The sequence below is a fragment of the Typha latifolia genome, chromosome 10, assembly GCF_019914945.1.
Source record: "Typha latifolia isolate L0001 chromosome 10, TyphaL0001v2, whole genome shotgun sequence".
Taxonomy (NCBI): Eukaryota; Viridiplantae; Streptophyta; class Magnoliopsida; order Poales; family Typhaceae; genus Typha; species Typha latifolia.
Window position 1 is genome coordinate 8,656,410 of NC_133095.1, and position 72,089 is coordinate 8,728,498.

Sequence of the window (72,089 nt, forward strand, 5' to 3'; positions counted from 1 at the left end):
AAATGCATATATCCAGTACGATAATAAGTCAATGCATAACAGGAATTTAGGTGGAATAGGAATCAAGAGAAAATGATGCAATGTAGTCTCCAACTGTATCGTCAACACATGCATACTAATGCTAATCTATTACATGCATACTCATGCTATAGATCAACTCGGTAAACAATCATAATAGTAGAATCATCTCTAATCATCTCTATATATATCACCAATGTACTCATATCCCAAATCAGCATAATTGAATGCATGATAAAATATGCTCGACTGTAATCATCTCTAGATAAAATCATATAATAATATTGGAGGCCAAAACATGTGTGTACATAAGATATGATATATCCTAATTTGAGAAAGGCGTCTAGGAGATAAAACTACTCATCCCACTACAAATACCAAACCACCACTCGTTCACGCTGCTACGATAACGATCAAGCCTCGATAACTAGATCCACAGGGTCTTGAACAAGGGGGTCGGGATCTGAAATTATTCATAACAAATATGTCAGTTTTTCTATTAATTAAAATTAACCCGACAAAATGATAGTTTCTAGTTGTAATTATGTACTCTTCAATTCTATATTTGTTTTTTTATTTATTAATCATAATTATATTATTTAATAATGTATTTAAAATATATTTTATCTGTCTATTATTCTCTTTGATAATTAAGAAAATAAGAATTAAGTTACTGCAATTAATTACGTAAGAATATACGTACATAACCCTAATAATTTCTATTACCTACGTAGGATTAAAATAGTAATTTATATTGCAGGTATTTTGCTAAACAGATATAATTAGAACTATATACTAACTATGATATAATTATATTTAATTTGTATAACTTAAATACATTAAATTAACTAAGCTAAACTAATTGTGCATATATATATATATATATATATATATATAATTATATATAATTGTATATAGTGCTGGGCTCAACCCAGCACCATGCACAGCAAGGCGCTGGGCCGAGCCCAGCACCCCTTGCAGGGTGCAGCCAGGGAGAGAAGGGAAGAAGGACGAGGAGAGGAAGAAGAAAGAGAAGAAGAAGGAGAAGAAGAAGAAAGAAGAAAAAAAAGGTTGGGCCATGGGGGAGGGGTGCGGCCGTTGGTGGCCACTCAGCGGCCGGCCTCTCGCCGATGGCTCAATCCTCCGACAGTCCGAGAGAAAGCCGACAAAGAGAGAAAGAGAGATAGAGAGAGAGAGATAAAGAGAGAAAGAGAGAAAGAGAGAAAGAGAAGGAGGGAAGCTCACCGGCGTTAGTGGAGGTGGCAGCGGCAACGGGTAGAGAGAGAGAAGGGGTGTTTGAGAGAGAGAGAGAGAGAGAGAAAGAGAGGAAGATGAGAATGAATCTGAGAAAGAGAGAAAGAGAGGACGATGAGAATGAATCCGAGAGAGAGAGAAAGAGAGAGATAGAAAGAGAGAGAGAGAGAGAGAGAGAGAGAGAGAGAGAAGCAGTGGGGAGGGGGCTGCGGCGGTGGCGACAGGGGCCCACCGCGCCAGCTGGCTCGGCCAGGTTGGCCGGGTCGGCGCTTGGGGCGCGTGGCGCCCATCTCCGCTGCCACTGCATGGCACGAGCTGTCGTGCCATGCAGTGCAGAATTTTTTTTTTTATAAACTTGGGCTTGGGTTATTATAGAGATACCCTTAACGGTTGGCAGGGTATGTGATACAACTAAAGTTGGATCAAGTTGTATCGAAAGAAATAAATTTATTTTGGAAGAAAATAAAGCTTTTTATCTGGGGGCATTCGAATGCTAGAGATCGTGTTCGAACACACTATGCGAACGCCTACAAGCGTTCACAAATACAGAAAATGAGATTTATGCATTCGAACGGCCTTGAGCTCGTTCGAGTGCATCCGTTTGAACGCCTGCAGGCATTCACAAAGACAAAAAATGAGAAATTCACATTCGAACAGCCTCGGGTGTGTTTGAATGCACCGCAGCAAGAACACTTTGTTTTTAGAGTTTTATTTATGTTATTTGAGTCCAAAGGGTAGCCTCTAAGTATTGTGGAGTGCACCCTAGTTGGGTTATGTTATGAAATCTATCTTCTCTTATCTCTCTCTCTCTTTCTCTTCTTCTTCTCTTCTTGCCCTAACTTCTCATTGTCCCCTAACCTTTATTTATTAGATCCTTCTCCTTGTCTGTCGCGACCCTACTTCTTCTAGGAGTGACATCTTCCTTCCCCTCATCTTATCCCCTTCTCTAATCACAAATATCCTTATCCACATATCATTTTCTTCCACCCCTTCCAACACCATTAAGAATTCCCTTCAATCTAAATACCCAATCTATCCCTCATCAGTCCAGTTCATTACAGTGGTATCAGAGCCACTAATTCTCAAACTATGACTAACACAAGATCGATGGCAAAGCGTGGGATAATGGATGCCAACTTGGAACCAGACCCAAATGCTTCAGCCACCATAGGCAGCAATAGCGAAGCCAGCACCAGCGCCATGCCGAGTGCACCTCTTTCCACGCTGCTCGATCCTAATGTGGCAACGGACATTCAACGAATGATGGATCAACAACAAAGGATGATGGACCACCAACAACAAATGCAAGAATCCCTTATAAAGTCCCTACGCGAGGAGATTCATATGATATCACGTGGAGGGCTGACATTGGAAGAACCCGTCGTAACTACACTAGCGGCCAATCAAACTCCGTCGACGACGAGAGTTTTCCTAGGGCAAAAGGATGCATTACTGCCCAACCCTCCTAGACTAAGGATACCTTACTCGGCCCCACCAGGAGTGAACCATGGTGTAGATGGAGGAAGAAATGAACATCATCAGGGTAGGGGTGAACCGGGAGCAGCGTGGCCATATGATGATGAACATGTGATTGCTCGTGAGGAAGAGGAAAGGAGACGTCGTGGACTGGAGATTCACATCCTTCATCCGCCAACAATGAGGATGGATCCTCTAATGGACGATGGGCGCAATTATGGCCTCTACAAACGATCTGCTCGGTTGGAATTCCCAAAGTTTAATGGAGGTAACCCTATTGATTGGATTTTTCGTGCTGAACAGTACTTTTCATGTCATGGCATGCCTGAAGAAGCGAAGGTACCTATTGCGAGTTTTTATTTAGAAGATGCGACTTTTCATTGGTACCAATCAATGCATGCTCACCAACCGTTCGACAATTGGACGACATTTACCTTTGCATTAGCTCGACGGTTTGGAACTGTTGGATATGAAGATTATGATGCTACACTCTCTAAATTGACACAAAAGACTATTGTGGCAACATACCAAGAAGACTTTGAGCATCTTAGTAGCCGTTGTTTTTCAAAGTGGCCACAACAAGCATTGAAAAGCACATTTTTGGCGGGGGCGAGGAGATAAAAGCCGACGCTTATTTAATGCAACCACAAACTTTGATGGAAGCTTTTGAAATTGCCACAAGGATGGAACATAAGTATACTGTTTTGAAAGGAGTTATGAGGATGAATTGGACGTCGAAGGACAGCTGATATATGCCACGGATGGCGTCCATAATCGGTAGTTCCAGTTTCTTGACGAAACCACCGGCGCCATCTTTTGGACAGCACGGTACCCCGAGACCGAAAACCGAATTCAGAGGAGGAGGCATGAAACCCAAGGGCCGGTCCTTGTCCCAAGCGTAGGTGGATGAAAAATGAGCCAAGGGCTTGTGGTTTTGGTGTGACGAGCGCTACACTTTAGGACATCGATGCACCAAGGCTATGGGCAGTGTCATGTTGATCGATGGCTATGACAAAGAGGTTGAGGGAGACATCACGAAGAGATAGTCCAGAGAGGAGCTTGAGGAGATAGTGGAGGAGGATATGCTAGCCAAGATCTCGATGCATACATACTTCGGTACTAGCGCCCCAAAGACCCTACGGATGGATGAGCTTGTCCGAAAGCAATGTGTACACATTCTCATTGACATGAGGAGTACACATAACTTTTTGGACGAGAGATTGGTACAGAGTATAGGACTTGAGGCCGAGCCTACTATCAGATTTGATGTAACTATTAGTGATGGTACCCGCCTTAGAGCCGACAGTGTTTGTTGAGTAGTGGTACAAGTGCAAGGACATAGCTTCACCTTGGACTTGTACCCACTAGCACTTCGAGGAGCTGACATTATGCTAAGTACCCAGTGGCTATAGAGTCTCGGTCTTATCATATTTGATTTTTCACAGATGAGGCTCACATTTAGGAGATATGGATGGGTGATACGACTAGAGGGAGTTCACATGCAAACGAGCCCCTCTTTGTGGCTATTGGTTGGCGCTCCGCGGATAGGCGAGGTTACCTACTTCTTGCAGTTGGCGCCCATAGAATTTGGAGTCGTTTCTGACTTAGGTACTCGTCATGATTTGGATCGCTTATTAGCTGATTTTTCTGGACTCTTTGAGGTTCCACGAGGGCTACCACCTACTTTCTTGTGTTTTTAGTATGTTACAAATTGGGCAGTATATTAGCGAGGGGTATTAGATTAACCATTAGGATATATGAGAATATCCCATCCACTTTAGGTTATTATTTTTTTAGGAAAGTTTGTATATAACACCCTATTTTTAACGAAATTATGGTTTACACTTTACATTTTTACTATTTGCAAATCAAATTCTATAATTTAGTAAATATATGTAAAAAATACCATGCTATTTGATCTGTTGGTTAAACTTAACTAAACCTCTAGGTTAAGTTAACTATATTAAAAAAATTATAAAAATACCCTCAACTAAGTCATACTAAGGGTGTTTTAATTATTTTAAAAATAAAATATCTCTATTTAACAAAATATTCTTACAGTATTAGTTTAAATCTAACATAGTTACACATATTTGTTAAATCATAAAGTTCAATTTATAAATAGTAAAATTATACAGTATAAAGTGTAATTTCGTTAAAACTGCTATATACAAATTTTTCTTTTTTTTTAATTTTTTTTATATATTCCTCTTTCTTCTTTATTTTAGACCATTTTCTTTTTTCATTTCTCCTCCAACCTCAAAAGGGAGCAACTTTGATGAAGGCAAAAATGATGCAAATGCAAATTTCCCTAAAAAAATGCGCCCTTTCCACCTATAAAATTTTACACAAATGCACTTGCCGTAGAACGACTATTTATTCGGACTGAAAATTAGCAAGGGCGATACCCCCTGATGTATTTGTAGCATAACATTACTGAAATCTGCATTTATTTCATAAGTGAGCAATTTGAGCAGTTATACATTCAGCTCTTTGCGACCAAAGCAGGATGCCACCTTTTTTACATAGATTACACACAAAAGCAGGCAATATTACACAACTACATAAGCATGGCAGATGACAGACTAATACTTCTTACAGCATATATATATATATCGTAAATTTTCCCAACATCTGATACAATTGCCTACGGTACATTGCGTGGAATGTTAACCCACTGTAGTTGGAGTTCCACTTCACCACTCTCAGTATTCCGCAGCCTGAGAATGACATCTTGAACAAGCTTGCCATCTTTCAAAATTATGTGGCTGTCACTGGCTATGCAGTTTTGCCTGGAGGCATTAACAGTCTTGATCACGGCAGTGCTTGGGAGACCTTCCAGGTTCATCTTCGCAGCCTCCACGAGGGGATGTATGCTAAACTCCGCATCACCCATGCTATCATCTTTAGTGAATGTATCCTTGTCGAAAACTTCCTGACAATAGATCGATCTAATGAGCTATTTCAAATCATGCTTGGTACAGTTGTAGCTATTATATCATACTGTGAAATCTCAATTAATTTGGTAACTGACTAGATATGAAACAAAGTTCACCTGGTAAGAGACAGAAGAATTAAAATACATTTAACAGATAGAAAGGAAGTATCAACTCAACAAAGTTTAACTTCAACAATTTTACGGAGAGATGGAACAAACCATGCTAAATATCATCCAGTGGAAACTATCTTTAAAAATGACTCGTTGAGCAGAAAAACATTTTCTAACTATGTTAGCCTCTTGGGTCATGCACAATATTGTGCTTATTCTCAAGATAAAGACCTTTTATGATGCATCCATTCCAATCAATGATGAATAGTATATAAGCTAAGAAATATAGAAATACTGAAAAACACAGATTAGAAGAAAACTGCATAAGCATTTTATTGGAGAATTGGGGATTCCATATGATTTTTATTGAAATAACTACATAACATATAAAGTTTATTATAATAGGTCATATCTATAGACAACATGATACAGAAGAATAAAAAAAGTTGACTAAACTCTGGCCCAAAAGAATCAATAAGAGCTGGATCTTCTGTGGACTAGTTTGAGCATATCATGAAGGTTTTGGATAGTGGTGAACAACAAAATTTCTCATATCCAGGTAGGATTTGTACAACTAAACCTCCTAAGGCAATAAGTTTCTCATATGGTGCTTGTCCACCACCTAATACATGAAAATGAGTAGATCCACAAGATATATGATGTGGTTACTAAGGGCAGTCATAAAACAATACTAATAGAGCCAATTGAACGTCATTTAGTATTTAAAAATAACCATCAAATACAATTTGACTATTTCCTGAGTCTTAAGCACAATATAACTTTGAATTAATAAAGAAATTATTAAGCGCATGCCAAAGAAGAAAGAGGAAGATATAAATTTAAAAAAAAACTGATTTTGATGTTGCACAGTGCAGATGCTTTCAAATATATTAGAGTTATTAGATATATATATTATTCATTTATCTTATTTTATCATGACCTTGTATAAATAGGGCTTTGCTCTCTCTTTCATGATATGCAAATACAAAACATTTTTATCCCAAACTCTTCTCTTCTCCTTCTCTCTTCTCCCTCAACCCAATCTAGGGTCAAGCCTAATAATGTTACATCGTATCAGAGCAATCTCCCTCTTCGATTGTGTCTTCTTCTTCTTCTTTTTTCTTTCACCATTTTCGATCTCGAGAGCTGCCCCCCTCACTCCTCGAGCTCGTCTGCTGCTGCAGTAGCCACTGCCGCAGCCTCCACCACAGCTGTAGATGCAGCAGCAGTAATTAGCCACAGCAGCTGCAGCTGCCATTGTTTTCAGCAGCAGCACAGCGTGTTTTTTGTTTCACCATCTTCTTTGTTCAGCAGCAGCAGCAGTGCTGTGTTCAGCAGCAGTAGCAACAGCACGGCCACATATTTCTTCAATCTAGAAGCAGCAGCAGCAAATTTTTTTTCTCTTCGGCTAGTGCCCACCAAGTGTTCGACAAAAGTCCTTTTGTCTCCACAGACCTCTTCTTTTGCAGTTTTTCGATTCTGCGACAGCAGCATTTCTTTTTAACTAGTACCCACCACGTGAAGGTTTATTGTATCCACAGCTCCCCTTCCTTTTTTTTTCTGCTGCACTATTCAAAAGTCCTGCTCACCAAATGTTCGACAAAAGGCTTGAGTGGGGTCAAGTTGGAAATCTTGAATCACTTTCAAGGTGTTTGATAGATTGCCATCCCTTTCAATGGCATCTTATGTCCCGGTCGGTCGTGAGAGTGTATCATTAGTCGGTTTTCTACTTGTCACTCAGCGGGATTGGACCACATGGGCCTCTTCCATTGAGACGGTCCTTCGCAATCGACGTCTTCTCGGGCACATCGATGGCATCTCTGCGGGGTGTGCTCCCCCTCGCACTATCATCCAGGCCACCATTGTGGCTTCTACTGAGTCTAATACACCCAAGGCTATTCAGTCAGAGGTTCCATTTCCGGAGTATGATGAGTGGGCCCTGCGTGACATGGAGGTTTGCACTTACCTCAACTTGCAGGTTGATTGATCGTTTCGGCCTCAGCTTCGACCTTGTCTTCTTGCTCAAGCCATATGGGCCCATCTTAGTCGTCGATTCGTTCAGTTGAGTCTGATGCGTCGCTTTCAGCTCCGTCGTGAGGCTCAGGAGGTCAGACAGGGTCAGCTCTCTATTCAGGACTTTTACGCCCGCATGACTGACATATGGCGTGAGCTTACCTCGACGGAGCCTACTTTCTATCCCTCTGACTCGATGTCTGCTCGGCGCCACCGTGACGAGGATCATCTGATGGATTTCCTAAATGCCTTTCGTCTGAAATTTGGAGATTTGACTCGGCATCTATTGCATCGCTCCACTCTTTCGAGCTTGGGCAGTGTCATAGCTGAGCTACAGGCTGAGGAGCTTAGGCAGCGTCTCTTACCCTCTCAGTAGGTCACCTCTATACCGTCGCCTGTTGTCATAGAGAGTGTGCTTGGTGCTGCTCCTGCTCCTATATCAGTCACGCTTGATATTTCCACTGCTGGTTGCGTCTCTCATGTGCCTGGATGAGATCATCACTCATCGCGTCCCATGTATACTTATTGCGGTCGTCCTGATCATCTTGCCGCTCGTTGTTATCGACTTCATCCTAAGCTTGTTCCCTGTTCTGGCAAAGGGGGGTCAAGCAAGGACAAAAGTCGTCACTTGGCTTCCTCGATCGCTGCACCAAGCATCGGTTCATTTGATCACTCCAGCAATCCCACCTTTAGCAGTGCGCAACTTCAGCAGAATCAGCAACTCATTCATGGAGCTTTTAGCTTCACTGGTGCCTCTACTTCTGCCTCTGCTGTTTCTGGTATAACCAAACCCTGAATTTTTTATTATGGCGCCTCACATCATATGACTGGTGACTCTTCTATCTTTACTAGCCTCACCCCGGCCCCTATGACCCTTCCTCATGTTCACATAGTTGATGGGATCCATTATCTCATCTCTCACATTGGCTACATTACCCCTATCAAGGACCCGTCTACAGACCAGAGGATTGGGATTGATAGTCGGATCCACGGGCTATACTACCTAGATCAGCTTCATTTTCCATCACCTCGCCTTAGTGCTTGTCCAGTCACTCCTCTCCCTCCTTCAGACCTGTGGCATTGGCGTCTAGGTCATTTATCGAGTCAGCGTCTCAAGATCTTGTCCCGACCTGGATGATTAGACAGTAGTCATTTTTCTTGTTTGTCCCCTTGTACTGGCTGCAGGTTGGCAAAACATCGGGCCCTTCCCTTCTCTCTTAGTGCAAATATCTCTGATTCCCCTTTTCACATTGTGCACTCGATATTTAGGGCCCCGCTTTTGCTGTCTTCGGGTCTTGATTTCCTCTACTATATGTATTTCATTGATGATTTCTCTCGTTTCACTTAGGTTTACCTCATGCGTCAGTGCTCTGAGGTGTGTCAGATCTATTGTGATTTCTCTTCCATGGTTCGTACTCAGTTCGGTCAATCCATTAAAATCTTTCGATTTGACAGTGCTCGGGAGTACCTTTCCTCTGAATTTCGTTATATTCATACTTCTGCCGGCACCCTACCTCAGCAGTCGTATCCCTATACCCCTGCTCAGAATAGTGTTACCGAACGAAAGCATCGTCATTTTCTTGAGACCACTCGTGCTCTTCTCTTTGAGGCTTCTGTTCCTCATTCTTATTGGGTTAAGGCTCTTCTTACTGCTCTCTATCTAATCAATCGAACTCCATCTTCAGTCTTTGATGGTGTAACCCCGTACGAGCATCTCTATAGTACTTCACCATCTTATGGTCATCTTCGTATCTTTAGGTGTACCTGCTTTGTTCTTCTTCCTCCTGGTGAAAGCAACAAGTTATCCCCTCGAGCAGCTAAATGCATTTTTCTAGGATATAGTCCTGAGCATAAAGGTTATCGTTGTTTTAACACTTATGCTCGTCGTCTTAAGATATCACGCCATGTCACTTTTCTGGAAGAGATATCCTTCTTCACCTCCGACACTTTGGCTCCTTTGAACTTATCATTTCTGGATCTCTCTACACCTATCCTATCCTATCCTCCGTCCCCTCGGATATCCCTACCTCAGCCCCACCATCTCCCCCCACTTGTCTTGATACTCTACCTATCGACACCCCTTTACTATCACTTCCATCTGCTTCTCCAGATAGCTCTCTCACTGAGGTTCCACCTCTTCTAGAGGAGTACCCCCCTCCCATGACGACCTTCCCATACTTCTACATTCGCAGGTTGTGTCCCCCTCTTACAGCTGAGCCTTCCTCTACTGGTTGTATCCCTCCGATCGTCCCATCGTCTACTATGACGGCTCCTGCACCCGCTCATCGCTATCCAGAGTGTGAGCATCGCCCTCCTGACTGGTATGGATTTATGATGTCTTCCGCTATATACTCCCTCTAGTTTCACACTTTTCTTGCAGCCATCCACTCCACCCCTCAGCCTAGGTCCTATCGTGAGGCCATCCAGGTTCCAGAGTGGTAGCAGGCCATGACAGATGAGCTTCAAGCCCTTCAGCAGATGCATACTTGGGATGTTGTCCCTCGCCCACCAGACATTATGCTTGTCAGCTATAAATGGATCTTCAAGGTCAAATATCGACCTGATGGATCCATAGCTAGGTACAAAGCTCGTCTCGTTGCTCGAGGCTTTACTCAAGAGTACGGGATAGACTATGAGGAGACCTTTGCTCCAGTTGCCCGGATGACTTCTGTCCGCACTCTTCTTGCTGTTGCTTCTAGTTGTCAATGGCCTTTACATCAGATGGACGTGAAGAATGCGTTTCTTTATGGTCTTCTTGACGAGGAGGTATATATTGATCCTCCACCTGATTTCCCTCTTCCTCTAGGTCACATCTGTCAACTGCGCCGAGCTATCTATGGGCTCAAGCAGGCCCCTTGTGCCTGGTTTGATCGATTTCGCAGTGTTCTCACAGCCTACGAATTTCAGGAGAGCCTATCTGAGCCATCTTTGTTTTTGCGCTCTTCTACTTAGAGTCGGGTCATCCTTCTTTTGTATGTCAATGATATGATTATCACTGGAGATGACTCGGCCGGTATTCGCTCTCTCCAACAGCATCTTCAGCATCAGTTTGAGATGAAGAATCTCGGTTCTCTTCGATACTTTTTGGGTATCGAAATTGCTCAGTCATCCCTTAGCCTTTTGCTGTCCCAGCAAAAGTATATTACAAAATTCTTTGTCGTGCCACCATCATTGATACTCGTCCTACTGCTACCCCAGTTGAGCTTCACGTGAAGCTTCAGCACGATGATGGTCAGCTGGTAGGGGCACTCGTCTACCTGACCATTACCCGGCCTGATATCTCTTATGCAGTTGGTCTTGTTACTCAGTTCATGCAAGCTCCTCAATCTACCCACTATGCCGCTCTTATACGTATTCTTCAATACCTTCGTGGCACCATCACTCGCTCTTTTCATGCCATCGACTTCCATTTTGGCTCTGCGAGCTTATTCCGATGCAGATTATGCTGGTGATAGGTCTGATCAAATGTCTACTACTGGTTTTTACATTTTTCTAGGGGATTCCTTGATTTCTTGGCGTAGCAAGAAGAATAATATAGTGTCTTTCTCCAGTACTGAGTCAGAGTATCGTGCTATGTGTGCGGCAACGAAGGAGATTGTTTGGCTTCGTCGTCTCCTTAGTAATATGGGTGTTCCTTTACCCCTCCCAACTTCTCTTTATGTCGACAATGATAGTGCTAAAAAACTTACTGAAAATTCTGTTTTTCATGAGAGGACAAAGCACATTAAAGTTGATATGCACTACACTCATCAGGAGTACCAAGCTGGCATTATTTCACTCCATCGCCTCAGCACTGAGGAGCAGATTGCCGACTTCTTCACAAAGTCTCTTCCCCTTCTACGTTTTGAGTATTTAGTCAGCAAACTCTCGGTTTATGATCCACCTTGAGTTTGAGAGGGGGGGGTATTAAAGTTATTAGATATATATATTATTCATTTATCTTATTTTATCATGACCTTGTATAAATAAGGCTTTGCTCTCTCTTTCATGATATGCAAATATAAAACATTTTTCTCCCAAACTCTTCTCTTCTCCTTCTCTCTTCTCCCTCAACCCAATCTAGGGTCAAGGCCTAATAACGTTACAAAATAGATGAAACCAAATGGTCCTCGGGGCTTCCACAAAGAAAATTGATTAATTCAAGATTCTACATCAACATTAAAATACTAACGCCTAATAGGATGTCAGATCTATAGTATACAACCCAAATACAGTGGTTACTAGTCAGACAACAGAAAAGAATACTAATGCAATGAACTCATTTAAATTCCTTTAAAACATAAAGGATCAATTGAAAGAAAATTTTTTTTTCTCTTGATTAGACTTTCTGAAGTAACTCTTGTCCCATTATTTTATTTATTTTAGTGGGTACAAAGTAGTGGTTTGCTAGTAAGGATGAGGGTGACAACAGTACAAGCAACAATCATTTAGTTCTTTTTAGTTCTTATGAAATGTCCAAAATAATGATATCTCTACATACTTGATCTTATATTATCACCCGAATTCCTGATTCAACTTGTAATGTAGTTTGAATTGTCTAACATATATTCTCTGGTTTCCAATTATGATTGCACTACACCATCCTGATCCGACATGTTGCTAATATTGACTTTATATTCTACTTCAACTTCAAAGTTTAGACCATATTAATACACTTAAAAAGAGATGAACATTAAACCTGGTGATTACAATAGTTCCAGGTAAACAAAGACTAAATTTATTTATGTGGCCAGATTTACCAACCAAATATCATTCAGGGATATTACTGATGTGAGCGTGTGCTCCTTAAACAAATAGTTTCCAAAGCAACATTTGAGGAATTCAAAATAAGAAGAGCCTACTTTAAAACTTTGAAATGCAGATTGAAAGCATGGACCCAACTTGAGGGTTACATAGTTTACTATATGGGAACAGGAAGCAGTTTACTATTTGTTTGATTTATTGGAAATATTATAACCTCTACCCACTAAATACCTACTAAATCATGCCTTTTCATTTTCATTTAAACAAATATAATTACATGTTTTCATTATATTTTCTTGTCCACTACAGAAAGAATAATTTACATTCAGTATAATGTAAATATCAATATGAATAATAAAACTCGTCTGAAAACCAATGTGCTGCTATGGTGATTATTTAGAAGAACTGTATCTCATAGAAGCTGCACACTTACAATCTTAATTGGCATGAAAGGATCATCAATAGAAAGCGTTAGATCTTCATTCCATACTGGGTTGACATTCTTCTTTTTCACACCAGTCTTCAATCTCTGTACCATGGAAAATCATAAGGTGTTAAAATAATCTAAACAAAAAAAGTGCAGTATACATATGTTATTAGTTTGAGCATTCAAAAGAATTTCAAATTAATAAATAAAGGAATTTATATTGTAACCATTATAGAATTTTAATAGCTTAGTGAAAAGTTCACATAATGACTATATTTTAAATGCTACATGCTGAATTAATATGGAAATTACAAGAATTTAGAGCAAGATTGCTAGAATTGGCAATCCTGATCCCACCTTGATCCCAGCCCAACGGCTCATTTCCGGATTGACTGGTATTGGGAGAGTTCCGGCAGTTTCAATCAGAAATGAGCATTAAATAAGCTGGGTCAGTGAGTAGCTTCTTTTTAGGTTTCATATGTATTTAATTAGTATTTCTTATTTCTATGTCCAATATTTTTAGAATTTTCTGCATTTTCTTAAAAATTTTTAGAAGTTTATGTAATTCCAATATAATCTAATATTGTATCAGCCAACACTACCGACACGTATCGTTTTTTTTGAGTGGCCAATCTTGATCTTAATACTCGAAACCTTGGTCTAGAGAATTTTAAGATCCTCTAAACACCTAGAGGGCATTACTTTTATTTATGGTAGCTACGTTTGGGCATGCCTCAAAGATCAAAATCCTAACTGCTTATTTTATTTACTAATGTTATATAATATTAATGTTTTGTTTTCTATAACACAAAAAACTATATTTACTTTAGATAAATAACTAGTTTTGTTACTGATTTGGTTTCCCAAGGCAGAGAAAGTTTTTTATGGACTTGGATGGATTATTTCAGTTGTAACTTGGCAAACAGAAATGGCATATTATATGTGAATTTAGTTGTTGTAACTTGGAAAATATGATTACCTTACTAATAAGAATGATGCTGACATAATGAAATGTAATTTGTGGGATGGTCAGGAAAGAAAGATTTAGTAAATTGTGTTAAAGGTGATATTGTACCTCATCCAAAAGCTAGTGATAAGGAAACAAAATTATCAAAGAATATCAAGAAGGGGATCAAAAGAAAAAATAAGAGAAATCAAGAGAAGCAGCAAAATTAAGCCCAGAAGTAAACATATTTAGAGAGAAGAAAGATTTAGAAATTTCAGATGTTAGAAATAAAAGAGCAAAGACTAGAGATCTTATGGCTAAATTCACCTTTATTCATCCAAAAGTTGTAATTAGAGAGCAAGAAAAGATGGTACAGACAAACATAAATGGTACTTTTGCAAAAGAAAAATCATTTTATGTGTGATGGAAGTATTTGATCAGTATGGCTCGAAATATAAACCATCATCTATATATGAGTTATGTGAGCCACTTTTGAAGAAATTGCTAAATAAAATGATGATTTAGAGAATCATAGGATTGTATGGAAACAAAACATGCTGCTCAATTTTATTGAACACTTAGACAGATAAAAAAGAAATAAGTATTATGAATTTATGTATCAATTGTGAGTTAAAAGTCAGTTTTCTACATTCTGTTGATTGCTTTAAAGATGCACATACAAGTGAATGCATCTATGAAATTGTTGTTGATAGTATCAAAAAAGTGGGAGAGGATAATGTTCTCTATGTTGTGACTGATAACATTGGCTACTAATTTAGTAGTTGTATGATAGCTAAAAGAAAAATATCTCCGCCGCATATACGGGATATTTTGTGCTGCCCACTGTATAAATTTAATGTTAGAGAAAATATCCAAAGAAGAAAAAACTAAAGGTTCAATCAAATGTGGAAGGAAAGTTACGTCCTTTATTAATAGATACCACAAAACATTAAGTATGATGCATTAGTTCACATAAAAAAGAGAGATCATGAGACTCAAGATGACAAGATTTATCACTACTTTCTTATGCAGTCTTTTAGAAATGAAAGGAATTAAGACTTATGTTTACTTCTGATAAATATGCATATTACTTAAACCTATACTAATTTTGTAGAAACTATTATGAAATTTATATTAATTTAAAGATAATAGATGGCATTCTTTGTGTTGAGAACTTTTACCAACATCAATTCATTCAAGTCTATGGTAGAAATGTGGAGGTAAAAACATATAAAAATGCCACTGAAAATTTTGGGAGACCACTAGCAAAATGAGCAAGAGAAGTTAATAATAATGAATTCAACCTAGGTAATAATTAACATGTGTAGTAGTAAAGCATGTTTTTAACTCTTATGCATGTTACTACATTACTTTCAAATTTTTATGGTTATTAGCTCATTGGTACTAGTATATGGAGTTGATGGCCACCCAATTGTAAAATATGGAGATTAAGATTCTTAGTTTGATATGTAGCTCATCAGGATGTGAAAGAAAGTAGAGCTATTTGAATAGACAATGTATTATTGTATTGATTAAATTGTCAATTCTAATTGATAAATTTTATTGTCATATAAAGTTTCTCTTTGATTTCAAATTTATTTAAAGAAGAGAAATAGATTGGAAGTGAAGAGATTGGATAATTTAGTTTATGTATAATTTATAGCAACAATGAATGATCAAAAGATAGTGAAAGAGAAAGATCTTATTGCTTCAAAAGAAAGATAATGCAAGGTATTATAGGATAATGATTCTCTACAGCAATAGGTCTTCCTAGATGAAGGATTAACTTGAGAGATGGTGACAAAAGCATCAAGAGCCCAAAAATATTTACCATCAAAGAGGAGCACTAAAGCTGCCCAAGCTACTATTAGTAGCACTCCTACTTCTCTAGATAAATAACTAAGCCAGTAGGATGAGAAAATAGAGGACGAGGATGATGTTGACCTAGAGCTTGATAATAATTTAGATGATAATTTATTGACAAAATGAAGCTCCTCCCCAAGATTGTAAGAAGACTAGAAGAGAGCTCCTTTTGTTGTCGATTTGATAATTTTGATCATGTTATTTAATTTGGTTCTAAACTTACTGTGAATTTGATAATTTTGATAATGTTATTTGTTATTTTGTTGTGAACTTGATCTAAATAATCACATTTAACTGCTATAGCATTTCAAGAATTTCATTTATTAACTCAAGAAGAAAATATGTCACATACTATAATGTGTGGTTCAAACTTTCATATATCATACTCTTTCATGTACATGAGTCTCTTCTCATATTTTCATATATATTGAAGCATATAATTATCATTAATAATGACAAAGTGGATAACATACACTATTTTGATAAACATACTTAATATTCTACAATCATATAGTAAAGCAACAATATATAAAGCACCTCTGTATTCCAATCAATATGCGAGAATAACATTGAGATTTATTCAAAAATAAGGCTCATGCCTAACATGTTATCTTAATTCCCATAATTAATAATTAACATATTGAATATTCTTAAATATATTCATATCGTGAAAATTAAATTATTGCTAAAATTTAATATTAATGGGACTAGAATGTAGTATGTTATACATATTGGGATTTTTCTGTAAAGACAGTATGGCTAATTTAATGACTGCCACAAAAAATAAGTTTTAATTTCTGATCTTAAAATCTTTTTATGTATCTCATTCAAAATTCTCTTTGTTATGTTTCCAACAACATAGAGTCATTTCTGCAAAGTGCAGTATTAACTTGTTGTGCCCATAGATAGACATAATAATATCACCATTTTCCAAGTGGTGATGTCAAGATCAAAATTATGACAGTACATTGCATACATATACTACAAGAAAATTTCATATTTGATGGTCCAACAATTATAGCAAGTAAATCATAAATAACAAAAAATTCATTGTTTAAATTGTAAAGCTAGTCAACAGTTTATATATCAGGGATTTATTTGTAATACAATCCAAATGCAGAGTTAAAACTGCAAATATACGTCTGAGTATGCACTATTTCTGTATAAGAAATGGCTTAAAAAGTATTTCCATAAATTCAAGTTTTTTCTGTTAAAAAACCAGTTGTTTCTCTATCTAACAAAAGACTTAAAAGTAATTTTCATAATAGTAAGGTCTGAAATGAAAACTAAGCCTAAAAAATAAGTGCACTGTAAATTTAGTAACTGAATAGGGGTAGAGTCCTTTTATTAGAACAAATTCAGAAATATCTCATCTTATTGGGTTGTTGGTCTAAAATATGTTGAACGCAATTTGTCATAATCCGACGGACCAAGACATGAAATATAAAAAAGTTTCTAACAGATTAGAAGTATTAAAAAAAACCCCTCACAGAGCCCTATTGCCATAGAACTCCGACGATCCAATCAAAACAGAATATAGAAGAAAAGAGGAAAACTGAGATAGAGGAATAGCAACTGCTATGTGTTTTGACTTGATGTTGTTGTCTTTTTCCATATGCTACTGGGGGTGGGTATTTGTAGGTGCTTAGAGGCCTTTAAAATCGTCTAAACACTTGAAACCTCTATATTAGTGCAAAGGAAAACACTCTGATAACTGACAACACTTACAGCTTATCAATTTGAGGCCAGAAATCCCATGAAGAAGATGTGCCAGTACTTCATATAGAGAAATGATTGTTATGTCAAGATGCTCTAAAAGAAAGTGATGACAGGACTAGTTCAGTGGTTATTAATCAGAAAGTTTTCTGCATGAAAAGTCAATAAGAAAAAAAAAAAACCTTTACTCTAGTTTTCTTTCATATTTGCATCCAAGGTAAAATTGTAAAAAGGAACATCCTCATACAAGCAGAGTACCATTTCATGCACTATGATAAAACTAGCCAAAAAGTGCGCATCACCAAAATAATTAAAACCCCAAAATAAACAAACTTAGGATGAACAACTTTGGAAGAACCAAACAATGGCAACTTTATTCCTTCATAAGCTAACACTTGGCCTCGCCTTCTAGACTCGAGATAATCTAATAAACCCAAGAAGTGAAGTTAAAATTTATATGACAAATATGCCAAGCCTAATTTAAACACTCCCTTACATGACTAATACTAGTTCTGATTTCCTAATGGATACCAAAAAAGAAAAATTCCTTACCTATTTATACAAACTACCATTCCATGACCAAGAAAAGAATCACCAAAGGGTAAGCAGAAAAACCCAAGTTTAACCCAAATCATATCTCCAATCTCCAACTCATAGAAGTCCAAAAAGAAACAACCTAAAAAGAGGCATAAGGAGAAAAGAGAGATACCTGGGCTCCCAACCGTACGACCACGTAAGGGTCGCTCCCCCTGGAGTCGCGGTAGGCGAGATTCACACCTCGCACCACCTTAATCTTCAGGAGACCGGCAAAGTGGTCCATTTCTTTCCTTGCAACTCCGGCAGAGGCAAGAAGGAATTTGGCTCCTTATTTTATGGAAATACTTTCCTGCTTTCTTCGTCGGTTCCTTTTTCTCTTCCATCTTATTTTATTAGTTTAATTACATTTAACACCCATTAAATTATAAGCTAATCTAGAGTGAACCTTGCCATTTAAAACTCTACAATCAGACTCCCAAAACTATCAGAGGGTATAATGGAGAGGACGATATTAAGGAAAAAATAGTAAATTATTCTTTTCTTCCTTTCACGTGGCATTATTCTGTACTCCTATTGATTGTTAACAGAGAGAATACAAATACTCATTTTACCTTCAAATTATAGCACCCCCTAAAGTTGTCATATAAAACATTTAGTAATCATTGTTTGAAACGTATCAAAATACCTTTGTTGAACAGTTATAATACCACTTGATATAGGGATAACTTAAAATTCAAAATATAAAAATGAGTAAACAGTATTGAAACAAAAATTGTATAACTAATTTTTCTTTTTAATGTCACTTTGAATTAGATTAAATATTTCTTTCAAAATTCTTATTTTAATATAAGGTGAGTGAAAATTGCTCTTGGTGTTAAATAAGTACCTTTTAAAAATATAGGGTTTCAATTTCCCCCTAATCCGACTCTGCCTAGAACGAATTTGGGTGATGGCTATGCTCTCGCTAGTTCTAGACTTAGAAACCGGCTTAAGTGGTGAAGGGGAATAGTCCAACCAACATCAAGCATAAGTTGGCTTCGAGAAGGCCTAGAACAATCTCTTAGCATATCATGGACAGGATTGTGGTTGAAGATGGAGATCGTGTTGAGGTCAAGCCTGATGTATTATTGCAAAGTAGCTAAGAGGAATGGAAGTTTGGCCTCTAAGACAAGTTCTTAGGGTGATCAATTCCTATAAAGGTGATGTGGGGTATTCTTGCCAAAATATGGCCGGTATTAGGTTCGATATGCATGTGGGTTTTATTTATTCCAACTAGCCTTAGAGAACAGCATGGCTAGTGCCCTAGTCAAGGAGGGCACGGACCAAAAGTGTGCAGTTCTATATCTCATACTTTGAAAGCTACATTTTAAGCCTCGAAGGAGATCAATATCCTTGTTTGGGTTGAGAATCATTGACTTGCCACTGGAATGTTTGAAATTAGATATACTAGCAGAGATAGGAGCTAGATTGGCTAAGTCTATGAGGTTGATGATACTACAATCTCAAGAGCAAAGAGCAACTGTGCTAGAATTTGTGTGGATCTTGATTTGTCTAAACTATTGAAGCAAGTCATTTTGATGGGAATGAGTGATAAACAAAACAAGTTCAAGCGAAGGGGAACTATTGTATGGCCCTTGGTTGCAGGTGGTTGATAGGGGCCTACGGAATGATTCTTTCAAGATCTGAATTTATTATAGGAAGAAAGTCACGCAACCAAGGAAGAATATTCACCAAATATTATCTCGTATTCAGAAAATTACAAAACTAAGTGGGATCGATCCGTAAACTCCCTGATCTATGTTTTTTATATTTATGCCCTTCATAGATTCGAACTAAAACTAGAACAAAAACACGATAGAGTGGGGATGAAGTGGTGGCGATGGGTGGAGTGGATGTTAGGGTTATGGAAGATAATGGAGATAAGGGTGGATGGTTAATGTAGTTTAAGAGATAAAGACGATGGGGAAGAAGTGGTCGAGATTCCAAGGAAGAGAGAGGACTCGACAAACGAGGGAGATTAGAAGTTAGGAGAGACCTTGCCAACAGTAGAAGTGGCTGGTTGGTGAAGAGGGAGGAGGGAGATTAGGGTAAGAGACTAGAGAGATGATAGAAGAGGAAAGAAACCAATATTTATTAAGCTTTATGATTTTGGTTGCCATCCACACCTTTATAGAGGCTAGCCAATAAGCCAAAATAACAATTATTAACCCTAATTCTAATAGAATCTCACCGATCACGTTCAAACACATAAAATATGTTCTCTGTTGATGCGAACATGATGCAGATGTTTGAATGCGGTGTTCGAATGCGACCGACCGCATTCGAATGCGACGTTCAAACGTGGCGTTTCAATGTGACCGACCGTGTTTGAACGCACATTTCTCATTCTCTATTTTTGTGAACTGATGCCAGGCATTCGCAAAGGCATTCGAACGCACCCCATTTTGTGTTCAAACGTGACTTACAAAAAATTTATTTTAATAAAAATAAATAAGTAATACAATAAGAAAAGACTCTAACAAGGTGTATCAGCCCACCACGCTTCCCCCACCTTATCCTCAAGGTATAAAGTTAGGAAAATGCTCCAAGATATCTGTCTCCAACTCGCATGTCGCCTTATCGGATGGCTTGCCAAGCCACTCAACTAGAACCTCCATCTCTAATCCGGTACCATAACATCGTCGGCGCCTAGCAAGTACATGAACTGGCTCTATGATCTCTGTCTCCTCTAATGACTCTGATAGAACTAATCCAACGACCTCATGATCTCCAATCCGCTCCCTCAGTAATGAAACATGGAAGACATGATGTACTTTTAACCCCTCCGGTAGCTCCAAATGATACGCAATTGGACTGATATGCTCTAACACCTAAAACGGACCAAAGTAGCAATGTGCTAACTTTTGGTTTTATATCCGATGCAAGGTCACCTTTCGATATGGTTGCACCCTCACAAACACCCAACTGTCGATGTCGAACTCCTACTCCCGATAGCTGCGATCATAAACTTTTTTTATGCGATTTTGAGTAAGTTTAAGATGGGCACGCAATCTCCTCAATGTAGTGTCTCTATCCATCAAAGCTATGTCCACCTCCGTCTGATCTGCGACGCCCACTAGGTCATAGGCGCGTAATATCGGGGCTGTGCACCCATACACCATCTCAAATAGAGTCATGCCACTCCGTCCATGGTAAGAACTCCAACCATCGTCTCGGCATCTCTCCAATAAAGTACCGTAAGTATTGCTAAATGCCTCGATTGACCACCTCGGTTTGGCCGTTCGTCTATGGATAGTAGGTCAAACTAAAATTCAATCGAGTTCCCTATAATATAAAAAAACTCCCTCCAAAATTCGCTCATAAATACATGATCACAATCTGAGACAATCATGCGTGGCATGTCATGCAACCGAGCAACATCTCATACAAAACTTTCAGTCACTAACTTGACTGAAAATGAATGTGACAATGTAGAAAAGTGTGCATACTTGCTCAACTAGTCAACCACCACAAAAATAACAAAATAACCACGTACCAATGGAAGACCTTCTATAAAATCCATAGAAATATCTTCTCAAACACGGTCTGGTATTAGTAGAGGCTGAAGTAATCCGGTCAATTTCAATATGGTTGCCTTAGCCCTTTGACAGACTTCGCAAGTATGGTCATAACTCCTCACATCTCGCCTCAGTCCTGGCCACGTGCAACTCTGTGGTATCCTCCTATAAGTCCTCAAGACACCTTTATGACCAGCCTCTAGAGTTTAGTGGAAGTGGTCCAATAATTTCTTCCCCCATCCATCATTTGTGAGCACCCGAATGCACCCACAGTCCAACAGCAAACCGCCTCGATTCTCCAACTCTAGATGGTGCTCAGGATCATCCAACACCTCCTATAACAATCTGAAAACATCTGGGTCAGATGTACATGCATACCTCAGCTCGTCAAGAAAAGGAAAATAGGAGAAGAATAGGCCGCAAGCTCAACGGTATCGGGTTGGCGCGATAGTGCATCCGTCGCTCTATTTTCAGTTCCTTTCTTATATTGAACTTCATAATCATACTCCAGTAATTTTGTGACTCATCTCTACTATGCTGGAGTGTGAATACGCTGTCCCATAAAGTATGAAAGGCTCTTTTGATCGGTTCGAATAATGAATTGCCTACTGATCAAATAAGTCCTCCACTTTGTCACCGCATGCAGAATTGCCAACATCTCTCTCTCGTAGGTCAATAATTGCTAAGATTTTTGTGATATATCCTTACTAAGAAAGGCTATGGGATGTCCTCCTTGTATTAGTACAGCTCCTATGCCAACTCCCGACGCATCACATTCCACAACGAGCGTCGTTGTCATTGCTATTTTTAGTTTTCCAAAGACTGTAGTGGCTTTATTTGTCCATCTAAAAGAGTCCTTAGCAAAAAAGTTAGAGGAGTAGTGATCTTGCCATACCTAGCAATAAAACAGCGATAATATCTGGTCAACCCTAAGAATCCTCACAATCCTGTGGTGGAAGTAGGGATCAGCCAAGCGATCATGCACGCCACCTTTTGAGGATCCGCCGCCGCTCCTTCCGCTATAATGATTTGGCCTAAATACTCCACTTGTGGTACTCCCCATAGGCACTTGGACGTCTTAATCATTCATGAGGCCTTGAAAAGTAGTTGGAGCATTGGTGAGACCAAAGGGCATCACATAAAACTCGTAGTGCCCGTTTGGAGTCTGAAATGCACTTTTGTGCACATTCGCCGGGTGAACTCTAATTTGATGATACTCGGCCCTTAAGTCAAGCTTGTTGAATATGGTCACCTTTGTAAGCTTGTCCAGCAGCTCCTCTGTGACCAGAATGGGATACTAGTCCTTAACGGTGATAGCGTTTAGTGCTCGGTAGTCGACACAAAAACGTCATGTCCCATCCTTCTTTCGCATCAATAGCATGGGCGATGCATAAGAGCTATGACTTGGTTGGATGAGGCCTTAATCCAATATCTTGGCTACCATCTTGGAGATAACTTTCTTTTGCACATGTGGATACTGATACGGCCTCATGTTCGCCGGTGCAGCCCCGGACACAATCTCCATGCGAAGGTCTGCCATTCTCCTTGGTGGTAACTTCTTTGGTTCCTCAAATAGTCCAGCAAATTTATCTAATAAATTAGACAAATCAATTGTGATACTTGGACTCATTAGAGGCCTATCTCCTACTGGTCCTAATTGAAGAAGATAGGCCAAATCACTGGCACAAGGCAGCCCCACCATCAACTGCATCGCTAGAATCGGCGGAGACTGAATGTCATTAAGCCACACATCTTTGTTTCCTTGCTTAAATTTTATCCATATGCTCCGAAAATCAAAAGTGACTGTTCCCAGGCTCTACAACCACTGAGTGCTAAGGATAATGTTCACTCCTCGCAGTGCCAACAAATATAAGTCCACAATGATGTTGTGTCCTTACACTCGTATACTAAGCCGGTGACACAAGCTCTCTGCCCGAAGCTTCGTGCCATCTCCTATAGCAACGTTAAACCCCGTGATCGGTTCAGCATCCAACCCCAACTTCCTTACTAACCTCTCGTTCAGAAAGTTATGTGTACTCCCGGAATCATGAGGATGTGCACACAATGCTTTCTAACAAGTCCGTTCACCCATAATGTCATCCGCATGGAAGTACCCGAATATGCATGCATCAATATTTTAACTTGGATATTTTCCTCTACGCCCTCCTCTACGGCCTCCTCATGAACCTCCTCTAAACACTCTCTATCACCAACAATCTTATCGTCCTCCTCAAGACCGTGGATGAGCATCACACTCCCGATCAATTTGGAACACCGATGATCGGGCTGAAACGTTCATCGCATCGAAAACAAAGGCCCTTCGCTCTTCACTTCTCCACCTAGGCAAGTTTGAGAGTTCGAACGGGGGTCTTGTGCCTTCTCTAATATCGGAAGAGGGTCTCAAAGGTGGTCGTGCTCTAGTATTAGCAGCCACTATCTTTGAACCCATAGAATTTCCAACCGGTGTTCTAGGCGCAAACCGCCCATCTTTGTTGGCCCAACTTGCTTTCATTGCCATCTTGATAGGCTTGTGCTTTTGCTCCATTCTCACAGCCTTCTCAAAGGCCTCCTCAAGAGTGGTAGGACAAAGAGTACGAACATCCACCTGTATCTCCTTCCATAGCCTTGAAATGAATGTGCTCATCAATGTTGGTTCGGGCCAAAGTGGCTTACAACGACTATTAACTCTTTCAAATTCAGCTTGGTGCTTCAATACAGTCGTCCTCTGAACCATCTTGCTTAATGTGGTAGCAAAATCTTTATATGCTGTTGTCCCAAATCTACATGTAATCCTCCTACAAAAATCAGCCCATTCGGTAAATCTACCACCATGAATAAACGATCTATACCAATGCAATGCCATTCCTTGGAGGTGAAAGCTTGCCATCTAGACCTTTGCATTCTCCGCTGTGCCTTGACAATCAAAATATTGTTCAACTTGAAACACCCAATCCATTAGATCACCGCCTTGAAATTTTAGAAAGTCCAAGCATGCGGTTCTCCCCAAATAACATTGTTGGGTTCGCGAAAGATTCTTGGTTCAGGTCTAAACCTTTGTGCATGTTGATTACCTTCTCTAAATCCTCGAGCACGTCCATCACCATCTCCAAAGGGATCAACCTCATCCTCAAAGTGCCAATCCTCCTCATCGATTAAGCGTACCGGTGCCGCACGCCTCTCGGGTTCCATCACCGCCGGTGTTGAGTTTTGTATCGAAGGTGGGGGATGATGTGTAGGTATGGGTAAGAGGGGATCATTGATATTCACATGTTGCACCTGAACCTATGGGGGTATCAGATCGATGAGGTTCCACCGCTGGTCCTTCTTGAGGCACCAGTCGTCGTTGAGGAGATGCTGAAGCCGATCGGTTCATGACATATTCATTTAAATCATTGTGATCCTTTTGAATTATTTCAACTCTATAAAGCAATTTTTGAAACATGCCCCTAAGTTCATCCGTCAAGCTCATATTCACACGCATGAACGTTGGTTGACTCGGTCCTGCCATGGTTGCTCCAAAGGAATCGACCTCACGGTTTAGGTTATCGTGGGTTGAGTCCTCCCTTGTCGGTGTGCTCTCCATAGGTCTCCTTGTTGATGTCATCTTCCTTGTTTCAACCATTAATGGAGGTTTGAAGTTTGCCTGGCTCTAATACCAGATTGATGAGTTACGGTACCAAAAGATCGGTTATGGAACGATTTCTTTAAGATCTAGATTTATTACAGAAATCAGTCCACACAATCGTAAGAAAATATTTGTTAAATATTCTAAGATAGTTAGAAAATTATGAAACTAATTGGGTTAGATCCATTACTTCCTGATCTACAATTTTTGTATTTACGCCCTTCACAGATTCGAACTACAATTAGGACAAAAACATGAAAGAACGTGGGTGATGGTGGTGGTGACTGGTGGAGTGGATATTAGGGTTATGGATGGGTATGGAGGTGAAGGTGGATGGTGGATGTAATTAAGGGATGTAGATGAAGGGAACGAAGTGGTTGAGGTCCCAAAGAAGAGGGGTGACACGACAAACGAGGGAGATTAAAAGTTAGGAGAAACCTTGCCAACAGTAGAGGTGGAAGGTTGGTGAAGAGGGAGGAGGGAGAGAGTCTAGAGAGAAGATAGGAGGCAAGAAATCAATAATCCAATTCTATAATGAATTTGGCTGCTATCCACATACTTATAGATACTAACCAACAAGTCCTAATAACAATAAGTAATACTAATTCTAGAGGATTCCCGTCGATCCTGTTCGAACGCGCACGATTGCATTCGAACGCACAAAAAACGTTCTCTATATGTGTGAACACGATGCAGGCGTTCGAATACGACGTTTGAACTCGCCCGATCGCGTTCAATGCACATTATGCATTCTCTGTTACTTGCGAACTGATGCAGGCGCTCGCAAGGGTGTTCGAATGCGACCCCACCTGCTTTCGAATGCGACCAATATGAATTTTATTTTAATAAAAATAAACAACTAATAAGAAAAAAAATCCTAACTAAGTGTATCATCCTCACCCCGTAGCACATGCCGCCTCGTGCTTGACAAGGATGAGTTGGCCCAACCATCTCAGCCCTACATCCTGGGTCAGCTGTTATCTGAACCACCGAGGCCTCTTGAGTCGAGGGCCACTATCCCCAACCCAGGCCTCTGTGGCCACCTTTGGAAGAATTGTGCATTTTGCTCCAACCACTTGATCGTTCAACCCGAAGCCAAGGACCAAATTGGAGATCATATCTGCCTTCTTTTGTAGTGTGACACCCAAACTCTAAACATGTGCATGGCACGAGCCCACACGGCACGTGCATAACACCTGACCATTCGGTTAGATACTGACAATCAAATAAACCTGTAGTAACATCATGATTTTATCCACAACATTTAAACTAAGAATAACTCAAGTCTAACTGTCAACAGCATACAAGTAACCCTACATGGGCCTCACACAGGCCACAACACATCATCAAGAGCTTTTCACAACTACATATACACAACGGTGGTATATACATAATCATACAAATACAATGTCACCTGCTAAAATATAAGACAATGATACAGATACACTTTGGAGGATGTCAACTATTACATCAAATAAGATAACTCATCTGGCTTATAACACTAACCACACTCTACTCCTCACTCACCGGCAAGACCTCTAAGGGAGTATCCTGCTCCTCTCGTTCACATAGGTTTTTGAAAAAGAGAAAACAAGAGAGTCATGAGCTAAAGGCTCAGTGAATAGGCCTTACCCCGAATTAGTGATGCCAAATAGAGAGTAAATCAAGTACTGGATAATATGAATTAGAAAGAGTATCATGTCATGAATGAGTAAATGAATGTGTCCTCAATAATACATAAATGAAATATAGATAACATGTCATAGCTGATAAGAATACATAATCCTCAACAATGAATAAACAGGTCACCATGTCATATGATCATCATAACTCTCTCTCAAATATTACACATGATGCATGCTGACCATGACAATGCTATGATATCAAATGCGATCATATATGATGTATATTGACCACTCAATAATCATGTATGTAAGATAATAATGAAATCATATGCATTTCTCAACATTACAATCATCACCAACATCTCAATATAATATCATCATACTAGACCACTATACACAGTCAATACCTGATACCTGGTCTCAACATCATGCCTGAAGGCTTAGAGCATACTCTGCCATCCGTAAGGAGTATCTCAAATATAATCATACCCTGCCATCCGCTAAGGGTATCAATATCCATCCAGACCGAGCACCCACATAGTTGATAGAAACCTCGTGAGGATAACTCGCCACATATGCCTTAGCGAACGGCATGTGTCTGAATGTCTGCTACGTACATAGACTAACGACCTCAGACATAAGGCCAATAGGATCGCGACTATGTCGAGCGATCAATCATCCACCAAGCGCGTCCTAACCCTCGCGCCCACTCGGGTATCCTCACGCTTTCTATCAACTATCCTATCAATCACATTTCATGCTTTCCTTCTAAATGACAGATCATATGTATATCTATCAAGTACGATAGCAAGTCAATGCATAACAGAAATTTAGGTGGAATAGGAATCAAGAAAAAATGATGCAATATAGTCTCTGACTGTATCGTCAACACATGCATACTCATACTAATATATTACATGCATACTCATGCTACAGATCAACTCGGTATATAATTATAACAGTAGAATCATCTCTAATCATCTCTATATATATCACTAATGTACTCATATCACAGATCAGCATAATCAAATGCATGATAAAATATGCTCGATTGTAATCATCTCTAAATAAAATCATATAATCATATTGGAGGCTAAGACATGCATATACATCATATATACTATAACCTAATTTGAGAAAGGTGTCTAGGGGATAAGACTACTCACACAACTGCAAATACCAAACCACCACTCGTTCACACTACTACGATAATGATCACGCCTCGATAGCTAAGTCCACGAGATCTTGAATAGGGGGGCTCGGGATCTGAAATTATTTATAACAAATATGTCAGTCTTTCTATTAATTAAAATTAACCCGACAAAAGCATAGTTTCTTGTTGTAATTATATACTCTTCATTTCTATATTTGTTTTTGTTATTTATTAATCATAATTCTATTATTTAATAGTGTATTTAAAATATATTTTATCTGTCAATTATTCTCTTTGATAATTAAGAAAATAAGAATTAAGTTACTGCAATTAATTACGTAAGAATATACGTACATAACCCTAATAATTACTATTACCTACTTAGGATTAAAATAGTAATTTATATTGCAGGTATTTTGCTAAACATGATATAATTAGAACTATATACTAACTATGATATAATTATATTGAATTTGTATAACCTAAATACATTAAATTAACTAAGCTAAACTAATTGTGCATATATATATATATATATATATATATATATATATAATTATATATAATTATATATAGTGCTGGGCTCAGCCCAGCACCATGCACAGCAAGGCATTGGGCTAAGCCCAGCACCCCTTGCAGGGTGCAGCCAGAGGAGAGAAGGGAAGAAGGAGGAGGAGGAGAGGAAGAAGAAAGAGAAGAAGAAGAAGAAGAAGAAGAAGAAGAAAGAAGAAGAAAGAAGAAGAAGGTTGGGCCATAGGGGAGGGGTGCGACCGCTGGTGGCCACTCAGCGGCCGGCCTCTCGCCGACGGCTCAATCCTCCGGCGGTCCGAGAGAAAGCCGACAAAGAGAGAGAGAGAGATAGAGTGGTAGAAAGAGAGAGAGAGAGATAAAGAGAGAAAGAGAGAAAGAGAAGGAGGGAAGCTCATCGGTGCTAGTGGAGGTGGCGGCGGCAGCGAGTAGAGAGAGAGAAGGGGTGTTTGAGAGAGAGAGAGAGAAAGAGAGGAAGATGAGAATGAATCCGAGAGAGAGAGAAAGAGAGAGAGAGAGAGAGAGAGAGAGAGAGAGAGAGAGAGAGAGAGAGAAGCGGTGGGGAGAAGGGGCTGCGGCGGCGGCGGCAGGGGCCCACCACGCCAGCTGGCTCGGCCAGGTTGGCCGGGCCGGTGCTTGGGGCGCGTGGCGCCCATCTCCGCTGCCACTGCATGGCACGAGCTGTCGTGCCATGTAGTGCAGAATTTTTTTTTTACCTTGAGTTATTACATGTAGCCTCGCTTTCCACCTGCACACTAGAATCCACCATGTTAGTAGAACCCATCGAGGCAAGGGAAACCTCCCCTTGCCCTAGCATTCTAGCACTAGGCACTTTCCTCTAATCTGGACAATTCGAGACTCTATGTCCAATCTGGCCACAAGCAAAATAAAATTTTGATAAGTTATACAAGTCACTAAGGCAAGTTTAATTAAGTCACGTAAGCCACTAAGATAAGTTCGATTAAGTCAAGTAAGCTACTAAAAGAAGTTTAATTAAGTCATGTAAGCCTCTAAGACAAATTCTAGTTCAAGTTATATAAGTTTTTAGGGCTAAGTCTAAGTATGACTCATTATACGCAACATTTATATATAGTTCTTTGTTTATTCATCCAACCATTTAATAAAGAATTAAGAATTGTGATTTAGCCTTAGACTATCTTAGGAGTAAGAGTAAGATAATCTAAAAGCATAAGTAAATTAATCATAGTCGTTTATTTTCTTAGGAGTATATCTAAGTTAGAAATCATAATTCTACCTCTAACCTATAGCCACTATTACCTCAACGAGCCACCCTACCTTACGGTCGTCCACCATCACTCTTAGCCGTCTGCCACCCTTCAATGAATGCCATAATGTGGATACCGTTCTATCCTATTCTAACCTTACTTCACTCTTTTATTTATATCTTTTCATCTCGACCTTTGATTTAGGTAAAACATTACTCACAAAGCTACCACCATCTATATTTTTATAATTTCTTATGTCTGAATCGGTTCAGATCTAATTCGTAACATTGGTACCAAAGCCAACATACTCGGACGATGTGAATACGTGATCCAAAGCTAATCCGAGGGAGCAATAATGGAGGATAGAGAATTTATCTCCATACCAGCAACCACCGATGAGGAATCACCCACATGGGCGAAGGCATTAGTAGACATCGAAGGAGAGCTCTGCGAGGATCAAAAAAGCTCTCCAAATCTTGATGGTAGCTATCTTAGTTTGACACCACTCCCTTATATTGCTAGCGCCATCGACTATAGTGGAACCAACCACCCTGCAACATGAAAGTCCAAACTATGAGGGAGGCGAAGTGCTGGCCCAAATCGCAACCAAAGCACAAACTATGAGGGATCCTGCCATCTCTACAAACCATTTCCACCACTAACACAATGCTAAAGCAGCCCCTAGCGATGACCCCATCGTCATCTTCCCTAGCCGTAGTGGAAAATAAAGGTCGAAACCCTAGTTTTTCACCGATGATGATCGAGACACTTTTGGTCCAAGCCACAACTACCGACACCTTTTTTGAACCACTTGCACCCGAGTCGGGCCTAAACCGCATGCACTAAGAACCTAGCTCAATCCACTAGTGGTTAGGATTTGGCCCAAGCCACCTACAATTAGGGTAGACTATGGCTCAAACAAGTGGCCCTAGAGCATAACCCACCGTGGAGCCTTTCTCCATGTGACAAATAAGACCCACATGGAGATCAAGGATATGTAGTTCGAGAATAATGGAAGATATGGAAACCATCATGGACACATTGAGAACAAAGTGGTTAGAATCGTAGTGTATTGATGCGAACCGGATCAAACTGGATCGCATCATGAGCACATTGGGCTCGATGAATCGAGTCTATTTATCTTTTAATTGATTTATGTTTATCTCTTATGTAAGCCCTTAATGCAAGTCTAGCTTAGTCATATAAGCCGCTAAGGCAAGTTCAATTAAGTCACGTAAGCCACTAAGGTAAATTCAATTAAGTCATGGGCAAATTCTAGCTCGAGTCGTATAAGTGTTTAGAGCTAAGTCCGAGTAGGACTCATTGTATCCGACCTCTATATATAGAAGAGCTGGGCTTCTTTATTTATTCATCCAAGCATCCAATAAAGAATTAAGAATTATATTTTAGCCTATACTATCTTAAGAGTAAGAATAAGATAATCTAAGAGTAGAAGTAAATTAATGATAATCATTTATTTTTCTAGGAGTAGATTTAAGTTAGAAACCCTAATTCTATCTCCAACTCATAGCCACTATCACCTCCACGAGCCACCCTATATTACGACTGTCCACTACCACCTTTGGTTATCCGCCACCCTCCAACGACCACCACAACGTCAGATATCGTTTTATCCTATTCTAACCTTGCTCCATTATTTTATTTATATCTTTTTATTACAACCTCTAATTTAAGTAAAACTAGAGCCATTAAAACCATAACTCATGAAGCGACCAACACCTAAATTTTCATAATTTTCTTACGTCTGAATTGATCCAGAATTGGTTCGTAATAGGGTTTAAAATTGATTACTACCTTATAATAAACTAGTCCTCGTTTGGTTCCTACATAAGGGTTTTTAAGGATAGCTTTGTACGCAACTTTTAAATGTAAATTAGATACATATATAATTTTATTCATATTTTGTTATTTGGTTATAAAATATAATAATTATATTGAATAAGTTTATGTAAGAATTTATATTTGGTTACTATATAAACTAAGTATATTAACTATAATGAAAATCTTGCTTAGAGGATGTTCATCATTTTATTACATTTTGCGACCTGTGATAAGATTTTGTGCATAACTTTAGTTTAGCTTATACAAGGTTTGACTAAAATGTTTATAAGTGAATGTTTAGTTGCAAAATATATATACAAGGTGCATAACTTTGTGATAAACATTTGTGCATAACTTTGGTTTAGCTTATACAAGGTTTGATTAAAATATACATAAGTGAATATTTGGTTGCAAAATATATTAAGAAAAAAAACCTAATTTATGAATAAGTAACCCTTCTGTACTTCTGTACAAACCAAACGCCACCATAATGTGTAAGCAAAACGCTGATAACCACATTTATGGCGGAGATATCAAATTAAAAGTGAGCGGAAAATCTTCGAGGATTCAATCTGATTGCCATACACTTGTTGCTATATAGAGCATCTCCTATCCTTTCAGTTCAAAAACTTCACTACAAACATCGAAAACCAAGTCGAAACTGTTGGCCCCTTTTTCGCAACGAACATGACAAAAAAAATTAATTATTCGCATAAGAACAAAATTTAATTAGTAAATATATGCTAACAAACTTCTATCTCTCTCTCTCTATATATATATGGCAGGAAATGCAGGAGTGTAGTAACTCAAGTTAACCTGTCTCTCTTTCTCCTTCTCTCTCCTCTCCCTCTATATCATCTCTCTTCTTTGTTGCAAGGAATAGAGCAAGAAGCAGATCTTCTCATACTCGAATTGTTAGAGTGTTAGAGGTTCTTTAATTAGTACTTTCTAGCAAACAAGGTAATAGTATCTAGTAGATAGATTCTATTTCCCAGTATGGAATTTTGTACTGCCTTTGAAAACTTGAAATTAACTAGTTCTATGTCTCTTTCTTTGTTTTTCTTTTTTTTTTTTCGTTTTTTTCTCCTCACACCAGAATGGGCTCAGAAGGAAATGAAATGGTAACACAAGTACAAAACAAGCAAGAGAGACAAGTTAAGAGTGAAACAAAGGAGCAGCCTAATGAGGTCCATAAGGTTTCACTCAATGATATTGCCTTTGAATCCTCTACGAAGGAAGAGCTCCCCATGAACCTATGGGCATTAGAAGAGGCCCAGTTTGTTGCTGATCCGCCCCAACACAATAATCTCCAAGGCAACCTTCTCTTGCCGCCGTTTTTAAACCAAGAGGAGGGAAATCCCGAGACGACGCTGGAGGATTTCCTTGTAAACGCAGGGGTATTTTGCATTAATCCATCCATTACACCTTGCATCCAACCATCACAAGTTAGTGGTGCTCAAGAATTAGAATTGGGCCATGAGGTGGAAGAGGAGAGGATTATAGGAAGGAGAAGCATTACTGGGAAAAGAGAAGCTAACGAAGCAGCTGACGTGGCAGCCGAGCGACGACAAATAAGAAAGCTCAAGAATAGAGAGTCGGCAGCTAGGTCTCGGGCTAGGAAACAGGTACGAGTCTCGCACCTCTAGCTCGTTGTTCGCAAACAACTCGTGTTCCTTTGCTTGAAATAAAAAAAAATTATGACAATTTTTGAGTTATATTTTTGCTAATCTTTTAGTACTTGAACTTTTAATTTGCACCTTGGGATTGTGAAACATAAATCTCATATTATGCATTCAAGTTGTAGGAACTATTCTACTTCAATGAGTTCCATTAAATAAGAATAGGATGCAGGAAATTGATCCAGCTTCGTATGCATATCTTGTAGTGGTTAAATGTAGTTAAATGCAGTGGTAATTAAATGTAATGGTCATTAAATGTTGAGGAAATTAAATGTAGTGGTCATTAAATATATTGGTCATTAATCTTTGTTTGATTTCTCACCTATAAATTTCTCATACTTTTCACCTTTTGCTTCACTCAAGTGAAGCCTCTATTGTTCAATTTATTTACTTTTGTTACTTTCAAGTATCGCCTACTAAAACAATTAGAGAGTTTTAAAGAAAATGCAAAGGGATCGACGAGAAGCTCCTCTTAGTTTTTTTTTCTCTCACAATGGTAGGCTTTCTAAATTTCATATATTCAGGCATACATATTAGACCTGGAGGGCGAACGAGACCGTCTCAAAGAAGAAAATGCTTGTCTTCGACGGAGTGAGGTAAGAAGAAAAAATAAGAAAATTCGAAAGATTACTTTCATAATTAAATCATTCTGAGCATATCCTTGTTATTATGTATCTATCAATCACTGTGCTTTTATCCTATTGATATAACTCAACTAAGAATAAGTCTAAAGCGAGCAAAACACCATTCTATTTACTATTCTCCAGTGCTATTAAGTTCTGAACTTGTCTTCTTCTAAATGTGCAGCGAAGATTTCTGAAGATGTTCAGAGAAAATGTATGCGTACATATATTTGCATTGTAATTTATGTTCACTAAAAGTCATTTTCCTCTATATATTTTCCCTAATATTTATTTTTTGTATTAATTATTCGGGTGTGCAGCTCCATGAGGAAACGGACGAGGAGGCGACGCAGAACAACATTCAAAGATTTAACCAAATTCTCAGACGTTGTAGAAGCTGTGCATGGTGATGTGCCATGCAAACGGGTACTAATTCGACCATGACTCCCAGTCTACACCAAGTAACTCATCTATATGAGTGTAAAGCTTTTGTTCAAATCTGAGAGAGAAGAGAATAGATCAATGGATTGCAAGTTAATCAATGAAACTGGGTTACAGCGTTTTTGTCAAGAGAAAACATTTTCTTTCTTTTCTCTAGATCTTTAGTTGGAGGTTAGATTATCACCATTGTAAATATAGTGCAGTTATTAATGTCAAATATATTGCAACATTATATATGTTCCTATGTGGAAATTTGTTCAAGTTGGAAATCTTATTCACAAAGTATATTCAAGAGATATCTATATTCCAAAATGAGAGAAATTGGAGTTTGAATAGGAAAGCAAAAATTGGACAAACATATATAGAATTGAACAAGGTTTAGTATTCTAAGGAAAGATTTAATTCTAATCAAAACTCATCACGAGTAAGGTAAAATTAATTTGTGAGGAGACAAAATGGTTAATTCAGCCAAATTACATCATTTAGGCTTCTAAATGAATGATTTAGAACAGTAGTATTTCTTATATATTTCAATGAACTCGAAATTCTATTTCATTTATGTCAATCCTGATCCCAAAATTACCTTTAAAATATCACTATACAATATAAATCTTTCTTTCTCTAGAGAAATAATATTGAAAAGTACCAAAAGATATGTAATTGAAAAGCATGGTCAATATACAAAAATATTAATTTACCATTTTATTATAAATAAATGACTAAGCAAGGCACTGATCAGCACATTTACAGCATAGATATCGAATTAAAATTGCGCAAAAAAAAATCTTTGAGGATTCAATCAGATTATCATACACCTGTTGCTTGCTACTTAGTAAATCCTCTCTATTTTCAGTACAGAAACTTCATTGGAATATCAAAACCAAGGTTAAAACTGCTACCTTTCTTTCACAACGAGAACGACAAAAGAATAATTATTCAGGTAAGAACACATTTAATTCATAAACATATGCTAAACTTGTATATATATGGCTGGAGAAGTAATTAAAAGTATAGGAATACAAGTGAGCCAGTCTCTCTATCTCGTATATATATTCTGTATTATTCTTCATTTCCCATTTCAATATGTAGCCAATTCCTTTTGCTAACTATTGGTTGCACTTGTACTACTTTTTTCAAGCATGTAGGAAATTTTGGTTGAGTTTTTTCTACTCCTATTTGCTCTGTAATTTACTGTCTGTTGTGTAAAGTCTACTGCAAGTCTATAGTGGAAAGATTGGGAGCTTCGTAAAGTACAAGAAACTACACATGGAGAGGCAAGATTGACGGTTGCACAAAAGGTTGATCACAAGAAAAATTATGAGAAAGATGCAAAAGCAGTTGTAGCTCTACGAAAAAGCAGCCAACGAGATCATCTTCCCATGAATTGCTGCAGCAACAATAGCAAAAGAATCTTGGGACAATCTTAGGAAGGAGTACTATAGATCTAATAAGGTAATTTCTATGGAACTTCAAACACTTTGTCGTGATTTTGAGAATCTTAGTATGAATGATTCAAAATCCATATAAGAAATTCTATCTAGAGCTATAAGTATTGTGAATCAAATTAGATCATTTTGAGAAAGTTTATTAGATCAAAAAGTTGTTGGAAAGTTTTGCAATGTGGCTTTCCAAATTTGTCCATGTAGTGGTAGCTATAAAGATTTATCCTCATATTCTGTAAATGAACTAATGAGATCTTTGCAAGCAAATGAATGGCGACTGAATAAGCCATCTGAAAAAGGCATTGAGCAAGCATTTGTTTTGAATGTAAATGTATGAAATGACAAAGCTAAGGAATCTACAAATAAGTCAGATTCAAGTTGTGTAGGAAGAGGCCGTGAAAAAGGCACTTGTCATAGAAGAGATGAAACTAGAGGAAGGGAAAGAGGTGGAGGAAGATCATCCTCAATTGATAACAGAGGCAATAGCCAAGATAATCACTATGCTAATATCCAATGTCATTTTTGCAAGAAGTACCGTCACATTGAACAAAATTTTTGGAAGAAAGCTGAAGAAGCTAATATGATACATTTAGTTAGTATCTTTATTTATTGTATTAGTTATTTATTTTTATTAAAATAAAATTTATGTAGGTCGCGTTCGAATGCAGGAAGGGTCGCGTTCGAATGCCCTTGCGAACGCTTGCATCAAGTTCGCAAATATAGAGAACGCGTAATGCGCGTTCGAACGCGGTCGGGCACGTTCGAACGCTGCATCACGTTCGCACATATAGAGAACACCTTTTGTGCGTTCGAACACGATCGGCCGGAATCCTCTAGAATTAGGGTTACTTATTGTTATTAGGACTTGTTGGCTAGCATCTATAAATATGTGGATGGCAACCAAATTCAGAATTCTATTGGAATATTGATTTCTTGCCTATCTATCATCTATCTACCCTAATCTCCCTCCTCCCTCTTCACCATCCTTCCACCTCTACTGTTGGCAAGGTTTCTTCTAACTTTTAATCTCCCTCGACTGTCGATTCCCCCATCTTCTTTGGGATCTCAACCACTCCTTCCCCTTTTTCTATATCCCTTAACCACATCCACCCTCCACCTTTATCTCCGTAATCCTCCATAACCCTAACATCCACTCCACTCGTCACCACCACCATCATCCGCGTATTTCATATTTTTGTCCTTGCTGCAGTTTGAATCAGCTAAGGGCGTAAATACAAAAATTGTAGATTAGGGAGTTATGGATCTAATCCAGTGGTTTCGTAATTTTCTAACTATAAAAAAAATATTTGATAAATATTTTCCCATGGTTGCACGGATTGATTCCTATAATAAATTCAGATCTTAAAGGAATCATTCCGTAGCCTATCTTTTGGTATAATAACCCATCAATTTGGTATCAGAGCGTATCTTTTGGTACCGTAGATCCTATCATTTGGTATTAGAGCCAGGTTAACCTTAGACCTCTATTAATGGTTGAAATAAGGAAGATGACATCAACAAGAAGATCAATGTAGAGCACACTGACAAGGGAAGACTCAATTCACGATAACCCTAACCATGAGGTTGATTCCTTTGGAGCGACCACGGTAGGACCGAGTCAACCAACGTCCATGGGTGTGAACATGGGCTTGGCGGATGAACTTAGGGGCATATTCCAAACATTGCTGCATAGAGTTGATGCAATACAAAAGGATCACGATGATCTAAAAGAATATGTCATGAACCAATCGACTTTGTCATCTTCTCGTCGAAGATTGGTACCTCAAGAAGGGCCAGCGGTGAAACCATATCGATCTGATACCCCACAGGTCCATGTGCGATATGTTAGTATCAATGATCCCCTCTTACCTATGCCTGCACATCATCCCCCACCTCCGATACAAAATCCAAGACCGGTGGTGGTGGAACTCGAGAGGCGTGCGACACCGATGCACTTCGTCGATGAGGAGGATTGACACTTTGAGGATGAGGTTGATCCCTTCAGAGATGGTGATGGACGTGTTAGAGGATATAGAGAAGGTGATCAACATGCACAAAGGTTTAGACCTGAACCAAGGATCTTTTGCAAACCTGACAATGCGATTCGGAGTAGAACCGCATGCTTGGACTTTCCAAAATTCTAAGGCGATGATCCAACGGATTGGGTATTTCAAGTTGAACAATATTTTAATTGTCAAGGTACAACGGATGATGCAAAGGTCCAGATGGCAAGTTTTCACCTTTAAGGAACGACATTACATTGGTATAGATCGGTTATTCGTGGTGGAGGATTTACCGGTTGGGTTGACTTTTGTAGGAGGATTACACGCAGATTTGGGACAGCGGCATATGAAGATTTTGCTGCCACATTAAGCAAGATGGTTCAGAGGACAACCACATTAGAGTACCAAGCTGAGTTTGAAAGACTTAGCATCTTTGATCGTATAAACCACATAGCAAATCCACCCATAATATAATAGAAAGGGGGTAAACATCACCGATAAAGGGTACACGATCAAAGTAGCTACAAAACAAGGACATAAATCCTTGAATATAAGTTTAGAATAAAACACGAAATTAAAAGGCCTATTGTTTTACTAGCTAGCTGCTGTCAAGCCTCCCACTAGGGTGTAAGTCAATCTGCATCCAATGTTAACACGAAATGAGCCTAATGCTCAACAAGTGGTACTATCCCTAATTATTTATCAGCAATAATATCACACCCGACTCAAAACAAAATACATGAAAGTGCACTATATAAGGCAATATGCATCATAACATGGAGTATACATGTCAATAACTAGCAAGCATAGTCCAACAGGATTACAATTAATTATCCATTCTTTTTGCAAGGTACTCTTCCTAACATAGGCCCTCAAGAGAGGGTAGACCCTAGCGGTAAAAATTGTCTACCCATAATGATAGGCTATGGAACGATCTGGATTGATTGTAGGAAGCAGTCCACGCAACCGAGGGAAAATATTCACCAAATATTCTCCCGTAGTCAGAAAATTATGAAACCAAGTTGGCTCAATCTGTAACTTCCTAATCTACATTTTTCATGTTTATTCCCTTCGCAGATTCGAAATACAACTAGGACAAAAACATGATAGAGTATGGATGAAGGAGGCAAGAAATTAATATTCATTTAGCATAATGATTTTTGTCTACCATCACACCTTTATAGAGGCTAGTAACAAACCAAAATAATAATTATTAACCCTAATTCTAGTGAACTCCCGCCGATCGCGTTTGAACGCGCCCGACCGCGTTCGAACGCATAAAAGGCGTTCTCTGTCGATGCGAACCTGATGCAGACGTTCGAATGCGGCATTCAAATGCCCCCGACCGTGTTCGAACACGCATTTTGCGTTCTCTATTTTTACGAACCTGATGCAGGCATTCGCAAAGGCGTTCGAGCACGCCCCTTTCCGCATTCGAATGCGACGGGTGGAGTGGATGTTAGGGTTATGGATGATAATGAAGATGAGGGTTGGTGAGTGATGTCATTTAAGGGATAAAGACGAAGGGAAAGAAGGAGTGGTCGAGATCCCAAAGAAGGGGGAGGACTCGATAGACGAGGGAGATTAGAAGTTAAGAGAGACCTTGCCAATGGTAGTGATAGTAGGTTGCTGAAGAGGGAGGAGGGAGATTAGGGTAGAGGGAAGATAGAGAGGCAAGAAACTAATATTCCAATAGCATAATAATTTTGGCTGCCATCCACGCCTTTATAGAGGCTAGGTAACAAGCCAAAATAATAATTATTAACCATAATTCTAGTGGACTCCCGCTGATTGCGTTCGAATACGCTGGATCGCGTTCGAACGCACAAAAGACGTTCATTGTCGATGTGAACCTGATGCAGATGTTTGAACGCACATTTTGTGTTCTCTATTTTTGCAAACCTGATGCAGGCATTTGCAAAGGCGTTCGAACATGACCCCTTCCACGTGCGAACGCGACCTATAGGAAATTTATTTTAATGAAGACAAATAACTAACGCAATAAGAAAAGACTCTAACTAATGCAATAACTTCTGCTCCCTATGGCTTCGATTATAAACTTGCTTAATACGGTTTTGAGCAAGTTTAAGATGGACACGCTACCTCCTCAATGTGGCGTCTCTATCCATCAAAGCTAAGTTCACCTCCGTCCGATCTACAGATGCCACTGGTCATAAGCGCGTAATATTGGAGTCGTGCGCCCATACACAACCTCAAATGGAGTCATGCCAATATTGCTATAGTGGGCAGTGTTGTAAGACCACTCCGCCCATAGTAAGATCTCCAACCATCATCTCAGCATCTCTCCAACAAAGCACCGCATGTACTCCTCAATGCCTCGATTGACTACCTCGGTTTGGCCGTCCGTCTGTGGATGGTAAGTCGAGTCACCTATAATCTAAAAAACTCCATCCAAAAGTTGCTCATAAATACATGATCACGATCGAAGACAATCGTGCGTGGCATCCCATGCAACCGAGCAACATCTCTAACAAAAATTTCAGCCACTAACTTGGCTGAAAATGGATGTGACAATGCAGAAAAGTGCGCATACTTGCTCAATTTGTCAACCATCGTAAAAATAACGGAATAGCCATGTACCTCTTATAACAATAATGGAATAACCACCATAAAAATAATGGAATAGCGTAAGACCTTCTATGAAATCATTAGAAATGTCTTCCCAAATACGGTCCGGTATCGGTAGAGGCTGAAGTAATCCGGTTGGTTTCAGCGTGGTTGCCTTAGCCTTTTGATAGACTTTGCAGGTAAGGACAAAACTCCTCACATCTCGCCTCAATCTTGGCCATGTGCAGCTTTATGATATCCTCCTATAAGTCCTCAAGACACCCTCATATAAGTCCTCAAGACACCTTCATGACTAGCCTCTGGAGTTTGGTGGAAGTGCTCCAACAATTTCTGTCGCAATCCATCATTTGCGGGAACCCAAATGCACCCGCGGTCCAGCACCAAATCGCCTTGATTCTCCAACTCTGTATGGCGCTCTGGATCATCCAATACCTCCTATAACAATCTCAAAACATCTTGGTCAGATTTACATGCATACCTCAGCTCGTCAAGAAAAGGAAAAGTAGGAGAAGAAAAGGCTGCGAGCTCGGCGGTATCGGGTTGGCGTGATAGTGCATCCGTTGCTATATTTTTTGTTCCTTTCTTGTATTAAATTTTATAATCATACCCCAGCAATTTTATGACCCATCTCTACTGTGCCAGAGTGTGAATACGCTGTCCCATAAAATATGGAAGGCTCCTTTGATCTGTTCGGATAATGAATCATCTACCGATCAAATAAGGCCTCCACTTTGTCACCGCATGCAGAATTGACAATGTCTCACTCTCGTAGGTCAACAATTGCTGGAATTTTTATGATAATGCCTTGCTAAGAAAGGTTATGGGATGTCCTCCTTGTATTAGTACAGCTCCTAGGCCAACTCCCGACGCATTACATTCCATGACGAACTCTTTGGTGAAGTCCGGTAGAGCTAAAACTGGCGCCATTGTCATTGCTGTTTTTAGTTTTTCAAAGGCTATAGTGGTTTCATCCGTCCATCTAAAACATTCCTTCTTCAACAAAGAAGTGAGAGGAGCAACAATCTTGCCATAATCGGCAATGAAGCGACGATAATACCCGGTGATGAAGCGACGATAATACTCGGTCAGCCCTAAGAATCCTCGCAATCTTATGGTGGAAGTAGGGATTGGCCAAGCAGTCATGCACGCCACCTTTTGAGGATCCACCACCACTCCTTCGGCTGTGATGATGTGGCCTAAATACTCCACTTGTGGTACTCCCCATTGGCACTTGGACTTCTTAATCTTTAGCTAGTTTTGCTTCAACAAATTCAGCACATCCTCTAAATGCCGCCAATGCTCCATTTTAGTCCTACTGCACACTAAATTGTCGTCAAAGAATACCAAGACATACCTTCATAGTAGAGGCCAAAAAATATCATTCATGAGGACTTGAAAAGTAGCTAAAGCATTGGTAAGACCAAAGGGCATCACCCGGAATTGTAGTGCCTGTCCGGAGTTCGAAATATAGTTTTGTGTACATCCATCAGGTGAACTCTAATTTGATGATACATGGCCCTCAAGTCAAGCTTACTGAATATAGTCGACCCTGCAAGCTCGTCCAACAGCTCCATTATGAGAAAAATGGGATACCGGTCTTTGACAGTGATAGTGTTTAGTGCCCGGTAGTGAACACAAAAATGTCATGTCCCGTCTTTCTTTCTCACCAATAGCACGAGCGATGAGTAAGAGCTATGACTTAGTTGTATGAGGCTTTGCCCCAACCTCTTGGCTACCATCTTGGAGATAACTTCCTTTTGCACATGTGGATACCGATATGGTCTCACGTTCGCCGGTGCAGCCCTAGGCACGATCTCTAAGCGATGGTCCGTCGTTCGCCTTGGTGGCAACTCCTTTGGCTCCTCAAACAGTCCAGCAAATTTATCTAATGAATTAGACAACTCAATGGCAGTACATGGATTCATTTGGGACTCATCTCCCACGGGTCCTATCTGAAGAAGATAGGCCTAATCACTCACACAAGGCAGCCCCACCATCAGCTGCATAGCTAGAATCGGTGGAGACCGAACGCCATCAAGCCGCACATATTTGTTTCCTTGCTTAAATTTCATCCACATGCTCTGGAAATCAAAAGTGACGGGTCCCAAGCTCTGCAACCATTGAGTGCCCAGCACAATGTCCGCTCCTCGTAGCGCCAACAGATACAAGTCCACAATGATGCCATGGCCTTGAACCCATATACTATCCCGACGACACAAGCTCTCCGCCCGAAGCTTCGTGCCGTCTCCAATAGCAACATCAAACCTCACGGTCGGTTCAGCATCCAAGCCCAACTTCCTCACTAACCTTTTATCTAGAAAGTTGTGCGTACTCTCAGAATTAATGAGGATATGCACACAATGCTTTCTAACGAGTTTGTCCACCCGCAATGCCCTCGGCGCAGAAGTACTCGAATATACATGCATCGATATTTCAGCTTGGATATCTTCCTCCGGGCCCTCCTCCACGGCCTCCTCTTAACACTCTCCATCACCAATAACCTCATCGTACCCCTCGAGACCGTCGATGAGCATCACACTCCTGATCGGTTTGGAACACCAATGACCGAGGGTGAAATGTTCATCGCATCGAAAGCAAAGGCCCTTCTCTCTTCGCTCCTCCACCTGGGCAAGTGTGAGAGTTTGAATGAGGGGTCTTATGCCTCCTCTAACATCAGAAAAGGGTCTCAAGGGTGGTCGTGCTCTAGTACTTGCAGCCACTGTGATTGAATCCACAGAATTTTTAGCCAGCGTTCTAGGCACAAATCGCCCATCTCATTTGCCCCAACTTGCTTTCGCTGCCATCTTGAGAGCCTTGTGCTTTTGCTCCATCCTAATGGCCTTCTCAAAGGCCCCCTCAAGAGTGGTAGGACATAGAGCACGAACATCCGCCTGGATCTCCTCCCGCAGCCCTGAATGAATGTGCTCATCAATGTTGATTTGGGCCAAAGGGACTCGCAATGATTACTAACTCTTTCAAATTCTGCTTGGTACTCCAATACGGTTGTCCTCTGAACCATCTTGCTTAATATGGCAGCAAAATCTTCATATAAAAGTTAGCACAATCGGTGAATCGTCCACCATGAATAGCCGATTGATACTAATGCAATGCTGTTCCTTGGAGGTGAAAGTTTGCCATCTGGACCTTTGCATTTTCTGCTGCCCCTTGACAATCAAAGTATTGCTCTACTTGAAACACCCAATCCGTCGGATCACAGCCTTGGAATTTTGGAAAGTCTAAGCATGCAGTTCTCCCCCGAATAGCATTGTCGGGTTCATGAAAGATCGTTGGTTCAGGTCTGAACTTTTATGCTTGTTGATCTCCTTCTTTGAATCCTCGAGCACATCCATCACCATCTCCGAAGGGATCAACTTCATCCTCATAGTGCCAATCCTCTTCATCGACGAAGCGCACCGGTGCTGCACGCCTCTCGGATTTCACCACCGGTCTTGAGTTTTGTATCGGAGGTTGGGGATGATGTAGGCATAGGTAAAAGAGGATCATTGAGAATAACATATCGTACCTGGACCTGTGGGGTATCGATTCGGTGTGGTCCCACTATTGGTCTTTCTTGAGGCATCGATCTTCGTCGAAGAGATGACGAAGTCGATCGGTTCATGACATATTCCTTTAAAACATTATGATCATTCTATATTGCGTCAACCCTACGCAGCAATGTTTGGAACATTCCCCTAAGTTCATCTACCAAGTGCAATTTTTGGAACATGCCCCTAAATTTATCCGTCAAGCCCATATTCACACCCATGGACGTTGGTTGACTCGGTCCTGCCATGGTCGCTCCAAAGGAATCGGCCTCACTATTAGGGTTATCATGGATTGAGTCTTCCCTTGTCGGTGTGTTCTCCATTGATCTCCTTGTTGATGCCATCTTCCTTATTTCCACCATTAATGGAGGTCTGAAGTTTGCTTGGCTCTAATACCAATGATAGTCTACAGAACGATCCCTTCAAGATCTGGATTGATTGTAGGAAGTAGTCCGCACAATTAAGGGAAAAATATTTACCAAATATTCTCTCGTAGTCAGAAAATTACGAAACTAAGTTGAATCGATCCATAACTTCTTGATCTACATCATCTTTCATCTTTATCCCTCAAACAACATCACCTATCTACCCTTATTTCCATTATCATCCATAATCCTAACATCCGCTCCACTCGTCACAACCACCAACATCCGCACTCTATCGTGTTTTTGTCCCAATTGCAGTTTGAATCTGCAAAGGGCACAAATACGAAAAATGTAGAGCATGAAGCTACGAATTGATCTACTCATCACCCATGCTATTGGTGAGAAAGAAGGACGGGAAATGACCTTTTTGTGTTGACTACCAGGCACTAAATGCTATCACCGTCAATGATTGGTATCCCATTCCGGTCATAGAGAAGCTGCTGGACGAGCTTGTAGGGGTGACCATATTCAGCAAGCTTGATTTGAGGGCCGGGTATCATCAAATTAGAGTTCACCTAGCGGATGTACACAAAACTGCATTTCGGACACTGAACGGGCACTACGAGTTCCGGGTGATGCCCTTTGGTCTCACCAATGCTCCAGCTAGTTTTAAGTACTCATGAATGATATTTTTCGACCTCTACTGTGAAAGTATGTCTTGGTATTCTTTGATGATATTTTAGTGTACAGTAGGACTAAAATGGAGCATTGGCAGCATTTGGAAGATGTGCTAAATTTGTTGAAGCAAAACTAGCTGAAGATTAAAAGGTTCAAGTGCATATGAGGAGTACCACAAGAAGAGTATTTAAGCCACACCATTACAACAGAAGGAGTGGCGGCGGATCCTCAAAAGGTGTCGTGCATGACTGCTTGGCCGATCCCTACTTCCACCATAAGATTGCAAGGATTCTTGGGGCTGACCGGGTATTATCGCCCTACAAGAGAGAGATGTTCGCAATTCTGCATGCAGTGACAAAGTGGAGGCCTTATTTGATCGATAGACGATTTATTATCCGAACTGATCAAAGAAGCCATCCATACTTTATGGGACAGCATATTCATACTCCGGCATGACAGAGATGGGTAATAAAATTACTGGGGTATGATTTTGAAATTCAATACAAGAAAAAAATAGAAAATAGAGCGGCAGATGCACTATCGCGCCAACCCGATACCGCCGAGCTCGCAGCCTATTCTTATCCCACTTTTTCTTTTCTTGATCAGCTGAGGTATGCATGTGCATCTGACCCAGATGTTATGAGATAGTTATATGAGGTATTGGATGATCCGATGCGCCATCCAGAGTTGGAAAACCGAGGCAGTTTGTTGCTAGACCACAGGTGCATTTGGGTGCCCGCAAATAATGGATTGCGGTAAAAATTGTTAGAGCACTTCCACCAAACTCTAGAGGCTGGTCATGATAGTGTCTTGAGGACTTATAAGAGGATATCACAGAGCTGCACCTGCCCAGGACTGAGGCAGGATGTGAGGAGTTTTGTCCGTGCTTGCGAAGTATGTCAAAGGTCTAAGGCAACTACATTGAAACCGGCTAGGTTACTACAACCTCTACTAATACCATACCATATTTGGAAAGACATTTCTATGGATTAGAGGGTCTTCCACTGGTACGTGGTTATTTTGTTATTTTTGTGGTGGTTGACAGATTGAGCAAGTATGTGCACTTTTCCGCATTGCCACATCCAATTTTTGCTAAGTCAATGGCTGGAATTTTTGTTAGAAATGTTACTCGGTTGAATGACATGCCACACACGATTGTCTCGGATCGTGATCGCGTATTTATGAGCGACTTTTGAATGGAGTTTTTCAGATCATAGGGGACTCGATTGAACTTCAGTTCAGCCTACCATCCACAAACAGATGGCCAAACCGAGGTGGTTAATCGAGGCATTGAGTAGTACTTGCGGTGCTTTGTTGGAGGGATGCCGAGACGATGGTTGGAGTTCTTACTTTGGGCGGAGTGGTCTTAGAACACCGCCTACCACAACAGTATTGGCATGACTTCGCTCGAGGTGGTGTATAGGCACACGGTTCTGACATTACGTGCTTATGATCTAGTGGCGTCCACAAATTGGATGGAGGCGGACTTAGCTTTGATAGATAGAGGCACCACATTGAGGAGGTTGCGTGCCCATCTTATACTTACTCAAAACTGCATGAAGCAAGTTTGTGATCGTAACCATATGAAGCAGGAGTTCGACATCGGCAGTTGGGTGTTTATGAGGGTAAAACTGTATCAACAGGTGACCTTGCATCCGATGCGAAACCAAAATTTAGCACATCGTTACTTTTGGTCCGTTTCGGGTGTTAGAGCGTATTGGTCCGGTTGCATATCGTTTGGAGCTGCTTGAGGGTTCGAGAGTACATCCTGTCTTCTATGTTATCATGAGGTCATTAGATTAGTTCTACCGGAGTAATTGGAGGAGACAGAGATAATAGAGCTAGTTCGTGTACTTGGCCGACAACGTCATGGTACTAGATATGTGAAATGCGTGTTCAAACGTCTTCATTAGGTTATCATTGACAAAAAATGCCTTTTGTGTGTTCGAACGCGGTCGGGTGCGTTCGAACGCGGTCGGGTGCGTTCGAACGCGGTCGGGTGCGTTCAAACGCGATCGGCAGGAGTCCACTGGAAGTAGGGTTAATAATTGTTATTTTGGCTTATTGGCTAGCCTCTATAAAGGTGTGGATGGCAGCCAAAATCATTATGGGGAATGAATATTGGTTTCTTGCCTCTTTATCCTCTCTCTAGTCTCTTTACCCTAATCTCCCTCCTCCCTCTTCACTAACCTATCACCTCTATTGTTGGCAAGGTCTCTCCTAACTTCTAATCTCCCTCGTCTGTCGAGACCTCCCTCTTCCTTGGGATCTCAACTACTTCTTCCCTTTCATCTTTATCCCTTAAACGACATCACCTATCCACCCTTATCTCTATTATCATCCATAACCCTAACATCAGCTCCACTCGTCACATAGGCCACTATATAATCTAGCAGGACCCACATAGGCCACAACAAACCATCAAGATACAACTGAAACAACTAATATAAGAGTACGTCATGATTCGACCTATATTATACAAATCATCGTCTAATACAAAAGAGTACAAACTCAATTTCTATATAAATTATTATCTATACCATCTTACATCTATAGCTCACCTCATCTTTGCTCTAAAATATCTCATAAGGATATCTTAAGTCGGTATCACGTATTATAATATCTGTGGGGGTTAAAAAAAATAAATAAGAGAGTCATGAGCAAAAGACTCAGTGAATAGACCTTACCCCGAATCAGTGAAGCCAAAGAAAGAGTAAATCATGTACTAGATAATATGAATCAGAAAGAGCATCATGTCATGATTGAGTGTATGAATGTAACCTCAATAATATATAATTGAAATATAGATAACATGTCATAATTGATAAAAAGTATATAATTCTCGATAATGAGTAAACAAATCTGCATATCATGCAATCATCATAACCATCTCTCAAATATGACGCATGATGCATGCCGACCATGACCATACTATGATATCAAATGCAACCATATATGATGTATATTGATCACTCGATAATCAGATAACCAAATGATAATGAAATCATATACATTTCTTAACATCACAATCATCATCGATATCTCAGTATAATATCATCATACTAGACCATTGTGCATAGTCACCATCCGGTACTCGGTCTCAACATCATGTCCGAAGGCTCAAAGCATACTCCGCGACCCGCAAGAGTATCTCAAATATAATCATACCCGCTAGGGTATCGACATCCATCCAAACCAGGCACCCACATAATTGATAGAAACCTCATGAGGATAGCTCGCCACATATGCCCTAGCGAACGGCATGTATTCAATTGTCCGTGCGCACAAACTCAACTAACCTCGGACATGGGCCACGAGATATCGCCTATCAGCGACCATAATCATCACTCCAGGCACCCCTAACCCTAGTGCCTACTCGGGTATCCTCATGCTTTTTATCAACTATCCTATCAATCATATTTCATGGTTTCCTTCTAAATGCCAGATCACATGCATATATCCAGTACAATAATGAGTCAATGCATAACAAGAATTTAGGTGGAATAGAAATCAAGAGAAAAATGATGCAATGTAGACTCCAACCATGTATCTAACACATGCATACTCCTGCTAGTCTATCACGCGCACACTCATACTAGAAGATCATCTTCATATAAAATCATAACAGTAGAATCACCTCTAAATATATCACCAATATACTCATATCCAAGATCAGTCTAATTAAATGCATGATAAAATATGCTTGACTGAAATCATCTCTATATAAAGTCATATAATTATGCTAGAGGCCAAAACATCCATGTAAATAATATATAATATATCCTAATGTTAGAAAGGCGTCTAGAGGATAAGACTACTCACAGTCTGATCAGGAGACACAAATCACGTATCTCTCATGTCCGTTAGTCAAACATTAACTCATCGTTAGGGTCCACAAGGTCTCATATAAGGAGGTTTGAGATTTGAAAATATTTAAGTAGTATTATATTAGCCGTTTATCTATTAGAATTAACTTAATTAGAATATACAGGTTTATTAGATTTAGTATCACTTCTCTTTATTTTTAATTACATAACTAGGTATATATTATAGATACGATTCAAATACTATAATTATATTATTATCATAAAATATTAGGTATAACATAAGGAGAAGTGGTATGTTTCCTTTTATATGAGAGTATTTCTAAATATATATTATAAAATAAAATAAAAGGCTAAATAACTAAAAATATAGACAAGGTCTAATTATAATTAATTTTATAATTCATACACTATGTTGATTAATTAGGGACAATGCAGTCTTTACTCGATAAAATAATAAATAAATAACTAAATAAGCTTAGTATTTTATTTGTTGCAGAATAATCATATATAAAAAAAATAATAGAAATACTTAAATATATATATGATGTGGGTATTAGAATATAAATCTAATAATTATAATTTTCAAATCTATCTATTAATCTAATAGACATATAAATAAATAAATAAATAAATATAAGTATTACGTATATTTATACCAAATTAATCATTACTTATAAAAATTATCATTAATAAAATTATATTGAAGAATATATAATATTATTAAAATAGCTAATGTCTAAATAATCTATTTGCATTAATTAAGAAGAAAAATACCTAAACAAATAACATAAATAAAATAAATAAATAATTAATTAATTAAATCTGCCATCAGTGCTCGGCCCAGCACTATGCAAAAAGATGGAGAAGGAGCTGACGAAGAAGGAGAAAAAGAAAGAAAAGAAGAAGAATGAGAAGAAGAAGAGAAGAGGAAGAGAAGAAAGAGAAAAGGTGGGCGGGGGGGGGGGGGGTTGCGGACCCGGGTTGGCGGGGAGGGCACTGGCCGCTGCTAGCCAGCCAGCAGCCGGCCTCTCGCCAACGGCTCAGCTTCGACGAGCCCGAGCTCTAGAGAGAGAGAGAGGAAGAAAAGGAAAGATAAGGGGAATGAGGGATCTCATTGGCGGCAGCGGCTTCGGGGAGGTGGCGACGAGCCGACGTCGGCAACGAGGAGAGGAAGGAGTGCGAGAGAGAGTAGAGAGAGAGTAGAGTGAGGGAGTGACCGAGAGAGTGATAGAGAGAGAGAGATTTAAAGAGAGAGAGGGAAGGCGGTGGAGGAAGGGTAGCGGCAGCACCGGGCCCGCTGCGGCTGCGGTAGTAGGCGCATGGCGCCCCACCATGCAAGCTTTGCATACTGTGGCCGACCACGTCATGCCCAAAATTAATTAATTAATTAATTAATAATAATAATATTATTATTATTATATATTTTTTTTAAGGTTGGGTTGTTACACTTACCGCTTACGTGAGGGTCACATAGGGATTTAGAAGTTCGACAAGATGCCATTAAAATAAGGAATCCAAATAAATTAAGCTAAAATAGAGAATAGCCTACATGCCACAGCAAATCCATCCATAATACACTAGAAAGAGGTAAACATCACCGATAAAAGGTACACGAACAAAGTATCTATAAAATGGGGGACATAGATCCCTAAATATAAGTTTAGAATAAAACATGAAATTAAAAGGCCTATTGCTCTACTAGCTAGTTGTTGCCAAGCCTCCTGTCAAGGTGTAAGTCAATCTGCATCCAATATCAACACGAAATGAGCCTAACGCTCAGCAAGTGGTACTATCCCTAATTATTCATCAGTAATAATATCGCACCCAACTCAAAATAAGATATAGGAAAGTGCACTATATAAGACAATATGCATCGTAATATGGAGTATACATGTCAATAACTGGCAAGCATGGTCCAACAGGATTACAGTTAATTATCCATTCTTTTTTGCATGGTATGCCTCCTAACATAGGCCCTCAAGAGAGGGTAGACCCTAGCGGTAAAAATTGTCTACCCATAACCTAGCAAACAGCATGATCGATCGTCCACCCCTACAAACTAAGTACCCCAATCGTAAGCCCACCATCGAGGTTGGTACCGCACATCGATATGACCCTCTAAGCTCGTAGCTCCACATCATCGCACCATAGTGTAGAAATCTCGTGAGCTATCACTCACAGATGCCTTTATCCTATGTCATTGGGTACCACGAAGTCTACATCATCCTACCCTTACTTTCTAGTTTAAATACCTTTAAGGGGTTGATTCTCATCGATCGATAGCAATTGCCCATCATCTAGTGAAATGGCTACTTAATTATCTGGTATCCATAGACTAAGACCTCAAGCGTAGGCCCTACTATATATAATATAAAATATCCCCTACCCCTAACCATGGCTGGGGAGGTGTTGAGTACTGCTAAGACTTAGAATCATCTCGGGTTGTGCACATGTGCAAGTGTCATGACAAGGTAATTAAGTTTAGCATAACAGTCTAGTAAATAAGGTTACCTAAGCATGCGATATATCACATTAAATTAATAAGAAATCATGTGAAGCAACATAATAATTAGACAGGTTTTACTAAAATACAAAGATTAGCAAGTCATATATGCTCATGCTATCATTCATCACATTAAATAATAAATCAAGAGTGGATAAACCACTTGCCTAGATTTGCTAAAAAGTTTCTGGTGAAGAGTAGTCCCCACCTAATTATGGCTGGCCCTAGGCTAAGCACTAGTCACAAGGTGCTCTGTGATAGGATCACTAAGTTAGCACCAAAATCTTAAAATGATTTACTAGGGACAGAAAATGGGGACAAATAGTATTAAATGTTGTGGATTAAGATAAAGGGGAAAGAAAACCCTATTCAATCCCTACCCTACCCCAAAATGTGTGACGCAAAGCCCAAGAAAGAAAAGGGCTCAAGGCAGCATGTCGGGCTAGGCCAAGCCTAGCCCCCAGCTAAGGCTTGGGCTCAGGCTGGCCAGGCTCGACCAGCAACCTAGCCCAGTGCTAGGGCTTGGGCTAGCAAGGCCCAACCTAGTTGGGCTCGGGCTGGCCAAGCATAGCCGAGCGCCTAAAGGCTGGCCGAGCCCAGCTAGAGGTGAGCGTGATGCACCCGGGCTGGATGTGCTCGAACTAGTCGAGCCTAGCCCGAGGCATGCCTGCAGCACTTGGGCTGGGCCAAGAGGGGACGTACCACCTCCTATTCCCCCTCCATACCACCACCCCCACCAAGAGAGGAAAAGAGAGGGAGAGGACCCAGGCCGGTAACCAACCGTCGCCGCGTTGTCGAGGGAGGAGGGGCAGTGACGACGCGCAGCCTAAAGCGCCCCATCATCATGATACACTTAGTTAGGAACATTTCTTATTTTATTAAGTGTTTATTTTTATTAAAATAAAATTCTTGTATGACGCGTTCGAACGTAGGACGGGTCACGTTCGAATGCCCTTGCGAACGCCTGCATCAGATTTGTAAATACAGAGAATGTATATCGTGCATTCGAATGCGGTCGGGCGAGTTCAAACGCTTGCATCGCGTCCGCACATATAGAGAACGTCTTTTGGTGCGTTCGAACGCGATCGGGCGCGTTCGAACGCGATCGACGGGAAAGTTTTAGAATTAGGGTTTCATATTATTTTAGGACTTGTTGGCTAGCCTCTATATATATGTGGATAGCAGCCAACTTCATTATGCTATTGGATTATTAATTTTTTGCCTCCTATCTTCTCTCTAGACTTCTCCCTCCTCCCTCTTCACCATCCTTCCACCTCTACAGTTGGTAAGGTTTCTCCTAACTTCTAATATCCCTCGACTGTCGAGCCACCCCTCGTTTTTGAGATCTCGACCACTTCGTTCCTTTCGTCTACTTTGAAAAACCCCTAGACACAACTATGTACGGAAAAAAAACCACGGATCCAAACTCGGATCAAAACCAATCACTAGAATAGTAGTAGTTACAAGACTGACTCACAAAACAACCCGTCGATCCAAACGACTTTGTTCTTCTCAGTCTCGCTCGCTAGAACCCACAATTCACTACTTCTCGTGATTGAAGTCCAACCTCAGTAACCCTCGAGATTGATCTTTCGTCTAGATAACCCTTAAGATGAAAGATTAACTTTTTAATGATGAGTGGAACCTTGTTAGTTGAAGAAGTCTCCTTCAATAATGCTTCTTCAACCACCCTAGAGATAGGGCATCACAATCCTTATATATGATCTCCAAGATAGAGCCAAATCCAAGTCTTATCTGTACTCATGAAAGTCCAATTTTATCAAACTTCGTTGGTGCGTTCGAACGCAGCCCGGGTGCGTTCGAACGGCATGACTTGATTTCAGGTGTGTTCAAACGGGCCCGAGTGCGTTTGAACGCGACAACTTGAATTCTTCAGGTTGCGTTCGAACGCGTTTGTGAACGCAGCTCTCGGTCTGTGTGAACGCAGTACCCACGTTCGAACGCGTTTGTGAACGCGGCTCTCTATCTGTGTGAACGTAGATTCCGCGTTCGAACGCGTTTGTGAACGCGATGTGAACTCAACGGTTTTTCTTTAATAATCTTGCAATTCTTCAAACCAGAGATATTCTAGACTTGTGTAAATCTCATATACATGAAAAAAATACACTTAGAATATTTTGTACACAATTGCCAACAAATAAAAACCTAACAATCTCCCCCTTTGACAATTTGTGACAAAACACCTAGGTTACAAGATATTACAAAGACTTCAAATTGAGCAATCAACAAGTCTAGAATATTTTGCACATCAATCCCTGCAAATAAACATATACCAATCCAAGATCAAGTGAAAATAACTTGAAATGAATAAACAATCCAAACACAAGTTATCAATGGAGCATAAGTTCAAAAGTATTTAAGCAGACAAAGTTCACAATTACTCCAAGCAAAGTTATAAGCAAGGTTATAAAGACTCTAAAGACTCTAATAAACTCCCCCTATTCCCATACTCCCCCTACACACCTAGACACCTAGACACTCTCCCCTTTTTGACACAAATGCCAAAGACTAGGAACTCGGAGGAAACTGACGATTAAGAATCGTCAACACAGAGTCAAGTACAGTTCCCTGACGAGCTTGCTAAGCTCATAAATCATTCACTGCCGAATGGAGATCCTGCACTTGAGTACTAAGCTGATCGAAATGGTCAGAGTACTGTGGTAACTCCCCCTCAGTGTGAGATATGTCACCATCAGAGCTATCATCAGAACTGTCGAGGTGCGATGAACGACCAGCGGTGGAAGAGGATGGCTTGAGATGAGACGACTGCTCGTGAGCTTGACTCTGCTTTAGAGTAATCCGATCCAACAGTTTGTGCGAAGTAAGGGAAGGTTCTGAAGCATCCACACGCACCCCACTCTAAGTACATAAATTTGTAATAAAGATGCCAAAGGGTAACCCCTTACGAGGTGCTTCTTTCTGTGCAGTTGTGAGAATCGAATCATAGATCACCGCAGTCAAATCAACAGAGACTCCAGATAACATTGCATGAAGAAGGAATGCACGATCCAGACTAATACTGGAATGTCGAGTCTTGGGGGTGACATTGTACAGACAAAACAGGTGAAGCATGCGAGTCACTAATGTCAGCTTCGCATGCGGCATCATGTTTCCCTTCCAACGTTCCCCTTTGATCAGTACAGTGCCAGCATATTCATCGACATCTGAAAGTGGAGCAAACATTGGATATTGGAACTCACCATTAGGAAGACGAAGTTCAGCGTGAATAACATCTGATTCCAGGTATACAGACACCCCACGAATAGTAGAACTTATACAGCGATCTAAAACCGTGGCATTACACAAAAATTCCCGAACAACTTCCACATAAGCAGTCCCGCTCATCTGACACACCGATAACCATCCTCGCTCAGTAAATATCTGTTCTATCCCCAAAGAAGAAAAATCAGAAATGACCACGGGTCGTTCACAGATAATAGGACGGGTGCCAAAATTATGTTTGTATCGCCCTACAGCCGTTGAAGTAGAAAACTTTGGAGCCGAAGATGGTGACGAAGGCGGCCTAGGTTTCTTGGAAACTGCAGCTTTTCTAAGCATTCTTGAGAAAGAAACAAGATGCAAGATTCAATACATGCCCAAAGCAAACAAAAAGATAGCAAGAAATAAAAAAATTCAAGAAACCATGAAGGCCCTAAATGAAATCCATCATCCACTTGAAAATGCTAAGATATCACGTTCAATCACACAAGAAACATCAAGATAGTAACTTTAACATGATCAAAACTCGAAAACGCATGAAATCAATCAAGATCAAGAGACTTAATTGAATAAAAAATAGGAAAATTGACGGATGATCATACCTCGCAAAAGTGAAGAAAAACTAAGAAATTCGGCCGAAAGATGCTAGATCCGGAGGAGAACGACCCTTTAAAAGGGTTTATCGTGAGAAATTTGATGAAAATACCAAGATCTTGAAGATTTGAGAGGGAGAAAATGAAGGGTTTCTAGGGTTTGGAAGATGGAAGATGAAAACCCTTGGGTTCGGACGCAATATATAAAGAATCCTCGAGTGCGTTCGAACGCACCAGTCTGCGTGTTCGAATGCGCTAGTCACCGCATTCGAACTCAAAAATTTGCATTCGAACGCCCTTTTTTTTTAAAGTAAAAAATATAAGAAAAAAATCAAAAAAATTCTTTTTCGAGATGCACCTCTAAAAATTCAAAATAGATTCAAGATATAGAATATGACAATCGAATGAAAAAAGTCATACACAGATCAATCAAATCATCAAAAGCATATTATAATCAATTCTAATGCATCACTCAAAATTAAATTAATCTTGATTGATCATAACAATATACATATGCAAGGTGAGCATAGATAACATAAAACATTCTTCTTAAATAAACTTTCATATTTAAACAATGATACAACACAGTAGTCAAACTGACTTAGTATTTAAATTTGCACTTTTCGACTTATTCTCCATAACCGAACAAGAATTTTTCCTGTATTATTTCTTATACATAAACCGTATAGGTGCACTGATGGCTTTGACACATGAGTAGGTAGCCCTTTTCTTGTAGTACATATCAAACAATGTGCAAGAAGATATTCACAAACATCAAAAAATTTAATTTAATTTGCAAGCACTGTACTGAGTCAAACTGGACTATAAACAAGATGGCTTTCACACAAACTCATTGTAGCCCTTTTTATTGTTCTTTTATGAACACATTTGATAACTAAGCATGAGGTCAAACAGTGCAAATCAACGTCAATAGTGAGCTATTTAAAAAAAATTTCATGATGTCATGCTCACTCAAGAATATACACACGTTATGAGTGCATTAAATTTAGTTTAATTATCATAGAAGTCGAGAGAGTGAACAAATTAGAAATGATACAATATACTGCAAGATGACAAAATTGACTATCATAACTCATAATTAAGAGAAAAATCATATTTATATGTCAAGAGTATATTATTGAATATAGGAGTGCATCAAAATTTTTTTTTTATGATAAAAACTCTTGACAAATCTGAAACTAAAACCAAAGAAAAGTTCAAAGTAAATAAAACCTAAAAAGAAACGAAAAGAAATAATAAAAAAGAAACACGCAAACTAAACAAAAAAAAATCAACCCAAAGTACAAATCCCTAAAGAAGTACGAAGATACTCAAATCTCTGTAAATCCAAAGGTTTTGTAAATAGATCACCCAACTGTTTCTCCGTCTCAACATGTTCTAGTGCTATTATTTTGTCTTCAACTAACTCGCGTGTAAAATGATGTCGGATATCAATATGTTTTGTCCGCGAGTGTTGAACATGATTTTTCGATATATTAATAACACTCATGTTGTCACAATAAAGCACCATAGTATCTTGTTCAATGCTGTAATCTTTGACTATCTATTTCATCCATAGTAACTGAGAACAACAACTTCCCGCTGCAATGTACTCGGCCTCCGCAGTAGATAAATATATCGAGTTTTGTTTCTTACTGTGCCAAGCAACCAGATTGTTTCCAATATAAAAACATCCACCTGAGTTACTTTTTCTATCATCACATGAACCTGCCCAATTAGAGTCCGTCTATTCAGATATGATAGCTCCCGAGTCATATGTAACCAGATACCTAAGTCAACCTTGTCACCGACATATTTTATGATACGTTTCACAGCAAACAAATGTGTCTCCTTAGGTTCAGACTGAAACCTAGCACACACACCGACAGGCGCATTCGATCGCGCGTTCGAACGCCTGCATCGCGTTCGCAAATCCAGAAGAGCGAACTCGGTGCGTTCGAACGCGGTCGGGCGAGTTCGAACGCGGTCGACGAAAATTGTGTTTTTAGGGTTAATTTGAGTTGTTGGTTAGCCTATAAAAGGATGTGGTAGGCAACCAAATTGATTATTGATTATTGAGATTGAGTTTTGCCTTGCCTCCTTCGTCTTCTTCGCTCCCGTTCTCTCAATCCCCGGCGACGCCGCTTCTAACCTCCCTCGTCCGGCTAATCACCCTAATCCCTTAGGGGTGGCCCTCTTCTCCCCCTTCGTCCAATCTATCCAACACTTGCCCTAATCCTTCCATCAACCACAACCCTTCCACCATACTTTTCACCGGTGCCACCACATTAACGCCGGTCCACCTTCAACCACCATTACCTAGGATCACGTGCCTCCGTCCACGGATCCAAAACAGACCATCTGACCTTTGTCCATAAATCGGATGATATCTCGAGATCGCCATATCCGATTCGCCTGCAACTAGATTTGTTGGAAATCTCTTTTCTGGGGCTACAACATATCAAAGTTTCACGTCGATCCGACGGCGGCATATTTCGGGATCTTATTTCAAAGTTCCGTGCCAGATCTAGTCCAGATCAAGAATTGGAAGAGATCGACCCTTCACCAAAAAGGCGAGATCGTATCAAGCTGGTATTAGAGCTCCATAGCCAGAGGCGTGATCATACCATTGGTTTGAGCGATAAATATCCCTTTTTCCAATTGAGTAATTTGAAGTCCAAAAAAGAACTTTAACTCACCCATCATGCTCATCTCAAAATGACTATGCATAAGATCTGCAAACTCCTTAGCTAATGATTGACTCGTTGCCCCGAAGACAATGTCATCCACATATATTTGTGCGACAACTAAACTCTTGTTCGACCATCTAATGAACAATGTCTTGTCCACTCCCCCTCGAGTGAACCCCGCATCAACTAAAAAAGTGGTCAACTTCTCATACCAAGCTCTTCGAGCTTGTTTTAGCCCGTAAAGGGCCTTTTTCAGTTTAAACACATGAGAAAGAAATTTTTGATCTTCGAACCCTTTCGGTCATTCCACAAAAACATCTTCATTCAAAGTACCATTCAATAAAGCGCTTTTAACATCCATTTGAAACAACTTAAATTTTAAGTGACAAGCAATAGCAAGCAGTATACGAATAGATTCAAAACTAGCAACAGGAGCAGATGTCTCATCAAAATCTATACCCTCAACCTGAGTATATCCCTGTGCTACGAGTTTAGCTTTATTTTGAACTATATTGCCATGTTCATCACTTTTATTCTTGTAAATCCATTTTGTTCCAATGACGTTCACATTCTTAGGTCTAGGAACTAAATACCAAACATCATTCGTAGAAAATTGCTCTAATTCCTCATGCATAGCAATGACCCAAGAATCGTCTAAAAATGCTTCATTCACATTTTTAGGTTCAAAAGAAGATGTATAACAAGTAAATGATACCTCAGTTTGGATTTGTCGTCTTGTCTTAATTGGTTCATTCACATCTTCGATCACTTGTGACAGTGGATGATTTGATTTCACTTTGGCAGATGGTTCCGGTACGTTGCAATCATATTTGTTCATTTCAACTTTGTCCTCGTCCTGATTCTCAATTTCCAGATCAAGCTCCTTTCCTATTTCTTCGTCATATGTATCTGGTCTTAGATAAACACGATTTATCACATGTACCGCTGTATTGACCACCTCCGCCCAAAACCTTTGAGTAACCTTTTTAGTGTGAAGCATAACCCTAGCCATTTCCTACACAACTTGGTTCTTTCTTTCAACAATCCCGTTTTGTTGTGGAGTTATAGGAGTAGAAAACTCATATTGAATACCAAGAGAATCGCAAAATATAGAAAAATTTTCATTTTCAAATTCTCTACCATGATTAGAACGAATCCTAACTAGGGTGGTAGATTTTTCATTCTGCAATTTTAAGCATAGTGATTTAAAAACTTCAAAGGTTTCAGACTTCTCACGTAGAAAGGCAACCCAAGTATATCTGGAGTAATCATCGACCATTAAGAATATATAGCATTTACCTCCAAGACTTTTCGTTTTTGTTGGACCCATCAAGTCCATGTGAACTAATTGAAGCACACGGTCGGTGGTAGCTGCATTTACCTTCATGTGTGAGATCCGAATTTATTTTCCAATTTGAGACGAACTGCACACTCTTTTTGACATTTCTTTCATCTTAGGTATTCCTCTTATCACTTCTTGTTTCGACAGAGTAAATAATTCCTTCTGATTCATATGTCCAAGACGTTGATGCCAAAGATCTGCAATGTCGAAAGAGGCACTGTTATATTTTAGTTTATGTGACGTTCCAACAACATAGCAATTATCAGATGTTCTAGATCCATAACATATAACATTACCACCATGATCTAGAATAGTACAATCATTTTTGGAGAATTTTACCTCATAATCTTCATCACAAAATTGACTGATACTCAGAAGATTTGCTTTCAAGCCCTTAACATAAAGAACATTTTCAAGAATAGGAACCCCGGAGAACTTACCTTTCCTTTACCTATTACCTTGGATGAATTACTATCACCGAATGTCACAACTCCCCCTTCATGGTTTTCAAGATTAGAAAATAACGATGTCACCCGACATATGTCTTGAATAGCCACTGTCCAAATACCACAAATCAAAATTTAAAGTTTTTAAGGCTGTATGCACAACATAACATTTCAAATCACTTTTTTTGACCCATATGGCCTTTGTTTTCATCACATAAATGAAAGCAGTTCTAGGTTTTTGCAAAAATTTGCAATGAGGTCGAATATGCCCTAGAATGCCGCAATGATAGCAAGTCGGAACAAACCCTTTTCTACTCACCTTTTGTCGAGGAGTGTGACTAAAGTTTACCTTTGGTGCCGTTGATGATTCACCAGTTCATAGATTCACCTTCAGTTTAGAAGTATTCATCTAGGATTGCTTTGTAAATGCAGTTGATGACTTCAGATATTCTTTCTTTTGTATATCTGCAGAAACGAAGACAGTTTTATTATTATTTAAATTACTAGTGTATCCAACACCATACCTGTCTTTTCTAGAGATCTGAGCCTTTAGAATCTCATCAAGTTTGTTCTTCCCTTTTAAAAATGTCACTTCCTTATTCAGTCGCTCTAGTTCAATTTCATCAGCCTTCATTTTATTTTTTGCATTATCAAGTTGTTTAGAAAGGTCTTTGACACGTTCAAGTTCCAATTTGTACTTCTCCTCAAATTGAATTTTTTCTAGTTCGATTACCTTGAGTCGTTGAAGTAGTCTAAGATTGCTTTCCTTGAGTTTAAATGACTCTAGGTATATGTCATTATATGCCTTTTGAATTTCAGATTCATCTTCCTCAGCTGGTAATATATCCTGATCATCTATACTATCAGTATCAACAACAGAATCGATATTAAGTAGAGTAGAGGCAAAAGCAACAAAGTTTTCTTCATCTTTTCCAGAATCATCATCAGATTCATCTGAGTCATCCCAAGTAACTTTCATAGCTTTACCCTTCTTCTTAAGGCGATTAGGGCATTCTTGTGTTATGTGTCCAAAACCAGAACATTCAAAACATCGAACTTTATTCTCAGAATTCTTATTTTTCTGTTTGACACTGTTGTTGCTCACACCTATATTCGAACTCGCAGTATTCTTCTTTTTCACAAAGTCTTTGCTTTCCTCAAGTTTTTCAGCATTTAACTTGTTTGGCTTCCGAAAGAATTTATTAAACTTTTTGACGAACATGGCCAACATCTCAACATCTAAATCACCTTCATCATCAGACTCCTCTATAATTTCTTCAACTGTGGATAAAGCAATCCCTTTGGACTTCCTCGGTTTTGAAAGATGGGACTCAAATGTTTGTAGATTTCCTACCAATTGTTCAACTTTCATAGAATCAATGTCCTTACTTTCCTCAATAGCTGTAACTTTCGCCTGAAACCTCTCTGGAAGAGACCTAAGGATCTTACGGACAATCTATTTTCAGGAATTTTTTCTCCTAGGTTGAAACTAGAGTTGACTATATCACTCAGCTTTGCATAAAACTCATCAAATGTCTCATTCTCCTCCATACGTAGAGTTTCAAAACTAGTAGTCAACCTCTAAAGTTTAGAAAGTTTTATAGCTATAGTTCCTTCGTGAGTAGTTTTTAAGATCGTCCAAGCTTTTTTTGATATCTCACAAGTAGAAATTCTTCTAAATTCTTCCGAGGAAACACAACTAAAAATTGCATTTATTGCCTTGTTATACCATCCAACTTTTTCATAGTCTGACCTATCCCATGACTCTATCGGTTTATCAACAAGTTTATCATCCACCATGTACATTGGTGGACTCCAACCGTTCACAACGGCAAACCATACTCGTTCATCTATAGACTTCAAGTAAGCTCTCATCCTAGCTTTCCAATATCCATAATTTGATCCATCTAGGATAGGAGGTCTAATAGATGATGGTCCATCTCTATGAAAATCCATGCCTATCTGATCTCTCTCAAAGGGTGAGAGGACCTGCTCTGATAACTATTGAAAAACTCCTAGACACAAGTATGTATCTAAATACTAGGCAATGATATCACTCGTTCGCTTAAGTAAAAGTCCGTAGAAATATTAAGAAAGAAAGCAGAGATGAACGCCAAGATTTTAACGTAGAAAAATCCAAACGGAAAAAAAACCACGGATCCAAACTCGGATCAAAATCAATCACTAGAATAGTAGCAGTTACAAGACTGACTCACAAAATAATCCGTCGATCCAAACGACTTTGTTCTTCTCAGTCTCGCTCGCTAGAACCCACGATTCACTACTTCTCGTGATTGAAGTCCAACCTCAGTAACCCTCGAGATTGATCTTTCATCTAGATAACCCTTAAGACGAAAGATTATCTTTTTAATGATGAGTGAAACCTTGTTAGTTGAAGAACCGAAGTAGCCTCAAGAAGTCTCCTTCAATAATGCTTCTTCAACCACCCTAGAGATAGGGCATCACAATCCTTATATATGATCTCCAAGATAGAGCCAAATCCAAGTCTTATCCGTACTCACGAAAGTCTAATTTTATCAAACTTCTTTGGTGCGTTCGAACGCGGCCCGGGTGCGTTCGAATGGCATGACTTGATCTTAATATGATCACGCCTCTGGCTATGGAGCTCTGATACCAGCTTGGTACGATCTCGCCTTTTTGGTGAAGGGTCGATCTTTTCCAATTCTTGATACCAGTTTGATACCATTCTTGAGTAGTCTTAATGTTTCATCTCGATCAGCAAGCTCCAAGTCAAGCTCGGTCCTATCCGCCGCCGCGAGTCTATCATAGGCACGCAAGACAGGGGGAGTGCGCCCATAAACCGCCTCAAAGGGGGTCATGCCGATGCTAGAGTGATGAGCAGTATTGTATGACCACTCAGCCCATGGAAGGAATTTGACCCAATCCTTTGGTCGTTCCGCCACAAAGCATCGCAAGTATTGCTCCGAGTCCGCGATTCACCACCTCGGTTTGGCCATCCGTCTCGGGGTGATAAGCTGGACTCGGGTTGATTTGAGTCCCTTGCAATCTGAAGAACTCGGACCAAAACTCACCGATGAAGATGCGATCCCGGTCGACACGATCGTCCTAGGCATCCCATGCAAGCGTGCCACTTCCCGAACAAAAATTTCAGCAACCCTTTTTGCTGAAAACGGGTGAGACAATGTTATGAAATGAGCATATTTGCTCAGTCTATCCACCACAACAAACACCACCGATTGTCCCTGAACCTCCGGCAGCCCCTCGATGAAGTCCATGGAGATATCCTCCCAAATACGCTCTGGTATAGGTAGTGGTTGTAGCAGCCCGCTAGGCTTGAGTGCCTCCGATTTGACTCGTTGGTAGATTTGACATTCACGCACATACTTCTTCACGTCCGTCTTCATCGCTGTCCATGTACAGTTTTGGGCCAGCCGCTTGTAGGTACGTAATACCCCTTCATGTCCTGCTATAGGAGTATCATGGAAGTGTGCCATCAATAGTCTCCGTAGCTCTTCATTCCGGGGTACCTTGATTCGCCCGCACTCTAGTACTAACCCATCGTGCTCCTCGTGCTCGGGGTGGCTTGCGGGGTTCTCTCTCAACTCCTCCATGAGTTGGACCAGCTCACTATTCTCTGCACTAGCTTTCCGCAGATTTGAGAAGAAAGGAAAGGTGGGCACCGAGAAAGAAGCGAGCTCCCTTGCGATCCCTTCATTTGGAAGTTCAAGCAGCGGTTGGCTTCCATCTAGCAGCACTCTCTTGTCATTTCTCCAAAACGTCAATGTGAGGCTTGTAAAATCAAATGTCACGGGCCCCAAGCTTCGAAGCCATTGGGTCCCCAAAACAATATCGGCACCTTGCAAGGCCAACGGATAAAGATCCAATGTGAAAGTTTGGCCTTGCACCTTCAATTCTGCACCTCCACAAATAGAATCCGCTCGCAATGTGGTGCCATCTCTGATCATCACATCGAACCCTTCCGTGGGTTCCGACTCGAGCCCAATCTTTCTAAGGAGCCTCTTGTCAATAAAGTTGTGGGTGGACCTAGTGTCAATCAAGATTCTCACTGTGGTTTTCTTGACTACCCCGTTCACCTGCAAGGTCTTTGGCGCAGCTGTCCCCGAATAGGCGTGGAGGGAGATTTTGGCTATCATGTCCTCCATGGGTTTCTCCTCAGCTTCTTCTCCTTGATGTCCAGCCACATCTGCACCTTCAGCTGCAAACTCGTCCTCCGCTTCCTCCAATCCATCGATTAGCATCACCGATCCCATCGGTTTAGCACAGCGATGCCCAGGTACAAACTTCTCATCACAACGGAAGCATAGGCCCTTGGCTCTTCTTTCTTCTACTTGGGCTGGTGTGAGTGCTCGTCCCGGACCTCTAAGTGCATACTTCACATCTTGGGATGGCTTCAAGGGTGCTCGAGGAGGTACCACTGTAGCAGCAACCCTTGGTACTCCGATAGTATTTCCCGCCGCTATGTTTGGTTGAGCTTGATTGCGGCTTCCTTGGCTCATCCAACTCTATTTCAAGTGTATCTTCATGGCCCTATGTTTGTCTTCCATAAGCACCGCATCTTCGAAGGCCTCCTTTAAGGTTCTAGGCCTTAAAGCCCTCACATCGGCTTGTATGTCACCCCGCAGCCCGGAGATGAAGGTGCTGCAAAGTTGCTGATCCGTCCATGGTGGATGACATCGGCTACTAATCCTCTCAAATTCTTCTTGGTATGACCCAACCGTGGTCTTTTGCACCGTCTTTGAGAGGAGAGCATCAAAGTCTTCATATCTCGATGCTCCAAATCGTCGTGTGATATCGGCGCAAAATTCAGCCCAAGTTTCGATAGCCTCAGTGGCATTGGCTGCTCGAAACCAATCAAGCGCCGCATCCTCACGGTGGAAGCTCCCAAGCGTCACCTTGTACTCTTCCGTCGTTCCTTTATATGCAAAGAATTGCTCCGCCCTATACAACCAATCGATCGAGTCGCCACCTTTGAACTTGGGGAATTCGAGACGCACGACTTGTCCACGGATGCCATTATCTCCTTCCGGATCATGTCCTTGTCTAACCGGGGGAGGATGCACCAGAAGGGTTGATGATCCCTCCTTCGGTTTTGATTAACTTGCCGTGGTTTCGGATCGTATTGACCCGCCCACGGATCTTGATCTCCAAGGCGGTCTCCATAGTGGTTCACCCGTCGGATGGGTTCACCTGCAACTGGACCTGGTGTAACCATCCTTGCTTGCCTCTGCCCATAGGGTGGTGGTAGCAGCGGCTCTTGTGGTTGCAAAGGCTGAACCGGTGGCAGTGGGTTCAAGGGGGTGGACTCGCGTCGTGGAGTCGATGGTGCTTTCCCGTTCGATATTGCTTCTCTTGTCGCCCGTAGTTCCCGCATCATCTCCATCATCATTTGGTTGTTGATGGCCATTTGCTCTGAAAGAGACCCCAACACGGCTTGAACGCTAGGTTCTTCCGTATTCTGATTAGATCGGGCAGTTCCACGGGTGGAAGTCCCTGCAATCGTTTCTCCCTCCTCTATTGGGAGAATCTCTTCTTCATCATCTCGCTGTGCAGCCATGGATCTGGTTGTCGTCATTGGAAGCGCTTGTCTGAGGAACGGTGGCTCTGATACCAGCTTGATACGATCACGCCTCTGGCTATGGAGCTCTGATACCAGCTTGGTACGATCTCGCCTTTTTGGTGAAGGGTCGATCTCTTCCAATTCTTGATCTGGACTAGATCTGACACGGAACTTTGAAATAAGATCTCGAAATATTCCACCGTCGGATCGACGTGAAACTTTGATATGTTGTAGCCCCAAAATAGAGCTTTCCAACAAATCTAGTTTCAGGCGAATCGGATGTGGGGATCTCGAGATATAGTCCAATTTGTGGACAAAGGTCAGATGGTCTGTTTTGGATCCGTGGATGGAGGCACGTGATCCTAGGTAATGGTGGTTGAAGGTGGACCGGCGTGATGGTGGAAGGGTTGTGGTTGATGGAAGGATTAGGACAAGTGTTGGATAGATTGGACGAAGGGGGAGAAGAGGGCCACCCCTAAGGGACTAGGGTGATTAGCCGGACGAGGGAGGTTAGAAGCGGCGTCGCCGGCGATTGAGAGAACGGGAGGGAAGAAGACGAAGGAGGCAAGGCAAAACGCGACTTACAGAAAACTTATTTTAATGGAAATTAAACACTAAAACATTAAACAAAAACACTCCTAAAGTGAATCCATGCTCGAGACGATGTCGATGAAGTCCGAATCGTATCAGATCTCAAGTGCGTTCGAACGGGCCTGAGTGCGTTCGAACACGACAACTTGAATTCTTCAAGTTGCGTTCAAACATGTTTGTGAACGCAGCTCTCGGTCAGTGTGAACGCAGTACCCGCGTTCGAACACGTTTGTGAACGCAGCTCTCTGTCTGTGTGAACGCAGATTCCGCGTTCGAACGCGTTTGTGAACGCGGCTCTCTGTCTGTGTGAACGCAGTACCCGCGTTCGAACGCGTTTGTGAACGCGGCTCTCTGACTGTGTGAACGCAGATTCTGCGTTCGAACGCGTTTGTGAACGCGGTGTGAACTCAACGGCTTTTCTCCAATAATCTTGCAATTCTTCAAACCAGAGTTATTCTAGACTTGTGTAAAGCTCATATACATGAAAAAAATACACTTAGAATATTTTGTACATAATTGCCAACAAATAAAAACCTAACATACTTCCCTTAATCACACCCACCACCCACCTTCACCTCCATGTCCATCCATAACCCTAACATCCACTCCACCCGTCACCACCACCATCACCCACATTTTTCTATGTTTTCGTCTCTGCTATAGTTTGAATCTGTGAAGGGCTTAAATACAAAAGTTGTAGATCAGGAAGATACGGATCTAAACCAATTGGTTTCATAATTTTATGCCTATCGTAGAATATTTGATAAATATTTTCTCATGGTTGCGCGGACTGATTCCTATAATACATTGAGATCTTAAAGGAATTGTTGCGTAGCCTATTTTTGGTTTCAGATATTATCAATTTGGTATCAGAGTAGGCGAACTTCAAATCTCCATTAATGGTTGAAACAAGAAAGATGACATTAACAAGGAGACCTATGGAGAGCACACTGACAAGGAAAGACTCAATCCACGATGACCCTAACTAGGAGGTCGATTCCTTTGGAGCGACCACGGCAGAATCAAGTCAGCCAACGTCCATGAGTGTCAATGATCCCCTCTTACCTATGCCCATATATCATTCCCTACCTCCGTTGCAAAACCCAAGACCAACGGTGGTGGAACTCGAGAGGCGTGCGATACCGGTTCCTCGACGAGGAGGATTGGCATTATGAGGATGAGGTTGATCCTTACGGAGATTGTGATGGACGTGCTCGAGGATTTAGAGAAGGTGATCAACCTGCACAAAGGTTTAGACCTGAACCAAGGATCTTTCGCGAACTCGATAATGCTATTTAGGGGACAACCGCACATTTGGACTTTCCAAAATTCCAAGGCGGTGATCCAACGGATTGACTGTTTCAAGTTGAACAATATTTTGATTGTCAAGGTACAGCAGAAGATGCAAAAGTACAGATGGCAAGCTTTCACCTCCAAGGAACAACATTGCATTGGTATAGATTGGTTATTCGTGGTGGTGGATTTACTAGATGGGCTGATTTTTGCAGGAGGATTACACGCAGATTTGGGATAGTGGCATATGAATATTTTGCTGCCACATTAAGCAAGATGGTTCAGAGGACAACCGTATTAGAGTACCAAGCTGAGTTTGAAAGAGTTAGTAGTCGTTCTAAGCCACCGTGGCCCGAACGGACATTGATGAGTACATTTATTTCAGGGTTTCGGGATGAGATATAAGTGGATGTTCATGCTCTATGTCATACTACTCTTGAGGAGGCCTTTGAAAAGGCCGTGAGGATGGAACAAAAGCATAGGGCTCTAAAGATGGCAACGAAAATAAATTTGGGCAACCAAGATGGGCGGTTTGCACCTAGAACGCTGGCTAAAAATTCTGATACGATTTGGACGTCATCGATATCGTCTCGAGCATGGATACACTTTAGGGATGTCTTTGTCTTTTGTTTTAGTGTTTAATTCAAAAAAATAAGTTTTCTATATATTGCGTTTGAACGTGCGTGGAGTGCGTTCGAACGCGGTTGTGAATGCCTACATCAGTTCGCACATCCAGAGAGTGTGAATTGTGCGTTCGAACGTGCCTACGAATGACTACATCGCGTTCGCAAATCCAGAGAAGTGCAAAAAAATGTGCGTTCGAACGCGATTGGATGTGTTCGAACGCGGTTGGCGAGAATGTACTGTTTAGGGTTATTTTTGAATTGTTTGGTTAGCCTCTAAAGGTGTGGATGGCAACATGGAGTCATTATTGATGAATTGAGTTTTTGCCTTGTCTCCTTCATTTTCTTCGCTCCCGTTCTCTCAATCTCCTGCGACGCCGCTTCTAGCCTCCCTCGACCGGCCAATCACCCTAGTCCCTTAGGGGGCGGCCCACTCCTCCCCCTTCTTCCAATCTATCCAACACTTGTCCTAACCTTTCCATCACTCATAACCCTTCCACCACCAGTTATTCACCGATGCCACCTCATTAACGCTGGTCCAACACCGTCCACATCATCTAGGATCTCGTGCCTCTATTCACAGATCCTAAGACAGACCCCCTAATGTTCGTCGACTAATCAGATGATATCTCGAGATCCCTATATCCGATTCGCCTGAAACTTAATTTTTTGGAAAGTTCCTTTTAAGGGCTACGACATAATCTGACATTCATCCGAGAGCAGCATCGTTTAGAATCTATTTTCAAATTTCCATGTCAGATCCTATCTAGATCTAAAAATTGGAATAAATCGAGCCTTAGCCCAAAAAGGGAGATCGTATCAAATTCTGTCGTGTCAAAAATAGCGGCTGCGAGTACTAGACCACAACCACCTTTGAAACCTTCTTCCGATGTTAGAGGAGGCACAAGAACCCTCGTTCGAACTCTCACACCTACCCAGGTGGAGGAGCGAAGAGCAAATGAAAGGCTTTTGATGTGATGAGCATTTCACCCTTAGTCATTAGTGTTCTAAACTGATCGGGAGTGTGATGCTTATCGATGGTATTGAAGAGGATGATGAGGTTGTTGATGATGGAGTGTCTAGAGGAGGTCCATGAGGAGACCGTTGAGGAGGGCATGGAGGAAGATATCCAAATAGAAATATCAATGCATGCATATTCGAGTACTTTTGCGTCGAGGACGTTATGAGCAGATGGGCTCATTAGAAAACTTTGTGTGCACATCCTCATTGATTCGGGGAGTACATAGAACTTTCTAGACGAGAGGTTAGTAAGGAGACTTGGTTTGGATGTCGAACCGACCATGGGATTTGACGTTGCTATTGGAGATGGCACGGAGTTTAAGACGGAGAGCTTGTGTCGTTGGGTCGGTATACTGGTGCAAGGACACGACATCATTGTGGACTTGTATCCGTTGGCGCTGCGAGGAGCAGACATTATACTTGGTACTCGGTGGTTACAGAGTTTGGGACCCATCATATTTGATTTTCGGAGCATGTGGATGAAATTGAAACAAGGAAACAAATATGTGCGGCTGGATGGTGTTCGGTTTTCATCGATTCCTGCGATGTAGCCTATTATGGGGCTGCCTTGTGCATATGATTTGGCCTATCTTCTTCAGTTAGGACTAGCAGGAGATGAGCCTCAAACGAGTTCAAGTATTACCATTGAATTGTCTAATTTATTAGATAATTTTTCTAGACTGTTTGAGGAGCCACAGGAGTTGCCACCGAGGAGAGAGGTGGACTATCGTATATAGATGGTACTCGGGGCTGCACCAGCGAACGTGAGGCCATATCGGTATCCACATGTGCAAAATAAAATTATCTCAAAGATAGTAGCCGAGATGTTGGAGCAAGGCCTCATTCAACTAAGTCATAGCTCATACTCAACCCTCGTGCTATTGGTGCGAAAAAAAGATAGGACATTACATTTTTGTGTCCACTATCGGGCACTAAATTCTATTACCGTCAAGGACCGGTATCCCATTTCGGTTATCGAGGAGTCGCTGGATGAGCTTGTAGGGGCGACTATATTTAGTAAGCTTGACTTGAGGGCCGAGTATCATCAAATTAGAGTTCACCCGGCGGATGTGTATAAAATTGCATTTCGGACTCCGGATGGGCATTACGAGTTCCAGGTGATGCCTTTTGGTCTCACCAATGCTCCAGCTACCTTTTAAGGCCTCATTAATGATATATTTTGCCCTCTCTTGCGAAGGTTGTCTGTATTTTTTGATGACATTTTGGTGTATAGCATGACTGAATTGGAGCATTAGCGGCTTTTGGAGGATATGCTGAATTTGTTGAAGCAAAACCAATTACAGATCAAGAAGTCCAAGTGCCTATGGGGAGTACCACAATCAGAGTATTTAGGCCACATCATTTTAGTGGATGGAGTAGCGGCGGATCTTCAAAAGGTTGCATGTATGACCCCTTAGCCTATTCCTACTACTACCATCAAATTATAAGGATTTTTGAGGCTGACCGGATATTATCGACGCTTCATCGCCGGATATGGCAAGATCGCTGGTTCTCTCACTTCTTTGTTGAAGAATGTAATGCGTCGGGTGTTGGCATAGGAGCTGTACTTATGCAAGAAGGACGTCCCATAGCCTTTCTTAGTAAGACTTTGTCACAATAATCTCAGTAATTATTGACTTATGAGAGAGAAATGTTGGCAATTATGCATGCGGATATAAAATGGAGGCCTTATTTGATCGGTGGACGATTCATTATCCGAACCGATCAAAGGAGCCTTCCATACTTTATGGGACAGTGCATACACACTCCGACACAGCAGTGATGGGTCACAAAATTGTTGGGATATGATTATGAAATCCAATACAAGAAGGGAATGGAAAATAGTGCGGCAGATGCAGTATTGCGCCAACCCGATAGCGCTCGCAGCCTATTCTTATCCCACTTTTCCTTTTTTTGATGAGCTGAGATATGCATGTACATCTGACCTATATGTTATGAGATTGTTATATGAGGTATTGGATGATCCCGAGCGCCATGTAGAGTTGGAGAACCGAGGCGGTTTGTTGCTAGACAGCGGGTGCATTCGGGTGCTTGCAAATGATGGATTGCGGTAAAAATTGTTAGAGCATTTCCACCAAACTCTAGAGGCTAGTCATGATGGTGTCTTGAGGACTTATAGGAGGATATCTCAGAGTTGCACGTGGCCAGGATTACGACGGGATGTGAGGTTTCATCGCCGGATATGGAAAGATCGCTGCTCCTCTCACTTCTTTGTTGAAGGACTCTTTTAGATGGACAGATGAAGTCACTTCAGCCTTTGAAAAATTGTAAATAGCAATTACGACGACACCCGTTCTAGCAGTACCGGACTTCACCAAAGAGTTTATTGTGGAATGCGATGCGTCGGGTGTTGGCATAGGAGCTGTACTTATGCAAGAAGGACATCCCATAGCCTTTCTTAGTAACACTTTGTCACAAAAATCTCAACAATTATCGACTTATGCGAGAGAAATGTTAGCAATTCTACATGCACTGATAAAATGGAGGCCTTATTTGATCGGTAGACGATTCATTAATTGAACCGCTCAAAAGAGCTTTCCATACTTTATGGGACAGCGCATACACACTCCGGCACGGTAGTGATAGGTCACAAAATTTTTGGGATATGATTATGAAATCCAATACAAGAAGGGAATGGAAAATAGTGCGGCAGATGAAGTATTGCGCCAACCCGATACCGTCGAGCTCGCAGCTTATTCTTATCCCAGTTTTCCTTTTTTTGATGAGCTGAGATATGCATGTACATGTGACCCAGATGTTATGATATTGCTATATGAGGTATTGGATGATCTGGAGCGCCATCCAGAGTTAGAGAACAAAGGCGGTCTGTTGCTAGACCGCGAGTGCATTCGAGTGCCCGCAAATGATGGATTGCGGTAAAAGTTGTTAGAGCACTTCCACCAAACTCTAGAGGCTAGTCATGGTGGTGTCTTGAGGACTTATAGGAGGATATCTCAGAGTTGCATGCGACGAGGTTTGTGGCGGGATGTGAGGCTTCATCGCCTGATATGCCAAGATCATTGCTCCTCTCACTTATTTGTTGAAGGACTCTTTTAGATGGACGGATGAATTCACTTCAGCCTTTGAAAAATTGAAAATAGCAATGATGACGGCACCCGCTCTAGCAGTACCGGACTTCACCAAAGAGTTTATGGCGGAACAGGTGTTGGCATTGGAACTGTACTTATGCAAGGAGGACGTCCCATAGCCTTTCTTAGTAAGGCTTTGTCATAAAAATCTCAGCAATTAACGACTTATGAGAGAGAAATGTTGGCAATTCTGTTTGCGGTGATAAAATGGAGGTCTTATTTGATCGATAGACGATTCATTATCCAAACCGATCAAAAGTGCTTTCCATACTTTATGGGATAGCGCAT

General features: G+C 40.5%; 2 protein-coding genes across 2 annotated transcripts; one reads left to right on the plus strand and one right to left on the minus strand.

The window, feature by feature from the left end:
• Nucleotides 1-5,181: 5,181 nt before the first annotated feature.
• LOC140796570 (GTPase activating protein 1-like) lies at nucleotides 5,182-18,428 on the minus strand. The gene is made up of 3 exons (XM_073149620.1): nucleotides 18,215-18,428; nucleotides 12,987-13,082; nucleotides 5,182-5,683 (listed from the first exon to the last, which is right to left on the minus strand). The coding sequence occupies exons 1-3, from the start codon at nucleotides 18,323-18,325 to the stop codon at nucleotides 5,396-5,398; spliced, it is 495 nt and encodes a 164-aa protein (XP_073005721.1). The 5' UTR covers nucleotides 18,326-18,428; the 3' UTR covers nucleotides 5,182-5,395.
• A 13,991-nt stretch (nucleotides 18,429-32,419) lies between these two features.
• On the plus strand, nucleotides 32,420-34,538 carry LOC140796758 (uncharacterized). Its single transcript, XM_073149853.1, has 5 exons — nucleotides 32,420-32,558; nucleotides 32,695-33,223; nucleotides 33,802-33,873; nucleotides 34,085-34,114; nucleotides 34,221-34,538. The coding sequence occupies exons 2-5, from the start codon at nucleotides 32,696-32,698 to the stop codon at nucleotides 34,308-34,310; spliced, it is 720 nt and encodes a 239-aa protein (XP_073005954.1). The 5' UTR covers nucleotides 32,420-32,558; nucleotide 32,695; the 3' UTR covers nucleotides 34,311-34,538.
• The last annotated feature ends 37,551 nt before the right edge of the window (nucleotides 34,539-72,089 follow it).

Bases quoted from the DNA above. Each gene is read 5' to 3' on its own strand.
- LOC140796570 (XM_073149620.1), bottom strand. From the start codon at position 18,325: ATGGACCACTTTGCCGGTCTCCTGAAGATTAAGGTGGTGCGAGGTGTG. The intron at 13,083-18,214 runs GTATCTCTCTTT...TCCATGGTACAG, and splicing joins TCGTACGGTTGGGAGCCCAG to AGATTGAAGACTGGTGTGAA. The intron at 5,684-12,986 runs GTAAGTGTGCAG...ATCTATTGTCAG, and splicing joins CTTTCATGCCAATTAAGATT to GAAGTTTTCGACAAGGATAC.
- LOC140796758 (XM_073149853.1), top strand. From the start codon at position 32,696: ATGGGCTCAGAAGGAAATGAAATGGTAACACAAGTACAAAACAAGCAA. The intron at 33,224-33,801 runs GTACGAGTCTCG...TCATATATTCAG, and splicing joins GGTCTCGGGCTAGGAAACAG to GCATACATATTAGACCTGGA. The intron at 34,115-34,220 runs GTATGCGTACAT...TCGGGTGTGCAG, and splicing joins TGAAGATGTTCAGAGAAAAT to CTCCATGAGGAAACGGACGA.